The following is a 72,089-nucleotide window of genomic DNA, read 5'->3' as shown; positions in this document are numbered from 1 at the left end:
CAGAGCAGAGGGTCGTGTGGACAGTGCAAGTGCTGCCCTCAGGACAGTTGAGGTCTGTCTTGTGTGCTCCTCCTGCCACCTTCAGGCACATGGGGACAAGTTTCTATGAACTTTGAATGCCGCTTATGTCCTGGCTGTGAGCTTGTGCTCGCCCCGCAGAAGGCAGACCTCCCAGAGCCTCAGGATGAGCCCAAAAGGGGTCTGTGGGGACAGCAGGCCTGGGAGGACCTGGCCTGTCAAGGCTGATGGCTGGTGGAGTGAGCAGAGCCTATTGGGATCCCAGTCTGTAGTGCCGGGGACCCACTCTGCACAGTATCAGACCCCCCTTCCCAATGAGGCTATGTCAGACAAGATCCTGCAGATCCTCATGGGGGTCGACTCATCTCAGTGGGATGTGGCCCCTGGAAGAAGGGGCTCCCCAAGTTCTCTCCCAAGGTGAGTCCTAGCCCAGTCTGCACACGATGCCGGCTCTGAGCCCCAGCCCCTGCTGTGGGATGTCTCCTCTCAGGCAGGGCATGGTTTCTGTGCCCTGCAGGGACGTGCCTCTGCCTCCTGTGCAGAGGAGACGAGCAGGATCATTCTGGAGGGGTCAGAACCCTACAGCGGGGAAGCCAGGCACTGTGGGCAGCAGGGTCACTGGACTGGGGAGGGGGGGCGGTCTCCTGTGCATCCTTGCCCCATCAATTGAGTGCTGTGGGAAGCACATTAAGGTGGCAATCTGGGTGCACAATATTTCCTTGTCCTCATGGAAGGAGCAGAGGTGTTCAGAGCCCCTAGGACGTCCCTGAAAGCCTCCCCGTTCCCGGGCCCTCTGCAGTCCCTACCCAATGCCAGAACTCCAGGCAGTAGGCTGGGCTGTCACCCTCTTCTCTGAGACACCTACCTCGACTCAGAGACCTCCCCGATGCCCTTCAGATGGGGACCCTCCATAGGCCTTATTTGATGCTGTAGCGCTCTTGGAGCACGCACGGTTTCTGAAGGCGTGTCTCACGTCCAGGCCATTCTGGTGTACATTCACTGAGGACAGCTTGCCCTGCTCCATCATTTTCTGTAGAGCAGGGCCAAGAGGGGGACCCACCCTCATGACAGACACAAGACTCACTGCCGAAACAGCTGTCATAAAACAGCAGTTCTGGAAGGAAAAGAGGCTTTTTCTGCAAAAAACTTCTCCTCCTTGTTTCCAAAGGCAGGGAAAGCCATCAGAGCCCAGCTCACCTGTGGAGCCCAGGTCACTATCTATCCGGGATTTGTGACTGGCCCCTTCCACCCCCTCAGGACTGACTTTCCCTCCAGCTGGGTAACTGGGCGCCTGACATGGCATGGCATGGCATGTTTGTCCTGCTCTGGCCAGTTGTGGTCGGGCCAAATGAGGTATTTCCCTAGGTTCCTGGCCTTCCCCTTCTTGAAAACCATCAGGAGTGACCACACTGGACCCCAGACTTGTGGGGGGATTCCCTTGTAGATCCAGTGAGAAAACCATGGACAGAAGAAGGCTTTGGTGAGACAGGTCTCAGGGTGATAGTAAGGAGGATCAGAGTCTAAGCATTCTGGAAGCCTCCTGCCTTTGGCTCCAAGGTTCCTCGGGGGAGGTCGAGTCTACCTAGGACCGGGCCTTCCTTCCAATGAATAAACAGTGGACAAGTGCTAAAAAAGACAAACAAAAAAAGAGTGTAACTGTGCATTTTAAAATAACATGAACAGTATAATTGGATTATTTGCAACTCAGTGGATAAATGCTTGAGAGGAGGAATACCTCAATCTCCATCATGTCCTCATTTCAAATTGCAAGCTGCATCAAAACATGTCAAGTATGTGTGCCTACTAAATACCCATAAAAATGGACATAAATGAAACGTTAAAAAACAAATAAACGACATATATAGCCATATATCAATTAAAGGAATTGGATTCAGTAAAAGCAACAAAGAAACTCAACAAAGATATTTCTCAATTAAACCTCATGTTTCTGGTGACTTCACTGGATAATTCTGCCAAACGTTTCTGGAAGAAATAACACCAGTTCTCCACTCAAGATAATTGAGGAGAGGCCACACTTTCCAAAGCATTTTACAGAGCAAGCACAAGCCTGATATCAAAACCAGACAACATTATGAGAAAATAACATGACAGACCAATGTAACTCATGAACATAGACACAAACTCTGTAAAAAACAATTAACCAGAGTTAGAAACTAGCAACATAAAAAATTTACATCCTAGCCAAATGGAATTTCCTCCATGTGAGTTTAGCAAAGTAACATGGTACAAGATGAACATGGAAAAGTCAATGCTATTTTTATATGCCAGCAACAAACAATTGAAAATTGAAAATCGATATCCCTTTATATAGCAGCAAACCCCCCCCCCCCCCACGAAATCTGTAGTGGTAAAATTTAACAAAATATGTGCAAGACCTGTGCTCAGAAGCCTAAAAAACATTTCAGAAAAATATGAAACCACGTTGAAATAAATAGAGAGACATACCACATTAATGGATTGCAAGACTCAAGATTGTCAATATGTCAGTTACTCCCAAATAATCTATATGTCTAGTGTAAACCAGTAAAAATCCCTGCAGCCTCTTGTTGCTATAAAATGACAAGCTGACTTCAAAATTTATATGGGAAAGTAAAGGGACTAGAATAGCCTAACAATTTTATAAAGGACCAAGAATATTGGAGGACTCACATTACCTGATATCGAGATGCATTTGACAACTATGCTAATCAGGACACTGTGATATTGGCAGAAGAAAAGGCATAAGAGTCCGAAGCTAGATCTATATATTCAAGTTAAATGGATTTTTCCATAAAGTGCCAAGAGAATTCAGTGGGGAAGGATGTTTTATTCCAGGAGTGGTGCTGGAACAGTCGGACATTGACATGCAAACAAATGAACCTCAAACTTTGCCTCACACCATACACAAAAGTTAACTCAAAATGCTTCATAGAACTAAATGTGAAAGCTAATGTTACAACACTTGTAGAAGAAAATGTAAGGGAATCTGCAGCATCATGTAAGATAAAGATAGACAGGATGCAAAAAGCACAAACTATGAAATAGAACAAGCATACATTTAAAAAATTTTATATACTACAAACCTGTCCCTTCTATACCTTCACAAAGGAGAAAGAAGCTTTGGAGCTGGGAAAACAGACTATTCCCCTGCTCTAGTAGTTCTCAGACAAGCTTCTGTGAAAGTTAGAGCCCAAGATCTGTTAAAAGTGCAGATTCCAGGAATCACACCCAGTGAAGCTTATGTAGTGTGGCCACAATGGTGTCCTAGGATCTGGGAATTCACTGCCCAGCCTAGGGAACTTCCAGAAACTTTATTAAATCCCTTAGGTAGCAAGACTGTCTGAAATATATCCACTCTTCCCAGGACAGACATGAAGTTGAGAAGAGCGACCTCAGAGCACACAGAAACACAGGACATGATGAACACAGTGTGAAAATCACCATAAGGGTAAGGCAGTGCGTCTTATGAGAAGACCTCACAACTCTTACTGGCCTTTCTCCCCAGAGGCCTCAGTTTATCTCAAATCCCTGCTCCTCATGGGTGGTGAATGGAGTTGTGTCAGGAAATGACCTTTTCGATCCCCAAAAGGCATGGGCTCCTTTCAGGGGCCACTGAACACATAGGATGGGGCGTGATGCAAGCTATTGTCCCCCTCCCACCAGCCTTGGTTTCCTTCTTGCACCATCATGTGCTTCCACGGGAGCCTAGAGCAATGACACGACTTAGGGCCAATGTCTTCCCTTTTTAGGAGACCGGCCCCTCGCCTGAGCAGTGCGTCTCCCCTCTCCTCCTTTCAGCTGTCCTTCTCCTGATCTCATCTGCCATTCCACAGCAGACAGCTGTCCCTCGTAGCCTGATGATCTAGCCTGGCCCCTTCCTCCTATGTCCCAGCCTGGAGAGGGCTGCCCTCCCCGAGTGGAAGGACATCAGTCCCAGGGTCCCAGAGCCATGACTACTACAGAACCATCCTTAGCATCAGTGTCCCATGGCAGTGGCTGACCTTTGAAATGAAGCTTCACCACCCATCGCAGCTGGCCCTGAAACACTTTCTTTTCTTTTTGTCTCATTTGAGACAGGCCCTCACTGCGTTGCTCAGCCTGTAGTGCCGTGGAGAAATCATGGCTCACAGTAGCCTTGACCTCCCAGACTCAAGCAATCCTTTCATCTCAGCCTCACAAGTAGCTGGAATTACATGCATGCTCCACCATGCCTGGGTATATGCTTTTAAAATTTTTTGTAAAACGGGGTCTCCCTATGTTGCCCAGGATGGTCGTGAACTCTGGGGCTGAAGGAATCCTCATGCCTCGATGACTCAACATGCTGAGATTTGACGTCTGAGCCACCTTACCTTGCCGTGAACCATTTTCTTTCTTTTAAAATTACTATTATACTTTAAGTTCTGGGATATGTGTGCTGAACGTGTAGGTTTGTTACACAGGTATACACGTGCCATGATGGTTTGCTGCACCCATCAAGCCGTCATCTACATTAGGTATTTCTCCTAATGCTATCCCTCCCATAGACCCCCATCGCCCAACAGGCCCCAGTGTGTGATGTTCCCCTCCCTGTGTCCACGTGTTCTCATTGTTCAACTACCACTTATGAGTGAGAACATGGAGTGTTTGGTTTTCTGTTCCTGTGTTAGTTTGCTGAGAATGATGGTTTCCAACTTCATCCATGTCCCTGCAAAGGACATGAACTCATCCTTTTTTATGGCTGCATAGTATTCCATGGTGTATATGAGCCACATTTTCTTTATCCAGTCTATCATTGATGGGCATTTGGGTTGGTTCCAAGTCTTTGCTATTGTGAATAGTGCTGCAATAAACATACGTGTGCATGTGTCTTTATAGCAGACACACTGAGTCAGGCACAGGCAGGGCCGACCGGGGTTTTCCTGGTGTCCCCACACCCGAATTCCAGGGTGTTTGTAGTGGAAACAAAGGGACGCGAGAGCTTTTGTGTGTGTGCTTGTGTGTGTGTGTGTATGTGTGTCTGTGTGTGTCTGTGTTTGTGTGTGTGTGTCTGTCTGTGTGTGTGTCTTGTCCAACCATTCTCCTGCATCCGGAAACGTTGGGAACAGAGAGTCCCACGTCACCCTTAGTGCGGAGTGTGTCTCAGAAAGACTTTTTGTGACAGAAATAAAGAATTTTATGTCTATATTTACACATGCCTTTTTCTCAGGGTGTTTTTCTGTTGTGAAGGGTGGAGGGCAGTGGCATGATCACGCCTCACTGCAGCATCCATCTTCTGGGCTCAAGCAAGCCTCCTCACACTGAAACCTCCCAAGTAGCTGGGAGTGCAGATGGCCGCCACCATGCCCACCTAATGTATTTAATTTTTTTTTTAGATGAGGTGTGTCAGTGTGTTGCTCAGGCTGCCTTCAAACACACAGCCTCAAGTGATCTTCCCATCTTGGCCAATTTTTATAAAGGCTTTTTATACATGCTGTAGACTCAATCAGTTCATACTTGTGTGCTTTTTTAATATTGTGTTACTCCACCTTTGAACCTGTCAACTGGTAACTGATTTCCATGAAAACCTGTAAGGTGATCATGGCTCATCAGTCAGTGTGATTTCAGCGTTGACTCACAGCAGCTAGGAAAGCCTGCATGGGAAGTATGTCTTGAGGAAAACTGGAGAGTTTCCAGGAACAGTTTTGAAAAACAGAGACTACTTATGTCTTCCTTCCTTCCCTCCCTTGCTTCTCCTCATGTGCCAGGTTTTCTGCTTTCTCCAATTGTTAACAAATCAGCATGGAGTATTATGTGATGAAACGCTTTTATCTCTTTCATCATCCCGTTTCTTCCTCAAAACTTTTTTTTTTTTCTGGAAGGGTGGTAGGCAGAAGGGACTAAACATATTCAGAAAAACACATTGCAATATAAATTTCGTGAAAAAATTCATCATATTTAAGAAATGGTCAGGATGAAATCCTGAATTTGTAATAATTGTAAAACTCAGTTTGCATAACCTCCAATCCTTTTGTCTCTATCACTTATCCAGTGAGAAGTGTAGAAAAGATGAATTCCTTGCTTGTGACAGTGGCATTAGTTAGTCAAACTGCTGCACCCTGTCCATCGATATCACACATCCAGATTTAATAGCCACAAAATGCAAAGGCATTTTACAACTGTGGCGGTTTTCTTTATATCATTGTAATTTCCATTAAACCCCTAGCACTAAATTCAACATTCACACACTTGCAAGTACCATGGCCAAGAGAGATCCTGCCTGAAATGTTGAGAGGGGGCTGCAGCAGTGGCAACCCGGCTGAAGACAAGGCTGGAATGTGTCTTCACAAACCTGCAACCCCTTTTTTGAGGCAGGGTTTCTCTCTTTTGCCCAGGCTGGAGTACACTGGACGACTTATAGTGCACCACAGCGTAGGACTTCTGTGCTCAAGCGATCCTCCTGCCTTACGTTTCTGAGTAGATGGGACTACAGACATGTGCCACAATGCCCAGGTAATTTTAAAAATTGTGTAGAGCAGGGGTCTCACTATGTTGCCCAAGCTGGTCTTGAACTCCTGGCTTCAAGTGATTCTCCTCCCTCAGCCTCTCAAAATACTGGGATTACAGGCGTGAGCCACTGCCCGTGGCCTTTTTCTCACTTATTTTTCCTTTATCTAAGTTTTAAGGTTTATGTAAGGCTTTGCTCCAGCCCAGGAAACTGAATTTTTTCCCTCCCACTTGGAGGAAACAGCAATTCAAACGTTCAGGATTTGTGACCTACTGAAAGTTCATTGGCAACAATTGTGTCCTGTCTCTACCTGCCTGCAGGAGAAAACAAAAATTAAAGTCAGCACCAGGCTGCACTTTTCCTCCATACATTATCCTGTGCAGAACAGCGTTTGAGGGATCCAGTGAGCCAGTTCTCTTGCAGTTGGAGGGATTATTGTTAAATGCTGGGAGTACATGTATTTTTCATAACAGACAACAGCTCGGCTGTTGCTTCATACTATGGGGAAATGCATAGTCTCCCAGGAGTGACAGCTTCATCATCTCTACCCCTTCACTCTTCCTTTACTCAAAGAAAGTTTCACCATATTGTAGCGAGTCAGGGTCCTGCTGGTGAATCACACGGTTGTTGACACTGTGTCAGGGACCCCCAAGGCCACCCTCACCTTCAGTGATTCATGGGCATTCTCTGCTGCCCTTCTGCATACAATACTCCTAATTGAAGCCAGCCCCCTCACCTCAGGTCAGTATACCATGCGTCCCACCTTGTCATGGGCTTTGCTCCTGTAGTGATCACTCCTCTCTCCTGAACCATCGACTGCTCCCTCTACATTGGATCATTCTCCAGCTACGGGAAAACTCACCTTCTTCCCCCATGTCCTTCTGTAGCTACGAACACATGTGTCTGCTGCCCTGCAAAGGAAAACTGCATGAACTTATGCAACACACTTCATTGGAGTCCATTTTCAAAATTTTCTACAAAGGAAAATGAACCAGAATATCTAGAACAATTCTGAAGTGTAACTTGGGGGAATTCACCCCACACGATGTCAAGATTCACATTAATTCTATTTTATTTATTGATTGATTATGTTATCAGTGAGTTGGAAGAAGGTGACTTCCCCCTTGGCTTGGGGGTTGATCCAATATAGAGGGAGCCGTTGATGGTTCAGGAGAGAGGAATGATCAGTGCAGGAGCAGAACTCCTGAAAAGGTGGGAGGCATGGGATCCTCAGCTGAGGTGAGGGTGCTGCCTTGAGTTAGGAGCATTGAATGAAGCTATTGATTATGATTTTTAATCATCCAGCCCCATATGGCAATTATGTTACTTCTCCAGTATTCAGGACAGTGTGATATTGGGGGAAAATCTACAGATCAAAATAGAGTCTAGCAATAGACTCATAAACCTAATAAGTTGATTTTCAGAAAAGAGGCAAAGGCAATGGACAAAGATTATCTTTTAAAAATTGTGTTATTTTCTCCTGCCTCGTGGCCACTACATTAATTGTTTTTTATTCCTCTGGTTTCCTTTCCTGTGTTTCTCCTTTGCACTTCAACTGCTGTTCTGTTTGTCTGTCTGCCCCACCACAGTGCGATATTTCCCACAGCAAGGACCAAGTGTCTTTGTGATATTTGCTATGTCCATCTCATCAATGATAAACCGAATCAAGAAAATGTGGTACACATGCACCATGGAATACTATGCAGCCATGAAATACTATGCAGCCATGAAATGAATGAGCTCATGTCCTTGGCAGGGAGGTGGATGGTGGTGGCGGCCATTATCCTTAGCAAACTAATGCAGGAACAGAAAACCAAATACCGGATGTTCTCACTTACAAGTGGGAGGTAAATGATGAAAACACATGGACACGTGGGAGAACCATCACTCACTGGGGCGTACTGGAGTGCGGGGGTGGGAGGAGGGAGACGATCAGGAAGAACAGCTCACGGATACTGGGCTTAATATCTGGGTGATGTGATGATGTGTGCGGTAAATCACCGTGGCACACATTTACTTGTGTAAGAAACCTGCACATCCTTCACATTGTACCCCTGAGCTTAAAGTAAAATTTGGAAATTAAAAAAAAGTTAATATCTCAGAATCCTTATTTCTATGTTTTGGTCTTTGTGTCATTTATCTAAGCATTATGGTGACGTGAAAGCTGAGGCATAACAACAGTTAGTATGATTAGCAATTTAGCAGGATTATAGCTCAGTATGATATAACATCAACTACTAGTATTGAATTACATTCAACTCCTCAAAATACTTAAGGAAAGTTGGTAAGAAAAAGTATTCACACTTGAAAACATTTTTAAAATTCATGTAAATTGGATTGACACTGAGTACCACAGATGTCACTGCCACTATGCTAATGAATTACATAATAGTGTAGCCGGACGAGCCGCAGACAAAACCTCTCAGACACCGAGTTGTAGAAGGAAGGGCTTTATTCAGCTGGGAGCATCGGCAAGCTACTGTCTTAAAACCCGAGCTCTCCGAATGCACAATTTCTGTCCCTTTTAAGGGCTCACAACACTAAAGATTTCACATGAAAGGGTCGTGATTGATTTGAGCAAGTAATGGGTATGTGACAGGGGCTGCCTGCACCGGTGGTCAGAGAGAAACAGAACAGGGCAGGGAGTTTCACAGTGTTCTTCTATACAATGTCTGGAATCTATGAATAACGTCGGTTTCTAAGTCATGAGTTGATTTTTAACTACTAGGTTTAGGCCAGGCAGGCCCAGGTCAGGTTTTGGGCCTGGTGCGGGGCTGCCTGTCTTTGGTTTTACTTCCTTGTTGTTTTTTCTTAAAAAAGATACTGAATATAAAACAATATAAAACAACATGAGAGGATCTCTCTCTTCTCTCAATAGTAACCATAAGACCCAGTAAATAATAAAGGAGGAAATAAAAGGAGACATATCAAAGCATCATCAGATGAGTGCAGGAACACACACATGAACACACCCTGCAGTCAAACTGACAATTTAAACATCACTGAGTGCTATTTCAAGCATTATGTAGAAAGCTACAGACAACAGTGAACTTATTCTGAGCATGTCTTAATCCATCATCTTCACAGATGGCTATGGAAATGGCCTGTAAACGTTTTGTCTGATAACCCCTGAAGTAGTGACGTTCAAACTCTTTTATGACAATGTGTGATAAATACACAGTTTATATATAGTCGACTAGGCAAATAAATATATGTATGTGTATAGGAATGTGCAGTGTATTTGTATATTCTCTATGCAGTGAACGCTATTTAGTAATTTATTTTATCTCCATTTTTTAAAATGCTGTTCTTTAAAATGCTGTTTTTGGCTGACAACATTAATCTTATGATCGAACATGGACTAAAAACTAGTTTAGATGGCACATGTATACATATGTACCAACCTGCACAATGTGCACATGTACCGTAAAACTTAAAGTATAATAATAAAAAAAAGAAATAATTAAAGCCTTTTCAGAGAACATCTTGGATGGTTGGTAAATGTTGCTACAGAATAAATGCAAAAACACATTAGAACCCAATTTTGTCGGCCTCCTTAGCAATTCAGTGCTTTTAGACAAAAATGTCATCTTTGATATGGGCCACAAAAGCCACTACAAAATATACAATTACTGATGAAATATGTGTCTCATCTGCAGATATCAGTGTCTGTTTTGCACAGGTGAAGTCTTAGTTGGACAGATGGGAACTCACAGGCAAAGGGGACAGAAAGTACATGTGACCTCTTCTGTTGGTATCATGAGGAGGCTTTGCTTGGGCTGCAGCATAGCTGAATGTCATGCATTGCATGCATTCACGGAGACCTCCCTGTGAATGCACAGGGACCTCCATTCCCCTATGGTGCTCCATTTTATGAGGCAAGTGGGAGAGCTACACTGAAAATGGTAGGTAGTAAATAATTTGGCCTCAACCACCAAGCAATCTGAGCTCACGTGACAGTGTTTACTCTGGTACCCTGAAACTTGCCAGCTGCTCAGAATCTGTAGACTTTGTCCCACCCACCCACCATCCTGTGGAAATCTATGTTTGGTCATAGATTCCCATGCATGGAGGATGGGAAGCTCTGGTCATGTGGGAAATTGAGCCCTCCCACAGGTAGACTGGCTGTGTTGGTCCCAGCTCTGTTTCCTCCCTTAGCAGCTAGAGAGTTGCTAGGGTCATGTATCAAGCAACTCCTCTTGTCTCTACAGTGTCTTTCATACTTTCTGCTGCTTCCTGTTTGTCACAAGGGCTCCTTCACAACTTTCCCAATCCCAATACTATAATGATCCTTTGAACTCATTCAGCAGGTCCGGAGTTACAGTCCACAGGAATGGCAGCAGGAAGTTCAAATTTGGCAAGAAATTCAAGCCTGCCCTTTGAAACTGGAGTGAGGCCACTCAGGAATCATTAAAGTCCAGGTCTGCAGGTGATGTTTAATATTAAGCGTCAACTTCATTGGATCAAAGGGTGCAAAGTATTGTTCCTGGGTGTGTCTGAGAGGTTGTTGCCAAAGGAATTCTCTGGCTCTTAAAGAATAACTGCATTTTAAAGCCTTCCCGCAGTGAAGCCTTGAATGACTGAATGATAAAATGGCAAGAGATCATCAGATTTCTGTGGCCAGTGTAGCAGGGAGAATGCATGTAGGTCAGTGATGCTTAAGGTGGTTGTAAGATGCTTCTGCTAAGCATGTTCCCTGCCCTCTTGTCAGTTAGTCTTCATGAGCTACTTCGTGTAATTAGATTAAAGACTCATATAGTAGAGTCACCTCTAACCATACCATACGTTACACATTACAGGTTTCTGCCTTGACACATTAGATGACAGGGTTTAAAGTACAATAACAGTAATGTGCTAATTCCTGAGTGGTTGACATAAATATATTTTACACATATTTTCCAAATTGGTGACTGTTAATTAGAATACCTCTTGAAGTTAAAAGAAACACTCCATGTTTAAGGGAGAAATTACCTAAATGTTTTTACTCTCCTCTGCTGAACCATTCCATTAGACTGTTTACATTAAAAGATAGTTCTCGGACGATTTCCAGCAGCCTATTGAACAAGACTCTGTTTTATTTTTTGGGAGATCATAGCTTTAAATGCAAATCTTCTTAAAATAAATAGCAGATTACATGATAAAAGAAAATAATACTATGAAATAATAATAAAAGAGCCACAGAATAAACTTAAAGGAAAAAGAAAGAGGTAGTGAATAAAAGACAGTTACAAATCATTAGTAAAAGAAAAAATAATTCAAATGTAATGCATTTAAAAGAATGGTCTTTTGAAAAATAGGTATGAATAGAGTATTCAGTAGTTTACACCATCTTGCAGAAAATGGAAAAAGCACGACATGGAATATGAACAAGACAGGGTGATTTAATATAGGGCATTATTGAAAGTGAATAAAATCTTGAACTCTAATATTTTCAGAGCATGAATGAAATGGTTGATAAGCTCGGAAGGCATCCCATTTACTTTCAGAAACTGATTTTAACTTTTTCAGATGTCTTACTATTGTTTTCCATTTCCATATCCCTCCATTTTTTCGTGTGTGGCACAGTTCATAATGCTGTCACACATTGATGACAAAACTGATAGTGATAGCTTAAGAGTAATGTGACCTTATATTTAATTATACAAATGGGAATACTTTCAAGTGTAAAAAGAGGCATCATTCATGTTGACATCACGGTAGAAGAAAACTGGGTACAAACGGTTACTGTACCTTAAAAACCACAGTAGGGTAAACGAGCCCAAATAAATATTTTTGCCCTTCTGCACAATAGAGTAAAAATAAATGCGATGCTGGCCTTTCTATTCACTTCCCTGATGCAGTTCCTAAGGTGACATTAACCATTTTCTTCCAAGAGAGACTATTTCCAGGAGCCCATTTGGCATACAGACCATAGATTCAAGCCAGAACATTAAAAACAGTGTTTGCAAAAGATTATTCATTTTACATTATACATCAGAAAGGAAGAAATACATCAGAAACAAAGAAATGAAATAAAGATTTTTTCTCAAATAAATTTCACGTTTCTGGTGACTTCACTGGATAATCCTGCAAAACATTTGTGAAAGAAATAATGTTGTTTCTACACAAACTCTTTATAATTGAAAAGAGATCACACTTTTCAAAACATTTTACAGAGTCCGCATCAACCTGGTATCAAAACCAGACAAACATCATGAAAAAACAACATGACAGAATAATATAACTCATGTCTATAAAAGCATAGATTTATGTTTATGCTATAATAATAGCAGGTCAAAACTAGGAATATATTAAAAATTTACAACATCATAGCCAAATGAGATTCACCCCATGACTTGTATATATTTATACATGTATATGTGAGTTTAGCATGGTAATATGTACAAGAGAAGTATGACTTTCGCAGCAACAAACTATTGAAAATTTAAAATCAATGCCACTTAATATAGCGGCAAAATCTCATGAAATGTTTAGTGGTAACATTTAACAAAATATGTGCAAGACCTGTACTCAGAAGCCTAAAAAACTTTGCTGTGAAATATTAAAGCAGGCTGAAATCAGTGGAGAGGTATACCACGTTAATGGATTGCAATACTCAAGATTGTGAACATGTCAGTTTCTCCCAAATGAACTACACATTCAATGTAACCACAATCAAAATCCATGCAACTTTTTGTTTCTACAAATTGATAAGCTGAATTCAAAGTTTATATGGAAAAGCAAAGGGACTAGAATAGTCTAACAATTTTATAAAGAACAAAGAATATTGGAGGAATCGTTACCTGTTTTCAAGATGTATTTCATAACTGTGGTAATCAGGACACTGTGATATTGGCATAAGGAAAGAAATAAGGGCCAAAGCTAGACCTATATATTCTCGTTAATTTTTTTCCATAAGGTCCCAAGATAATTTAGTGGGAAAGGATGCTGTATTCAGAGAATGATGGTGGAACAATTGGACATTGACATGCAAACAAATGAACCTGAACCTTTGTCTCACACCATATACAAAAGTTAATTCAAAATGCATCATAGAACTTATCACACTTCTAGAAGAAAATGTAGGAGAATCTGTGGCAACATGTAAAACAACGATAGATGGGATACAAAACACACAAACTATGAAATAGAAAATTCATAAAATTTTTAATATTTATGTATTTACATGCTATCCTTATCCAGTCACTAATTACTTTTCCAAGCATTATACAAATCACATGAAGAGGTCATTAGAATTCTGATTTCCTAGAGAAATTTCCACTTAAATTTTTCATACAAGCTCATGATGATGAAATCCCAGCATTACATTTAGGCTCCACAATACCCTGTAAGGAGAGCTGAATATTTATTATGCTCATAAAAATATGGCCTCACCCTGCCCCCACAGACTCAGTCCTTGAGTCCCTGAAGAAATGAAGTGATAATCAAAAGATCATGGAAGGGGTCAAAGGTAGTTGTGACATTGTATCTCTGGAACATGCTCCCAGGGAAATGTGGGAACAGCAACAATATAAACAGCAAAACAGTAACAGCTAGAATTGATTGGAAATTGACCATATGCCAGGGACTTTCCTGACAACCGTACATGTTTTCTTCACACACTCAGTGCTCTAAACTGCCCCAAGAACTACATAAATTTACTAGTAGTATTTCTATGGTACTACTGGAGAAAGGAGTCACAGAGATGTTAAGTAACTTTCTCAGTGTCACCAGCATTGCATTGAGTGGTGGAGGTACAGGTCAGAGGCATCATGGAAAACTCTATTGTGCTGCATATTTGTGCAAGGGTAAGATCTGAAGGGTAAGAGCCAAAGGCTATAGCAAAATATTTAGAATTTTATAGCATGGGACTGCACAGGCAAGAGACATTTGATTTCTTCAGAAATAGTTAAGAGATGGAGACTTGAAAGGATTGGCCTGGGTATGATTTGGAGACAGTGCCCTGAGTGTGTCATTACCATAACAGGCAGCATGTCTTCACCTGAAGATCTTGGGTTTGTACATCAGAGAACACAAAAAAACCTGTCCCTTCTATACCTTCACAAAGGAGAAAGAAGCTGTGCAGCTGGGAAAGGAGACTACTTCCCTGCTCTACTAGTTCTCAGACAAGTTTCCATGCAAGTTGGAATCCAGGATCCTTTAAAAGTGAAGATTCCACGATTCACACCCAGTGAGTCTCATGTAGTGTGGTCGGAATGGTGCCCTAGGATCTGGGAATTTACTGCCCAGGCTAGGGAAGTTTCAGAAAACTGATTAAATCCCTTAGGTTGCAAAACTGTCTGCAATATACCCACTCTTCCCAAGACAGACATGAGGTTGAGAAGAGAGACCTCAGAGCACACAGGAACACAAGACATGATGAATGCAGTGTGAGACTCACCATAAGGGTAGGGCAGAGGGACTTTTGAGAAGGCCTCACAACTCCATCTGGCCTTTCTCCCTGAAGACCTCAGTTTATCTCAAATCCCTTCTCTTTGTGGGTGGTGAATGGAGGGAATGCCAGAAAATAACCCTTTAGATTCCAAAATTGCATGGACTTCCCTAAGGGACCAGTGAACACATAAGATGGGAGGTGATGGAAGCTATCGTGCTCTTCCCACCAGCCTTGGATCTTTCTGGTACCATCGTGTCCATCCACGGGAGCCTAGAGCAATGTCAGGACTTAGGGCAAATGTCTTCCCTTCAGTAACAGACACCTGCACCTCCTCTGAGGAGGTTGTCTCCCTTCTCCTCCCTTCAGCTGTCCTTCTCCTGATCTCATCTGTGATCCCACAGCAGACAGCTGTCCCTGGTAGCCTGATGACCTAGCCTGGCACCTTGCTCTTGTGTCCCAGCCTGGAGAGAGCTATCCTCATCAAGAAGGACATCAGTCCCAGGATCTCAGAGCTATGACTACCACAGAACCATCTGAGTATTAATGTTCATGGCAGTGATTGACCTTTGAAATGAAGCTTCACCACCCATCGCAGCTGGCCCTGAGACACTTTCTTTTATTTCTGTTTTATTTGAGATGGGGTCCCACTCTGTTGCTCAGCCTGGATTACAGTGGAGAGATCATGGCTCACTCCCACGCTCAAGTGATGCTTCCATCTCAGCCTCCCAAGTAGCTGAGACTACAGGCATGCTCCACCATGCCTGGCTGTTTTTCAAAATTTTTAGTAGAAAAGGGGTCTCCCTATGTCCCCCAAGCTGGTGGGAGCCACCACGCCTATCCCTGAACCACTTTCTTATCACAGAAAGCAAAGCAAGACAGAGGAGGAAGGTGCCTGTAACCCCTCCCAGGGACATTGTGTCCTCCTCCTTGGTGCCCTGTTATTTCCTTTGTACCGACCGCAATATCCCTACTCTTTTTATGTAAACAAGAAGTTTGAGGATACTTCTTTTCATTCATAAACTTGTGGCTTATAGCCAGAATATCATCACCTACTGGGCCATTTTGGACTTTTCTGAGTGCAGCTGTGGTTGTTGGAATGATTGGTAGGGGCTGCTGGCATTTGGGGAATGAGTGTTACAGGGGGGCAAACATCTTTTTCCAAAGTCTTCCATAAACTGGATTTTCCATACATGTCACTTCCCTGTAAACTGAGGGAGACTTGTATGTTGCTTCATCTAAGAACTTATAAAGACTTATTGACTGCTTCAGAAATCACATCACTGCAGGGCATTCCATTCTTGGATTGCACTCCAACACAACATTCCAGCATCAGTTTTCTTTGTATCTGTGCATTCCTGGGGAAAATAGAATAAGGGGAATCCAACATACCTACGAACACGATCATTTCCATGATAAGCTCTTTGTTGATGGGGAAATTTATGTGGGAGATGTCAGTAGTGTGATCTCTCATGAGTTGGTGAACACACTGGCTATGCCCGTTGCTGTTACCGCTGTTGCAGGTGTATCTCCCTCACCAGGCTCCAAGGTCCTTCTTGGAAGGATGGAAACATACCCAGTAGATCTCTGTGCCCTCAGGATGGAACAGAGGACCTCACATGCAGAAGGAGGGCAGAGAACACTTGTAGAATTGTAGTGACCTCTACATGGTTAGATGACCAAACCCTGAGTCGCAGTGATGAGCAGCATGGATGTCAGTGCATGGGAGGGGAACACCACAGGCCTCTGCGTTTGGAGCCATGCAGCAGAGTGAGATCAACCTGCAGTATCGATCTCAGTTATGCACTTTAAGGGCCCCAAATATAAGCAGCCTATTGGTTAGGGTTCCTCTGTGTGTGTGTGTGTGTGTGTGTGTGTCGTGGGGTGGGCTGTGCACCCACGTATTTATGTGAGTGAGTAGAGAGAGAGAGAGAAAGACTGAGTTTGAAGACCTAGCTCATGCAGCTGTTAAGACCGGCAAGTCCAAATCTTGCAGAGCAGGATGTCAGGCTGGAGACCCGGGGAAGAGATGATATGAGAGCCCAAATCCAGGGGCAGTGTGGAGGCAGAATTTCTTCATCTTGTGGAGAACCACAGTCTTCTTCTCTGAAGGCCTTCAAGGAACTGGATGAGGCCCACCCACACTGGAGAGGGCAATTGGGTTTACTGAAAGTCTGCTCATTTAAATGTTAGTTCTCCTAAAGAAAAGCCTTCACAGAGACATCTACCCTGGTCAAAGTGAACATTTCTCATGCATTGTGGCGTAGCAAAGTTGACACATCAGCTTTCCCATCATAGCCATCTTATACAAATCCTAATAATGATGAAGGCCTATCTGACAAAGGCAGGTGACTTCCTAACTAAGATTCTGTATTATCCATTTTTGTCCAACCCAAGCCAGCATTTCAGGGTCATAACAACTCTGGCCAGGAAGCCGAAGCTGATGTGAATGCCTTCCAGGGATGAGGCAGTGATGGGATAGTCAGGGCATACAGGTAAGAACAATCCCAGAGGGCACAGGTGATACCCCTGGACACCAAGAGTTTACCCTTGTTAAGGCACCCCCAGCAGGACATACATTCGTCAGGTAGGAGCTGGCCAAGGCCCCCAATGTGGCCTCCCACTGAGGGACCTTTCCCTCTAGGGTTCTTTGTCCAGTCCAAACAATTGATTTGCATCTTTCCTTTAGTGGAACTATCAGCAGGCAGTCAGTTCAGAGTAGTCATTGACACTAGTTCTTCCTATTCACAAGTGTGAATGACATCCCTAGGTGTTCTATGTGGGATGTTCAGCAGCTGGGTCACCCCTGCTGCCCAATGGTCACAGCTCGGTCAGATGTAAGTTTGGGTTCAGGATTCAGTGTGGTTTCAAAATTGGCCTTAGGTTTTGACTGTGGGCTCCTCACAGGCAGAGAGACCCACCATCTGTGCTGTCACTGAGTATCTCCAATTCAGTGTAGTACTGTGGGAGTAGCGACACAGTGTTGACACAATGCCGATCTTGCTTTTGTTCCGTCTGCAAGTAATCAACCATTTTGATCCATTTGGCCTCATTGTCTTCTTACCCACCAAATCTATGAATATATGACAAGACAAAATAACAACCGCACTGGCGATCCTTGTGTCCCTGTTAGCCACCACAGGGCTGCTTAGGGACTGCCTGAGCTCTTGACACACTATGATATTGAGTTGTGTGGTGTTGACTGACTGGAGTAGACTTATTCTTCAATGGCATCACACACACCAAACAAGTTTTCAGCACATACTACTGACGTAGTGTTGGCCTTGTCACACCTCGGTTATTTACAAATCAACTTCAAAAGCAATGCCATGTCTGATACCAGCTACAACTGCTATTTAATTTACGTATTTACATCAAATCAGTTTCTGAAGTCAAATGCATTTTAAAAGGTAGACTAATATTCCTACTTGAAATTCCAAAGCACTTATCACATACTAGAGATGTAGTTGTAAAAAAAATGTGAAATTTTAAAGGGATTAAGGAAAGATAACTAGTAAATTTATCTGCAATGTAATGCCTGCATCTTATGTTATTTCATTTATTCTTCAAAGCAAGTATTTAGTCTAAATATTCTAATTTCTACTTTGTAAATGGGGAAACAGTCCCACAGGATGTAAGTATCTTGCCCAACATCACAAGGCCAGTGTTTGAGAGGCAGGATGGACACCCAAGGCTATGCCATGCCATTGCCTGTAAGGAGACAGTGTAGGTAGGATCCAAGTAATTTTGCTTCAGCAAATTGACCTAGTCGCTTTCCTTTTTCTTCTGCCTAGGCCCTAGTTCTTTCATCCAGCTCTATAGTCTAGGGAATTCTCACATATCTTGTGGCAAATGGGATATCCTAACGAAGGATGCAGATACAGAGATACATAGGGGAAGGAATGAAGGAAGAGGCAGGGGGCTTCCATGGCCTCTACGGGCATGCTACCCTCCATGTGTTCCGCTAGGCAGAAGCTCTATGAACCCTGTCCTTTTGGGTTTTGATGGAGGTTTTCATTATAAAGGCATGATTGATTAAACTGTTGGCCCTCCATTGGCAATCAACTTAACCTTCAGCCCCTCTCCCTGTCCTGAAGGTTGGGGATGCAGCTGAAAGTGCGAACCCTCTAAGCTCCCATCCTAGAGCTACCTAGGAGCTGCCAGCCATCAGTCAACTCACTAGCATACAAAAAGACGTCACTATGAGGCGATTCTAAAACCTGTAGGAGTTGTATGACAGTAAGCAGGGTCCAGGACCAAATATATATATTTCACAATATCACACATGTGTATACCAGCTCAATCAGAATGCAAAGTTGCAAAAATGATACTATATTTTATTCAGACAGAGTCGCATTCGCCCAGGCTGGAGTTGCAGTGGTGCGAACATGACTACCTGCATCCTCGACCTCCTAGACTCAAGGGATCCTCCCATCTCAGCCTCCAGAGTAGCTGGAACTACACCTACAAACATACATGCATACATTCATGCATTCATTCATTTATTTTTGTAGAGAGGGGGTTTTGCCATGTTGCCCAGGCACGTCTCACTCTCCCAAGCTCAAGCAATCCCCTTGCCTCAGCATCCCAATGTGCTTGGATTACAGGCATGAGCCACTCCACCCTGCCAAAATTTCCAATAGGGTCTAATATGTGAGAATAAATGAACAAAAGATGTGTGATACTTCTTTGGAGAAAACTGGAAATCTTTATTGAGATTTTTAAAAGTCAAATATCTCGGATAAATTCAGTTTGCATTCTTTCAGCTTGCCTTTGTTTAAAGCTGTGGTTGCCCTTCCCCTGCAATAGAAACACAACAGGAAGGAACATTACTAGCAGAACTGCATTCAGATGAAATTAAAGGTATACAAAGGACACCAAAATTTTAGTTTTATACATTGGACAAAAACCAGAAGCCTAAGTAAGAGTCACCCTATGGCTAACATTCCACTAGACCTCTGTAGAGACTTTGAACATAACACCTCCAAGCATACACATTAAACAACATTTTTTAAACACACCCCACTTTTGGTGCTAGAAGGATACCAAAAGACAGTCTGAGACCAGAACACATTAAATCAAGTGAACCTATTAAAAGGGGCTTAAAGTAGATAGCAAACATTGTGTAGAGTTTTACTCAAAATGCAACTAAAACACAAAAAACCTAAGCAACCGAAGGAATTTGTGAAAAATATATAATTTAATGTTTTGACTTGAAACTATCACCTGGATGTCCAATAGGCTCCTGCAAATAGTCTGAGAAGTATGTTTTGCCATAATGTAACTGAAAACAGTTATGATACATTAGGAAATACGTAAGTGAAGTGAATAGAAGGTCCAGTATTGCATTTGTTTTTTGTCTATTGTGCAGAAGTGCAATAATATTGCTTTGGGCTAGTTTACCCTTCTTCGTCCTTTTTTGACATACACTAACCATTTGCATCCAGTTTTCACCTATAGTCATTATGTCAATATGAATAATGACACATTTTTCACCGGAAAGTATTCTCATTTGTGTAATTAATTAAATGGTAATATAAGTTTTAAGATATCACTGTCATTATTGACATTAAAACGTGAAAGAGTTATACATCATAAGCAGTGTGGCAAAGAAAAAGAAATGGAGAGGGAAACAAAATCGGAGAGTAACACATCTGGAAAGCTAAATATTTGCTTCTAAAAGTGACTGTTTTTGGCTGGGCGCAGTGGCTCACGCCTGTAATCCCAGCACTTTGGGAGGCCGAGGCAGGCAGATCACCAGGTCAAGAGATCAAGACCATCCTGGCTAACACGGTGAAACCCCCGTCTCTACTAAAAATACAAAAAATTAGCCAGGCGTGGTGGCTGGTGCCTGTAGTCCCAGTTGCTCGGGAGGCTGAGACAGGAGAATGGCATGAACCCGGGAGGCGGGGCTTGCAGTGAGCCAAGATCGTGCCACTGCACTGCAGCCTGGGCAGCAGAGAGAGACTCCATCTCAAAAAAAAAAAAAAAGTGACTGTTTTTTGAGGTACAACTGGCAAATTTCACGTCCTTCCACAGTCTTTGTGATGTTCAGATATTCAGGTATTTCAGGGATATATTAAATAATGTAGGCATTCTGAGCATATCAACCATATCATCCACACTCTGAAAACATTAGTGTTCAAGAATGTATTCCCTTTCAATTATGCCCTACATTCAATATCTGTGTCTTGTTCATATTCTGTGTTGTGCCTTTTCCATTTTCTTCAAGATTGTTTAATCTGCTGGATGCTCTTCCTAGCTATTTCTCAAAAGAACATTCTATTAAATTTATTAATATCAAATTAGTTTTCCTTTTGTTAATGATGCATACCTTTCATTTACTGCCTGTTTCTTTTTCCCTTGAGTCTATTCTGTGACTTTTATTATTTTGCTCTTTCTTAGTATTATTTTCTTGTATCATGAAATTTGCTATCTATTTTAATAAGATATACATTTAATGCTATGACAGTCCTAAGAATACAACTGAGGCTTGTTCAGTAGCCTCCTGGAAATCACAATCTTTTAATATTAATAGCCTAATGGAGTGGTTCAGAAGTGTGGAGTAAAAACATTTAGGTAATTTCTTCCCTAAACATGCAGTGCTTCCTTTAAATTCAGAAGTTCTTCTAATTAAGTCAGCAATTTGGAAAACATGTGTAAAAGATACTTACATGGACTACTCAGGACTAAGTACGTTATAGTCTTTGAACTTTAAATCGTATCTTCTGATGACTCAAGGCAGAAACCTGTAATACATAACCTCTGATACGGTTACAGGTTGCTGTATGTGTCTCCAATCTAATTACACACAGTAGCTCATGAAGACTGATAGGAGGGTAGGGAGCATGCTTAGCACAGACATCTTACAAACACCTTGAGCATCACTGACCTACATGCATGCTCCCTACTTCTTGGGCCACAAAAACTTGACTGTCTCTTTCCATTTTACTATTCAGTCATTCAAGGCCTCACTGCGGGAAGACTTTAAAATGCAATCACTGGGTCCGGCAAGGGAGGTGGCTCATGCTTATAATCCCAGAACTTTGGGAGGCTGAGGCAGGTGGATCACTTGAGATCAGGAGTTCGAGCCCAGCCTGGCCAACATGGTGAAACTCTGTCTCTACTAGAAATACAAAAATTAGTCCAGCGTGGTGGCACGCACCTGTATTCCCAGCTACACAGGAGTCTGAGGCATGAGAATCCCTTGAAACCAGGAGGTGGAGGTCACAGTGAACCGAGATCAGACCACTGCACTCCAGCCTGGGCGACAGAGTGAGACCCCTACTGAAAAAAAACCATGCAATCGTTGTTTAAGAGCCTGAGAGAATTCAGGATTTGACAAAATCCAAGAACACTCATGAAGGTCTCCATACAGGAAAACAAACAACAAGTAGAGTGCCAGCTCATTTACTTAGGAGCAATGAAATCTCAACTCAGATATTATAATTGGACTGAAGCTGATTGTTATGATAAACAAATCACGAAAATCAAATTATCTTTGTATTTTCTCCAACAGAACCAAAACATGCAGAAATCAGCAATGAAATGATTTTAATCTATCTGATGTGCATTCACTACTTTCAATAAAAGCAAAAACCGGTGCAGGATTTATGTGTTTTGTCCAGAATCTCACAAATTATCTTAGAGCTGGTATTAGAATCTTCTTCAGGGTCAGCATATTTCATACGAAGTGGTATTACAAATGTATTATGTATTTGTGAAAAGCAGAAAGTAGAAAATAATCTACAAATTTTTAGCTGTTGGTTATACTCAGAAGTAAGAAAATGCTTTTCTTTTCTTTTTTCTTTTCCTTTCTTTTTTTTCCCCCCTGAGATCGGAGTTTCACTCTGTTGCCCAGGCTGGAGTACAGTGGCATGATCTCGGCTCACTGCAACCTCCGCCTCCCGGGTTCAAGCAGTTCCTCTGCCTCACCCTCCCGAGTAGATGGGATTACAGGTGCCTGCCATGAAGCCCGGATAATTTTTTGTATTTTTAGTAGAGACTGGGTTTCACCATTTGCCCTGGCTGGTCTCGAACTCCTGACCTCAAATTATCCACCCGCCTCGGCCTCCCAAAGTGCTAGGATGACAGGCGTGAGCCCCCGCTTCTATTTGATGATTCAATATGGCTTTGACCCAATTTGTGTCTGTATCTGATAGTCTTTCAGTTTTGCAGTCAGGCTTCTGGGGTCTCGACTACCTTCCCGAGAAAGTCTGCATTTGGACTCTGTTTTTAAAGGGGCAGTAACGTTCTCTCTTTTCATTATCAAAAGTGTAATATTATGGAATACAGAAAGCACGTAATTTTGAATCTTAATGGATAACATACCTCCTTCTGGCATTTTAAATTGCTCTCATTTTGTCAGAATCTTCCCCTGGACACCAGGGCCAACTCCACATTCATCCCCAGTCTTTGACTGAGACAGCTTCTGGAGATCAGCTTCCAGGTCAGGTACTAAAAAATACCAAGGATATCGACTGGAGCAGCCAAACCAGAATGATAAATAAGGAAATGATCCTATTCTTTTCCTCAGTGTGATGCAATAAAAGCCTGTAGGCTACTGTGGTAGTAAATGTGATGCAAAGATGTCCCACCTTTGTTTTCCTGTATTATGATATCTTAACTAACAATCTGAGGATAAATCACACCACACCTACATTTCCCATACTTTTTAACATTGTGTGTTATAAACACTCAGCTACCTAGGAAATCTGAAGTATCTCAGCTACCTAGGAAATCTGAAGACTGCCCCGTGGATAGCATTTTAATCATACCTTAAATATAATGTTCTGAATGATTAGATCAATGTACTGGTCTGCTTATGACAAATCTTATAGTCCTGACACTAATTCCCTGTTCAGGTACCCTGAAAGTGTTGGGGTTAAACTTAATTAATGTTTAGGTCCAAAGGCCCTATATGTCATTAAGAAAAAGTACCCGATACAACAGCAAAACCACTGTCTTCCAATGAGAGTACGGGAACTGAAGTGCAGAGAAATTAATGGGCATTGTTGACAGTCATATTCTGGAAACCCCTTAACAGTGAATTGCTAAAATAATCCATGGCCCAAATTCTGTCTATCTTTAGTTTGAAAATGCTATCTATTCGTTGAGGAAACAATTTCTGTTTCATGATAATCTTATTGTACTTGCAGTTTTCTAATTATAAAAATATTGAAACAACTTTTAAAAGCCCCTTCAAAGTTCCTACTGAAATAGTTACCTGTATTCCAGTGTCCTGAATTATCCACCTTTTACCAAACATACTGTCAAAAATAGGCATCAGAGGAAACAGTGGCTGTCATTTATTGGCCTCTTTTCTGGAGATGCTATCCTACTTCACTGAACTGCGTTTTGTCCTGAGTCAATGCTGAGTACCTTACAGTGCAGACATATTTGAGTATTAAGCATTTTTAAGCAAAATCATTCACATTTTCTGACATGGATGGTGGGAAGAATGCAAACCTTGGAACAAAATATGAATTCCTTCTCCATGAGTCAAGTGTTCTTGGTAAGTCTCAATCTCTGAGCCTCATTTTTAAGTTTTATTTATTTATTTATTTATTGACACAGAGTTTCATTCTTTTTGCCCAGGCTGGAGTGCAACGGTGCAGTCCCGGCTCACTGCAACCTCCACCTCCTGGGTTCAAGCAGTTTCTCTGCCTCAGCCTCCCGAGTAGCTGGGATTACAGGCATGTGCCACCACGCCCAGCTAATTTTTGTATTTTTAGTAGAGACGGGGTTTCGCCATGTTGCCCAGGCTCGTCTCGAACTCCTGAACTCAGGTGATCCACCCACCTTGGCCTCCCAAAGTGCTGGGATTACAGATGTGAGCCACCATGCCTTGTGCAGCAAGGGGCATGCACACTGAGTCAGGCACATGCAGGGCCGGCCAGGGTTTTCCTGCTATCCCCACACCCTTATCCCAGGTAGTTTGTAGTAGGAAGAAAGGGACGTGAGAGATTTTTTAAATTTTTTTTTCTCTTGCCCAACCATTCTCAGGCATCCAGAAACATTGAGAACAGAGAGTCCCATGTCACCCTTAGTGGAGGGTGTGTCTCAGAAAGACCTTTTGTGACAGAAATAAAGAATTTTATGTCTATATTTACACATACTGTTTTCTCAGGGTGTTTTTCTGTTGTCCAGGGTGGAGGGTAGTGGCATGACCATGGCTCACTGCAGCCTCCATCTCTTGGACTCAAGCGATCCTCCTCACACAGCAACCTCCCCTGTAGCTGGGACTGCAGTTGGCCACCACCACGCCCGCCTAATGTATTTAATTATTATTATATTTTAGATGCGGGGTGTCACTGAGTTGCTCAGGCTGCTTTCAAACACATGGCCTCAAGTGATCCTCCCATGCCTGCCAATTTTTATACATGCTTTTTATACATGCTGTAGACAATCAATTCACACCTGTACTTTTTTTTAAGGTTGTGTTATTGCACTTTTATACCTCTTGACTGGTAGCTGAATTCCCTGAATACCTGTAAGGTAATCACTGGCTGACCAATGAGTGTGGTTTTAACAATGGCTCACAGTGGCTTGGAAAGCCCTCATGGGAAGTATTTCTGAGGAAAAGTGGAGAGTGTGCAGGAATAGTTTTGAAAAACAGAGACAACCGATGTCCTCCTTCCCTCCCTTGCCTCTCCTCATGTGCCAGGTTTTCTGTTTTCTCCACTATTACAGAATCACCATGTTGTATCCTGTGATGAAAAGTTTTTATCTCTTTAATCATCCCATTTCGTCCTCCAGACCTTTTTTTTTCTGGAAGGGTTGTAAGCAGAAGGGACGAAACATCTTCAGAAAAACACATTATGATATAAACTTAGTGAAAAGATTCATCATATTTAAGAAATGGACAGCATGAAATCCTGAATTCATAAAAATTTAAAAAATCAGTTTACATAACATCCATCCCTTTTGTCTCTATCCCTTATCCAGTGAGGAGTGTAGAAAAGATGAATTCCTTGCTTGTGGCAACTGCATTAAGTAGTCAAACTGCTGGACCCTTTTCGTCAATATCACACATCCAGATGTAATAGCCACAAAACACAAAGACATTTTACAACTGTACCTTTTATTTTTTTTATCTCATTGTAATTTCCATCAAAACCCTAGCACTGAACTCAACATTCACAGAGTTATGATACCATGGCCAAGAGAAATCCTGCCTCAAATGTTGGGAGGAGGCTGCAGCAGTGGCAGTCCAGCTGAAGACAAGGCTGAAATGTGTCTTCACACACCCCACTCCCTTTTTGAGACAGGGTTTCTCTCTGTCATCCAGGCTGGAATACACTGGAGGACTTAGAGCTCACCACAACCTAGGACTCCTAGGCTCAAGGAATCCTCCTGTGTTACCTTCCTGAGTATGATGGGACTATAGACATGTGCCATGATACCCAGCTAATTTTAAAAATTGTGTAGAGCAGGGGTCTCACTATGTTGCCCAGGCTGGTCTTGAACTCCTGGCTTCAAGTGATTCTCCTCCCTCAGCTTCTCAAAATACTGGGATTACAGGTGTGAGCCACTGCCAGTGGTCTTTTCTTCTCACTTTTTTTCCTTTATCTAAGACTTAAGTTTTATCTAAGGCTTTGCTTTAACCCAGGAAACTGATTTTTTCCCTCCCACTTAGAGGAAAGAACAATTCAAACGTTCAGGATTTTTGGCCTACTGAAAGTTCATTGGCAACAATTGTATCCAGTCTCTACCTGCCTGCAGGAGAAAACAAAAATTAAAGACTGCGCTTTCCCCCTATATATTATCATGCACAGAACAGCAGTTGAGGGATCCAGTGAGCCAGTTTTCTTGCAGTTGGAGGGATTATTGTGAATGGTGTGAGTACATGTATTTTTCATAATAGACAACAGCTCAGCTGCTGCTTCATACTATGGGGAAATCCATAGTCTCCCAGAAGTGACAGCTTCCTCATCTCTACCCCTTCGCTCTTCCCTTACTCAAAGAAAGTTTCACCATGTTGTAGTGAGTCAGGGTCCTGCTGGTGAATCACACGGTTGCTGACACTGTGTCAGGGACCCCCAAGGCCACCCTCACCTTCGGTGATTCATGGACATTCTCTGCTGCCCTTCTGCATACAATACCCCTAACTGAAGCCAGCCCCCTCACTTCAGGTCAGTATACCATGCCTCCCACCTTGTCATGGGCTTTGCTCCTACAGTGATCACTCCTCTCTCCAGAACCATCGACTGCTCCCTCTACATTGGATCATTCCCCAAGCTAAGGGAAAACTCACCCTCTTCCCCCATGTCCTTCTCTAGCTACGAACACATTTAATTCCTGCCCTGCAAAGGAAAACTGCATGAACTTAGGCAACACACTTCATTGGAGTCCATTTTCAAAATTATCTACAAAGGAAAATGAACCAGAATATCCAAAACAATTCTGAAGTTTAACTTTGGGGAATTCACCCTACAGGAGGTCAAGATTCACATTAATTCTATTATATTTATTGATTGATTATGTTATCAGTGCATTGGAAGAAGGTGACTTCCCCCTTGGCTTGGGGATTGATCCAATATAGAGGGAGCCGTTGATGGTTCAGGAGAGAAGAGAGATCAGTGCAGGAGCGGAGCCCCTGAGAAGGTGGGAGGCATGGGATCCTCAGCTGAGGTGAGGGTGCTGCCTTGAGTTAGGAAGCATTGCATAAAGTTGTTGATTATGATTCTTAATCATCCAGCCCCATATGGCAATTGTGTTACTTCTCCAGCATTCAAGACAGTGTGGTATTGGAGAAAAGTCAACAAATCAAAATAGAGCCAGCAATAGACTCACAAACCTAATAAGTTGATTTTCAGAAAAGTGGCAAAGGCAAAGGAGAAAGATTACCTTTTTAAAATATTGTGTTGTTTTCCCCTGTCTCATGGCCAATATATTGTTTTTTATTCCTCTGGTTTCCTTCCCTCTGTTTCTCCTTTGCTCTTCAACTGCTGTTCTGTTTGTCTGTCTGCCCCACCACAGTCCGATATTTCCCACAACAAGGACCAAGTGTCTTTGTGGTATTTGAGATGTCCTTCCCATCAATGATAAACTGAATCAAGAAAATGTGGTACATATACACCATGGAATACCATGCAGCCATAAAAAAATGAGATCATGTCCTTGGCAGGGACATGGATGGTGGTGGCAGCCATTATCCTTAGCAAACTAATGCAGGAACAGAAAACCAAATACCGGATGTTCTCACTTATAAGTGGGAGGTAAATGATGAAAACACATGGACACATGGGAGAAGCATCACACACTGGGCCTACTGGACTGCGGGGGTGGGAGGAGGGAGAGGGTCAGGTAGAGTAGCTCGTGGATGCTGGGCTTAATGCCAGGGTGATGTGATGATGTGTGCAGTAAATCACAGTGGCACATATTTACCTATGTAAGAAACCTGCACATCCTGCACATGTACCCCTGAGCTTAAAGTAAATTTTGGAAATAAAAAATGTCAATATTTCAGAATCCTTCTTTCCATGTGTTGGTCATTGTGCCATTTATCTAAGCATTATGGTGACATAAAAGCTGAGGCATAACAACAATTAGTATTATCAGTAATTTTCCAGGATTATACCCCAGTATGATCTAACATCAACTACTAATATTGAATTGCATTTGACTCCTGGAAGTACTTAAGGAAAGTTGGTAAGAAAAAATATTCATGCTTGAAAATATTTTTTAAATTTGTGTAAATTGGATCAACACTGAATACCACAGATGTCGCTGTCACTGGATGCTAATGAAGTACATAATAGGAACTATAAGACACAGTCAATAATAAAGGGGGAAATAAAAGGGAACATATCAAAGCACTGTCAGACGAGTGCAGAAGCACACACATGGTCACACCTGCAGCTGCAGAAAGACATGGTAGGAAGTAAAGCCCCACAACTCATCAGCCTTCCTTCTCACCAGCTCATGAGTTCACAAATGAGTTTGCTGAGGGTCAAATGCCCACAGTAAAACTGACCAGTTTAAGCATCACTGAGTGCCATTTCAAGCATTATGTAGAAAGCCACAGACAACAGTGAACTTATTCTTAGCAAATCTTAATCCATCATCTTCACAGATGGCTAAAGAAATGGCCTGTAAACATTTTATCTAATAACCACTAAAGTAGTGACGTTCAAACTCTTTTATGACAATGTGTGAGAAATACACAGTTTATATATAGTCAACTAGGCAAATAAATATACGTTTGTACATGGGGATGTGTAGTGTATTTGTATATTCTATATGCAGTGAGCGCTATTTAGTAATATATTTTATCTCCATTCTTTAAAATGCTGTTTGTGGCTGACAACATTCATCTTACGACCCACTATGGATTAAAAACCAGTTTAGAAATGATTACAGCTTTTCAGAGAACATCCCCCAAGGTTGATAAATGTTGCTATAGAATATATGCAAATATGCATGAGAACCCAATTTTGTCCACCTCCTTTGCAATTCAGTGTTTTTAGACAAAAATATCATCTTTGTTATGGGCCACAAAGGCTACTACAAAATATACAATTACTGATGAAATATGTGCTTCATCTGCAGATATCAGCGTCTCTTTTGCACAGGTGAAGTCTTACTTGGACAGATGGGAACTCACAGGCAAAAGGGACAGAAAATACATGTGACCTCTTGTCCTCTTGATATCATGTGGAGGCTTTGCTTGGGCTGCAGCATAGCTGAATGTCATGCATTGCATGCATTCATGGAGACCTCCCTGTGAATGCACAGGGACCTCCATTCCCCTATGGTGCTCCCATTTTATGAGGCAAGTGGGAGAGTTGCACTGAACATGGTAGGTAGTAAATAATTTGACCTCAACCACCAAGCAATCTGAGCTCACGTGACAGCGTTTACTCTGGTACCCTGAAACTTGCCAGCTGCTCAGAATCTGTAGACTTTGTCCCACCCACCCACCATCCTGTGGAAATCTATGTTTGGTCATAGATTCCCATGCATGGAGGATGGGAAGCTCTGGTCATGTGGGAAATTGAGCCCTCCCACAGGTAGACCGGCTGTGTTGCTCCCAGCTCTGTTTCCTCCCTTAGCAGCTAGAGAGTTGCTAGGGTCATGTATCAGGCAACTCTTCTTGTCTCTACAGTGTCTTTCATACTTTCTGCTGCTTCCTGTTTGTCACAAGGGCTCCTTCACAACTTTCCCAATACCAACGCAGTTATGATCCTTTGAAGTCATCCAGCAGATCCGGAGTTATGGCCCACAGGAATGGCAGTGGGAAGTTCAAATTTGGCAAGAAATTCAAGCCTGCCCTTTGAAGCTGGAGTGAGGCCACTCAGGAATCATTAAAGTCCAGGTCTGCAGGTGATGTTTAATATTAAGTGTCAACTTGATTGGATCAAAGGGTGCAAAGTATTGTTCCTGGGTGTGTCTGAGAGGTTGTTGCCAAAGGAGATTAACATTTGAGCCAGTGGACTGGGAGAGGTAGACCCACCCTCAATCTGGGTGGGCACCATCTAATCAGTTGCCAGCGCCACTAGAATAAACTAAGCAGAAGAACATGGAAAACTAGACTTGCTGAGTCTTCCAGCCTCCAACTTCTCCCGTGCTGCATGCTTCCTGTCTTCGAACATCAGACTCCAGGTTCTTCTGCTTTTGGACTCTTGAATTTACACCAGTGATCTGCTAGGGGCTCTCGGGCCTTCAGCCACAGACTAAAGCCTGCAATGCTGGCTTCAATACGTTTGAGGTTTTGGAACTCAAACTGCCTTTCTTGCTCCTCAGCTTGCAGACAGCCTATTTTGGGACTTCGCCTTGTGATTGTGTAAGTTAATACTCCTTAACAAACCCTGCTTCACATACACATCTATCCATCAGTTCTGTCCTTCTACAGATCCCTAACTAATACAGTGTGAAACAGTACAATCTAGCCATCTGATGGCTGCACATCCTGCACATGTACCCCATTTTTCCAATCAGTATTCTGATTTTTGTTTTGTTTTGATTTGCTATGGTTTGGTTTGGTTTTTTTGAGAGGGAGTCTTGCTCTTGTTGCCCAGGCTGGAGTGCAATGGCGTGATCTCGGCTGGCTGCAACCTTTGCCCCTGGGTTCTATCGATTCTCCTGCCTCAGCCTCCTGATTAGCTGGGATTACAAGTACCCGCACCATGCCCAGCTAAGTTTTTGTATTGTTAGTAGAGACGATGTTTCACCATTTTGGCCAAGCTGGCCTCGAACTCCTGACCTCAGGTGATCCACCCACCTCGGCCTCCCAAAGTGCACACTATTCTGTTTGCAGACTGAAATATGAGTTGGCGAGGAAGATGATATAGACCAAGACGATGTTTACGACTTGCTCAGCTGATTGGGCCTATGCTTGTGAGTGACTTAACATTTGATGTTTTCTATTAGCAGAATTTTTTTTGTGTGATAGTGTTGTTGAACTAGTATAGATGCACTGATAAAGGTCTGCCATGTTGACAAAAAACCATTGCGGCATCTCATGAAGGAAACAGTAACCCAAGAGGACTACATACTGGTTTTGCCTGGATGTGGGAATTTGTGTTCCCCAGATTTGACTAGTGATTTCCTCCTCATGCTTATTCATAGCTCATTACACTAGCACATAGCTAGTGTTGCAGCATGTCTTTAAACATGCATATGATCAGAAGTATCTATGTAATCTGTATATTCGTATTATTGACATGCATTGATAAGAAAAATTTTTTGTCTGCATGCGCACACACAAAACCCTCTTTTCCCAGGAGCCCAGTGTGCCAGAGCCTCAACAAGAAGAACCACCAGCTTAAAGTTGGGATCCTACACCTGGTCAGAAGACAGAAGAAGATCAGGGTGCAGCTGAGATTCAAGGTGGTGGGAAGGGAAAGAAAGAATGTCTATGGGGGGAGGAGGCCTATGTGTGCATCATGCCTTATGCCATGACCAGTAAGAGGAGGAAAGAAAACACTAGGAAAGGATCTCAAACATTTGCTGAGGGTTGGCTGGAAACGTGACGGGTATAGTTTGCAGCTTCCTGCAGTCCCTGGATATGATTAATCTTCTCTTTTTCTTCGAGATGCATTTTGTGGGCTTGAAAATACAGTCCTTCCTAAATCAGATGAAACCATTTAATTGGTTGTATAAAAATGTACATTATTTCACTAGTTTAACTTGATATTCTTAGGATGTTGCAGTGAGATCTTCTCAGCCATGGTGTTCACAGTGTTGTAAGCACCCTTTAATAGCATGTGGAGTGCCAAGTCGCCCTACCTTATAATACCCTGAATAAAGCCCATTTGCAAAGGGATGTTAACCTCATTTTATAAATAAAACTGAGGCCCGGTGTGGTGGCTCATGCCTGTAATCCCTGTGCTTTGGGAGGCCGAGGCGGGTGGATAACTTGAGGTCAGGGGTTCGAGACCAGCCTGGCCAACATAGTGAAACCCTGTCTCTATGAAAAATACAAAAATTAGCTCGGCATGGTGGCACACACTCATAATCCCAGCTGCTAAGCAGGCTGCAGCAGAAGAGTTGCTTGAGCCCGAGTGGCATTGGTTGCAGTGAGCCAAGATTGCACCACTGCACTCCAACCTCGGTGACACAGCGAGACTCCGTCTCAAAAAATAAAAATAAAAATAAATAAATAAATAAGAAAACTGAGAATCAGAGGTTGAGACTTACCAAGAACACGACTCATGGAGAAGGAATTCATATTTTGTTTCAAGGTTTGCATTCTTCCCGCCTTCTGTTTTAGAAAATGTGAATGATTTTGCTTAAAAATGCTTAATACTTAAATGTGTCTGTACTATAAGGTAATTTGGTATTGGCTCAGGGCAAAACGCAGTTCAGTGAAGCAAGATAGCAACTCCAGAAAAGAGGCCAATGAATGACAGCCACTGTTTCCTTTGATTTATATTTTTGACCATATGTTTAGTAAAAGCTGGATAATTCTGGACAATGGCATACAGGTAACTGTGTTTGTAGGATTTTGAAGGGGCTTTTAAAAGTTGTTTTAATACTTTTATAATTAGAAAACTTCAAGTACGATAAGATTATCATGAAACAGAAACTGTTTCCTCAGCAGATAGCATTTTCAAACTAATCAGAGACAGAATTTGGGCCATGGATTATTTTAGCAATTCCCTGTTAAGGGGTTTCCAGAATATGACTGTCAACAATGCCCATTAATTTCTTTGCACTTCAGTTCCCATACTCTCACTGTTAGACAGTGATTTTGCTGTTATATTCCGTACTTTTTTCTTAATGACATTCATGTATGGAAAGTCACATATAGGGCCTTTCAACCTAAGAATTACTTTAATTAAGGTTAACCCCAACATTTTCAAGATACCTCAACAGGAGATGAGTGTCAGGACTATAGGATTTGTCATAGGCTCACCAATACATTGATCTAATCCTTCAGAAAATTACATTTAAGTTATGATTAAAATGCTATCCACGAGGCCATCTTCAGGTTTCCTAGGTAGCTGTGTGTTTATAATACACAATGGTAAAGTATGGGAAATGCAGGTGTGCTGAGACTTATCCTCAGATTGTCATTAAAAATAAGATATCATAATACAGGAAAACAAACGGGGACATCTTTGCATCACATTTATTACCACAGTAGCCTACAGGCTTTTATTGCACAACACTGAGGAAAAGAATAGGATCATTTCCTTATTTGTCATTCTTGTCTGGCTGCTCCAATCGATTTCCTTGGTATTTTTTAGTGCCTGACCTGGAAGCTGATCTCCAGGAGCTTTCTCAGTCAAAGACTGGGGATGAATGCGGAGATGGTCCTGATGTCCAGGGGAAGATTCTGACAAAGTCAGAGCAATTTAAAATGCCAGAAGGAGGTATGTTATCCATTAAGATTCAAAATTATGTGCTTTCTGTATTCCACAATATTACACTTTTCATAATAAAAAGAGAGAATATTACTGTCCCTTTAAAAACAGAATTCAAATGCAGACTTTATTTGTAAGGTGGTTCAGACCCCAGAAGCCTGACTGCAAAGCCGAAACACTATCAGATACAGACACAAATTGGGTGAAAGCCATATTGAACCATCAAATAGGAAAGCATTTTGTTACTTCTAAGTATAACCAACAGCTAACAATTTTCAGATTACTTTGTAATTTCTGTTTCTCACAAATATATAATGCATTTGTAATACCACTTTGTATGAAATATACTGATCTCTGAAGGAGATTCTAGTACCAGCTCCAACACGATTTGTGAGATTCTGGACAAATCACATCAATCCTACACCCATTTTTGCTTTTATTGAAAGTAGTGAATGCACATCAAATAGATTAAAATCCATTTCAGTGCTGATTTCTGCATGCTATGGTTCTGTTGGAAAGAATACACAGATATTCTGATTTTCATGATTTGTTTATCATAACAATCAGCTTTAGTCCAATTAAAATATCTGAGTTGAGACTTCATTGCTCCTAAGAAAATGAGAAGGCACTCTGCTTGATGCTTGTTTTCCTGTATGGAGACCTTCATGAGTGTTCTTGGATTTTGTCAAATCCTGAATTCTCTCAGGCTCTTAAACAATGATTGCATTTTTTTTTTCAGATGGGGTCTCACTCTGTCGCCCAGGATGGAGTGCAGTGTTCCGATCTCGGTTCACAGCGACTTCTGCCTCCCGGGTTCAAGTGATTCTCATGCCTCAGCCTCCCGTGTATTTGGGATTACAGGTGCCTGCCACCATGCCAACCAATTTTTTTATTTTTAGTAGAGACGAGGTTTCACCATGTTGGCCAGGCTGGGCTCGAACTCCTGACCTCAAGTGACCCACTCGTCTCGGCCTCCCAAAATGTTGGGAGTGATTACAGGGGTGAACCTCCTCCTGCGCCAGACCCAATGATTACATTTTAAAGTCTTCCCGCAGTGAAGCCTTGAATGACTGAGTAATAAAATCGATAGAGACAGTCAGGTTTTTGTGACCCATGAAGTAGGGAGCATGCATGTAGGTCAGTCATGCTCAAGGTGGTTGGAAGATGCCTGTGCTAAGCATGCTCCCTGTCCTCCTGTCAGTCTTCATGAGCTACTGTGTGTAATTAGATTGAAGACATATATGGTAACCTCTAACCATATCAGAGGTTATATTACAGGCTTCTGCCTTGAGTCATCAGATGATATGATTTAGAGTTCAAAGTCTATAATGTACTAAGTCCTGAGTAGTCCACATAAGTATTTTTCATACATGTTTTCCAAATTGCTGACTTAATTAGAAGAACTTCTGAATTTAAAGGAAGCACTGCACGTATAGGGAAGAAATTATCTAAATGTTTTTACTCCACACTGCTGAACCATTCCATTCGACTATTTACATTAAAGGATAGTTTACAGACGATTTCCAGGAGCCTATTGAACAAGCCTGAATTGTGTTCTTAGGACAGTCATAGCATTATATGCGTATCCTATTAAAATAGACAGCAAATTACATGATACAAGAAAATAATACTTAGAAATAAACAAAAGAGTCACAAGAGAAACTTAAGGGAAAAGGAAACAGGCAGTAAATGAAAGGTACGAATCATTAACCAAAGGAAAAGTAATCCAAATGTAATAAATTTAATAGATCGTTCTTTTGTGAAATATCTAGGAAGAGAGCATCCCGTAGCTTAAACATTCTTGAGGAAAATGGAAAAAGCACAACACGGAATATGAACAAGACACAGATATTGAATATAAGGCATGATTGAAAGGGAATACATTCTTGAACACTAATATTTTCAGAGTATGGATGAAATGGTTCACATACTAGGAACACCTACATTATTTAACATATACCTTTAATACCTGAATATCTGAACATCACAAAGACTGTGCATGAGCTTGTGAAATTTGCTGTTCGTCCCTCAAAACAGTTACTTTTAGAAGCAAATATTTAGCTTTTCCAGATGCCTTACTCTCAGTTTTCTTTCCCTCTCCATTTTTTTTTTTTGCCATACTGGATATGATGTATAACTCTTTCACGTTTTAATATCAATCATGATCGTGATACCTTAAAACTTATATGACCATTTAATTAAAACTAAAGCCCTTACTGGGGTAGAGCCAATTACCCTGTTATGCCCTGCACAGTGGAAGAAGCTCTCCTTAAAACTGAATCTGCAACAGAGACTCCCTTATAAAATGGTCTTCCCAGACTCCAGCTAAAATCAACCCTACTGGAGTGTCACATCCCATGAACAAATAGCCACATGCCCTGCCCATAAGGCTAACTTGCCAAACCCCAGAAATGGCTTCATCCCTTGCTCAAGGGGAGCCAGAGGGAGGAAGGCCAGCACTCAAAAAACAAGAGAAGCAATGCTTTTTTTCCTCTCCCAAGTATATTACCTAGACAATGGAGATATAATTAGCAAATCCCTGTAGTTTTTTTTTATATAATAACCTACGACAGGATATAAACTTAAAACCACATTTATCCTGAGTAGGATCCACTATAGTTACAGGTTTGGTGATTATAGGAAATGTCAAGACATCAGGGAAATTGAGTTTTCCTTGCAGGATCCATGAACATCTTCAACCAAAGCAGAAATAGCCTAATCACAAGAGAGGTGAGGGTTCAGGTCACCAAGTAAGGTTCAGTTGATTTGGGGTTGGAGGAGCTTCAAATCTTCTAAATCTTCGCATAATATAGCCCTGATAATTTAAATGAGACAGTGCTTCATAAACTTGGTTGAAATAAGAATTTCAATGGAGTCATAGTTTATTTAAAAAGAAAAATTTACCTCCAAGGGGCAGATGAAAGAGTCAGTGTTCCTCTTCTGAATGAAGGAGAAAACTCACAAATGTGAGTTTAATGTACATCTTAAAAGAAAACAGAGGCTGTTATCGGTGGTTCACATGTATAATCTCAACACTTTGGAAAGCAGAGGCAGGAGGATCGCTTTAACTCAGGAGTTCGAGACATGTTGTCTGTCATATGAGGGAGCTAAAAATGTTGATCTAATGGAGTAGAATTCTGGTGACCAGAGGCTGGGAACAGGGGGTGGGTGGGATGAAGAGAAGTTGGTTAATGGGTACATACAATTAAGTAAAAGGAATAACTTCTATTTGATAGCACAGTAGGGTGACTAATGGTAACAATAAATTATCATATATTTCAAAATGGCTAGAAGGGAAGATTTGAAATGTTCCCAGCACAAATAAATGATAAATGTTTGAGGTGATGGATATCCTAAATACCCTGATTTAACCATTATCCTTTGCATACATGTATCAAAGTGTCACATGTACCCCATAAATATGTACAACAATGTATCAATAAAAAAGAAATAAGTAAACAAAATACAATCTAATTTACAGTGGTGTATGTATACATAATGGAATACTATTCAGTCATATAAAAGAATGAAATCCCATCATTTGAGGCAACATGTATGGGCTTCAGATGTGTGAGCCTGGAGGACATTAAGTGAAATAAGCCAGACACAGAAAGATAAATACTGAATATTCTCATTGATATGTGGAAGCTAAAAGCTTTTATTTCATAGATGTAGAGAGTAGAATAGAGAATAGTAGAGTCTGGGAAGGGTGGGAGATGAACAGGTAGAGTTTAGTTAATGGATACAAAATTAAGACTAAATAGGAGGAATAATCTCTAGTGGTCTATACAGCACTGTAGGGTGACTATAGTTAACAATAATCTATTGTATATTTTCAAATAGCTATAAAAGAGGATTTTGAACGTTTCCAACACGAAGAAATGCTAAATGTTTGAGGTGGTGGATATGCTGATTATCCTGATTTGATCATTACAAGTTGTGTATGTGTATCAAAATATCACACTGTACCCTGTAAATATGTACAATTATTATGTATGAATAGGATATATGTACACACACACACACACACACACATATGTCCTCATTTACTAACAAAAAGCAACTAGCTAATCAAGGCCCCCTTCCTCTCCTTCCCTTTCCTATATGACCTACCACGCTCATAAGTTATCTAAAAGTAAGTAATGAGAACTGAAACCACACACACAGCTTACTGCCTATATGAACAAGAGTTTACTATTCCGCTGGCTTCATTAACATAACATTATTACTACAAGAATCTCTTGCCTGGGAAGATAAAAGTTGAACATAACTTTATTATTGATTCTAAGAACTGCTTAAAAGGCCTATCCACTGTTCAGTAAAAAGTGCCAAATGACAAACCCACAGCCAATATCATACTGAATGGACAAAAACTGGAAGCATTCCCTTTGAAAACTGGCACAAGACAGGGATGCCTTCTCTCACCACTCCTATTCAACATAGTGTTGGAAGTTCTGGCCAGGGCAATCAGGCGGGAGAAAGACATAAAGGGTATTCAATTAGGAAAAGAGGAAGTCAAATTGTCCCTGTTGGCAGATGACATGATTGTATATCTAGAAAACCCCATCGTCTCAGCCCAAAATCTCCTTAAGCTGATAAGCAACTTCAGCAGTCTCAAGATACAAAATCAATGTGCAAACATCACAAGCATTCTTATACACCAACAACAGCCAAACAGAGAGCCAAATCATGAGTGAACTCCTATTCACAGTTGCTTCAAAGAGAATAAAATACCTAGGAATCCAACTTACAAGGGACGTGAAGGACCTCTTCAAGGAGAACTACAAACCACTGCTCAATGAAATAAAAGAGGATACAAACAAATGGAAGAACATTCCATGCTCATGGGTAGGAAGAATCAATGTCATGAAAATGGCCATACTGCCCAAGGTAATTTAGAGATTCAATGCCATCCCCATCAAGCTACCAATGATTTTCTTCACAGAATTGGAAAAAACTACTTTAAAGTTCATATGGAACCAAAAAGGAGCCCGCATTGCCAAGTCAATCCTAAGCCAAAAGAACAAAGCTGGAGGCATCCCACTACCTGACTTCAAACTATAGTACAAGACTACAGCAACCAAAACAACATGGTACTGGTACCAAAAGAGAGATATAGACCAATGGAACAGAACAGAGCCATCAGAAATAATGCCACATATCTACAACTATCTGATCTTTGACAAACCTGACAAAAACAAGCAATGGGGAAAGGATTCCCTATTTAATAAATGGTGCTGGGAAAACTGGCTAGCCATATGTAGAAAGCTGAAACTGGATCCCTTCCTTACACCTTATACAAAAATTAATTCAAGATGGATTAAAGACTTACATGTTAGACCTAAAAACATAAAAACCCTGGAAGAAAACCTAGGCAATACCATTCAGGACACAGGCATGGGCAAGGACTTCATGTCTAAAACACCAAAAGCCATGGCAAAAAAAGCCAAAATTGACAAATGGGATCTAATTAAACTCAAGAGCTTCTGCACAGCAAAAGAAACCACCATCAGAGTGAACAGGCAACCTACAGAATGGGAGAAAATTTTTGCAGTCTACTCATCTGACAAAGGGCTAATATCCAGAATCTACAATGAACTCAAACAAATTTACAGGAAAAAAACAAACAACCCCATCAACAAGTGGGCAAAGGATATGAACAGACACTTCTCAAAAGAAGACATTTATGCAGCCAAAAAACACATGAAAAAATGCTCATCATCACTGGCCATCAGAGAAATGCAAATCAAAACCACAATGAGATACCATCTCACACCAGTTAGAATGGCGATCATTAAAAAGTCAGGAAACAACAGGTGCTGGAGAGGATGTGGAGCAATAGGAACACTTTTACACTGTTGGTGGGACTGGAAACTGGTTCAACAGTTGTGGAAGTCAGTGTGGCGATTCCTCAGGGATCTAGAACTAGAAATACCATTGGACCCACCCATCCCATTACTGGGTATATACCCAAAGGATTGTAAATTATGCTGCTACAAAGACACATGCACACATATGTTTATTGTGGCACTATTCATAATAGCAAAGACTTGGAACCAACCCAAATATCCAACAATGATAGACTGGATTAAGAAAATGTGGCAAATATACACCATGGAATACTATGCAGCCATAAAAAATGATGAGTTCATGTCCTTTGTAGGGACATGGATGAAGCTGGAAACCATCATTCTCAGCAAACTATCACAAGGACAAAAAACCAAATATCGCATGTTCTTACTCATAGGTGGGAATTGAACAATGAGAACACATGGACACAGGAAGGGGAACATCACACACTGGCGACTGTTGTGGGGTCGGGGGAGCGGGGAGGGATAGCATTAGGAGATATACCTAATGCTAAATGACGAGTTAATGGGTGCAGCACACCAACATGGCACATGTATAGAAAGAAAAGTACTGTATGATCTCACTTATGTGTGGAATCAGAAAGAAAGGTGGGGGGAGAAAGAGAATGAGAAAGGGAAAAAAGGAAAGAAAGAAGGAAAGAAAGAAAGAAGGAAAGGAAGGAAGAAGAAAGAAAGAGAGAAAAAGAAAGAAAGAAAGGGCAAGCAATAGGGAGATAGAAGAAAGAGCAAGCAATAGGGAGATAGAGAGTAAATTGGTGGTGATCAGGGACAGGGGAGGATAGGGGAGGAAATGGGGAGATGAAGGTCCAAGGATACAAAGTAGCAGATATGTAGGATGAACAAGTCTAGAGAGCTAAGGTACAACATGAGGATTGTTGCTATTATATTAGGCACTTTGGTTAAATAAGTAGATTTTAGCTGTTCTTGTCACACAGAAGTCACTGTGAGATGATATAATAGGTTAATTTCCTTCACTACATTAGCCACATTACTATCTTTTTGTAACCCATACCATCATGTTGTAAACCTCAAATATACACAATGATTTTTTTTTAAAAGGGACAAGGTTTTTGAAGCAATCAGAGTTTCTTGCCAACGAAGATGCCCCCAGGCCTCCATGGATTCCTCCAGTCTTCCTCATGAATGCCAGATGGTGGTGTGCAGGAAAAAGCTGGCAAGTGAATGTGGATTCCACTTGTGTCTGAGACTTTCTGGGATTCCAGCTCTCCCAATTGCCTGTGTTTGGCCTTTATGAATTTGTTACATTTTCAATTACTTCCTTCTTATCCCCTCTTATGACTGTCACTTCTTCCACATGTGCTCTGCCAGAGGTGATGCAGTTTGTGTGTCTCATCTCCCCTCAGAGAGACTAGCCACCCTTGGTATCAGTTCTCATGGCTGCCTTGTTACCCCAGCTAATTTATTTTTATTTTTTTGTAGAATCAAGGTCTCACTATGTTGCCAGGACTGGTCTCAAACTCCTGGCCTCAAGCAATCCTCTGACCTGGCCTCCCAAAGTGGTGGGAGTACAGGTGTGAGCCACTGTGCCGGGCTTTTTGCTCAGGTTTTAATCAGATTATTTGTTTTCTTACTGTTGAGTTCCTTATATATTTTAGGTCTTCACCCCTTCTCAGATGTATGGTTTGCAAATGTATTCTCTCATTCCATAGGTTGTCTTTGCACACTGTTGATTGTTTCCTTTGCTCTGCAGAAGTTTCTGAGTTTGAGATAATCTCATTCGTTTACTTTTGCTTTTGTTCCCTGCACTTTGGGGATTATATCCAAAAACTCATTGCCCAGACCAGCGTCATGGAGCTTTCTCCCTATGTTTTCTTCTAGTAGTTTCATAGATTCAGGTCTTACATTATACAATGTTAATTCATTTTAAGTTGACTTTTGTATATGGTGAGAGATGAGGATGGAATTTCAGTCCTCTGCATGTGGATATATCATTTTCCAAATACAATTTATTGAAGGTTGCCCTTCCCTTACTGTGTGTTCTTGGCACCTCTGTCAAAAACCAATTGATCGTAAGTGCATGGATTTACTTCTGGGCTCTCTATTCTGTTCCTTTGGGTCACATGTCTATTTTGGGGATGCCATAATACTTCAGTTCTCTTTCCGGATTTATATTCCTCAATTTTGTTGTCCTTGCTTCTCTCTGTCAGTTTTCATGTATTCCTTAGCTTTGCTCTATATTCTTTCCTTTGGAGAATTGATCCATCATTATAAGTTTAGGTGTTGGAAGTTACGGGGAGGCAAAACGATGCTCAATAGCCTCTTCCCTCAAAGGATATGCAATTTGGTTAAGGACACACATAAATTAATTAAAGTTTTTCTTTCTTTGTTTTTGAGACAGGGTCTGGCTTTGTCACATAGGCTGCACTGCAGTGGTGTGTTGCTACTTCACTGTAGCCTTGAGCTCCTGGGCACAAGTGATCCTCCTACCTCGACCTCCCATGGGAACTGGGATTACCAGTGTGAACCATCAAAACAAAACAAAACAAAAACAAGTGTGAACCATCAAACCCAGCCCAGAAACATGTCAATTTGTCATTATAATTTTTTAAATTGCATAATTCAATTTAATGTTGTCATAATTTTTTTCAAAGGAATTGTGTCTGGAGAAATTTATTGTTTTTAAGACTAAAATAGTCATTAAAAAGATGGATGCTGGCTGGGCACGGTGGCTCACACCTGTAATCCCAGCACTTTGGGAGGCCGAGGCAGGCAGACCACTTGAGGTCAAGAGTTCGAGATCAGCCTGGCCAAAATGGTGAAACCTCGTCTCTACTAAAAATACAAAAATTATCCAGGACTGGAGGCAAGTGCCTGTAATCCCAGCTACTCAGGAGGCTGAGGCAGGAGAGTTACTTGAGCGTGGGAGGCAGATGTTTCAGTGAGCTGATTGCGCCACTGAACTCCAGCCCAGGCAGTAGAGTGAGACTGTCTTAAAAAAAAAATGGATGCTAAAAAAAGAAAAAAACTTAAAGGCAGAATTAACATTTTGGATTAAAAATCAAAGTACACGAGGGGATAGATTCCTCATTTGCCCTGATGTGATTATTATGCATTGTATGCCTGTTTCAAAATATCTCATATACCCCATAAATATATACACCTTACTATGTACTCATAAAAATTAAAAATTAAAAAATAGAAAATTTGCCTGTGTTTGGCCTTTATGAATTTGTTACATTTTCAGTTCAGAAAAAATTCTGAGAAAAATCAAAAAGAAGAAAGTAATGTTCACTTTTTGAGGGACAAAGTTTCTCTTAATTGTTAACTGCTTGGAGTTACATAATTTAGCCATTGCTAATTCTATAGTGTTTTCATTCCAATTTTAACTTTAAAAATTTCATTAATTATGTTATCCAGTGGGTCTGAGGTAGAAGAATCAATGTTGTTGATGCTGCTTTCACAGCAAAGGGACTGGTTCCAGAGTCATTATAGTGGAGAAGATTGGGAGTTAGTAAAGGAGCCAACCTAAGTAAGTTTTGGACAAAAAAAAATACGAAAATAGCCACTTTCTGAACCCCTAAATGATGATAGATGAGGAAATATTTGGAAGAGGCTAAGGCAAATTTACAGATGACAGACTGTTAAACGGCTACTCTAAGAAGCAAAGATATCCTCGGGCATTCACATTGATGGACTTTTGCTTCTTGTCTGATGACTGAGCACCATGATTATTTCCCTTTGCTGTAATGATGAAAGAAATAAAGATAAAGATGGTATTGATGTCGTGAAATACTATTACAGCAAATATTGTAGCCTTCTTTCTTTCACAGAAAGCAGCATTCATTAACTTTAACCAAGAAAAATGGAAACTAAGGTCCTCTCTATCCTCCACCCCTAAATGATACCTAAAAAGGAAAATTGACATAACCAAGTGTGACCTTAATAGTGAGTGTCAACTTGATTGGATTGAAGGATGAAAATTATTGATCCTGGGTGTGTCTGTGAGGGTGTTGCCAAAGGAGATTAACATTTGAGTAAGTGGGCTGGGAAAGGCAGACCCACCCTTAATCTGGGTGGGTACCACCTAATCAGTTGTCAGTGCGGCTAGAATATAAAGCAGGCAGAAAAATGTGAAAAGGCTAGAGCAGTCTAGCCTCCCAGCCTACACCTTTCTCTCATGCTGGAAACTTCCTGCCCTTGAACATTGGACTCCAAGTTCTTCAGTTTTGGGACTCAGACTGGCTTTCCTTGCTCCTCCACTTGCAGATGGCCTATTGCGGGACCTTGTGATCTTGTGAGTTAATACTTAATAAACTCATATATATATATGTATATATATGTATATATGTGGATACATATGTGTGTGTACATATATACGCACACACATATATAGGAGATATATATATACACACACATATATATAGGAGCTATATATATATATATCTCTTATTAGTTCTGACCCTCTAGAGAACCCCAGCTAATAGGCCAAGAAAATGTATTCAAGATAGCACACTGCTATTTATTTTATCAAAGATTTGTGATAGTATATTCTGTCTGAGGGAATTTAATATTGATTTTCCTGATGTAAAATAATATTTCTTTTCTGATTAAAAAAGTAGTAGATGCTTTTTATAGAAACTTGTAAAATATGGAATAGCAGAATAAACACTAACAACCACAATTTCTCCAGTCTGAGGTAAACAATGTGTTGCACTTCTATCCAGTACCTTTTATAACTGATAAAAGTTGTATATATGTATACAACTAAGTTGTATATATGTATACAACTAAGTTGTATACATATATCAAAACATCACATTGTACACCATAAATACATATAATAGTTGTTAATTAAACAGGTTTTAAAAAAGAAAAAATAGTAAGTCAACAACCTTCGAACAATATATATACAGAAAAATTAGTCTTTATATGATATGTAGAGTTGATATTCTTCACACAGACAAAAAAACCCTTGAAAAGAAAAATAAATTTAAAGCACTACATAAGTAACAAGAAGAATAAATAACACAATAAAATAAAAAATTAGTACTAAAACAATTCAAAGTACAAAGCTATGGAAATAATTATGCAATCTAGTAATTTTAGAATGAAAAATAAGGCAAAATTGAGATTAAAATTTTCTCCATCAAAGTAGAAAACACTTAATTTTTTAAAAACAAGGAATACAGTGAAGCTGATCCTGGAAAAGGTCATGTTGGTAGGGAAGTTGGATTCCCATCATTCTTTCCCCCAGGCATGCACAACGACAAAGTAAACTGATATTGGACTGTTGTGTCAGAGCAGAATCCAGGAATGGAATGCCCTGCAGTGATGTAATTTTCCAAAGCAGTCAATAAATCTTTATAAGTTCCCAGATGAAGCAACATACCAGCCTCCCTCTGTTTATGATTTGTATATGGTGAGAGACGAGGGTCAAATTTCATTCATCTGCGTGTGGATGTACAATTTCCCCAATACCATTTATTGAAGGCTGCCCTCCCCTCACTGTCTGTGCTTGGCATCTTTGTCAAAAATCAATAGAGCGTAAGTGTGTGGATTTATCTCTGGGCTTAATGATTTTTCATTACTCTTTTCTTTACTGATGCTGAGCATGTAAAATTTAACAATAACAAATAAATTCATGATAAGAAATCTAACAAATCTGACTTTCTCAGTTACACTCCACTTGAAAACACATGAGTTTTGTCTGTTTGACTAGTACTTCCTTTCCTGGTGAGGTTCAGCAATAGATGAACTTTGTGAGCTTCAGTGACTACTTCCTACCTTTCCACGTAATTGTAAGAATAAAATAAATGATAGTGACAATAGTAGTGAAGATAGTATTAAAATAAGGCTGGGCTTGTTGGTTCATGCTTGTAATCCCAGCACTTTGGGAGGCCGAGGCAGAAGGATCACTTGAGCACAGGAGTTCCAGACCAGCCTTGGAAAAATAGTGGGATGTCCCATGTCAAAAAAAAAAAAAAATTAAACCATTAGCCTGGTGTGCTGTCACATGCCTGTACTACCAGCTAATAGGGAGGGTGACATGGCAGGATCCCTGAAGCCCGGGAGTTGCAGGCTGCAGTGACCCACATTAACATCACTGCGCTCCAACCTGGGCAACAGAATGAGACCCTGTCTCAGAAATAAAAAACGGTATTGAGATAAAGCTAACAGCAATACTATTATGGGCTGAATTGTGTCTGCTCAAAATTCATATGGTGAAGTCTTAACCCCTAGTGCCTAAGAATGTAACTGTATGTGACATAGGTGGGGTCTTTAAAGAGGTAATTAAGATAAATTAGGTCATTAGACTGGGCCCTAAGGCAATTTGCCCAGTGCCCTTATAAGAAGAGGAAATGAGGACACAGACACACGTACAGAGGGAGGACTAAGGCAGACACAGGGAGAAAACAGCTGACTACAAGGCAAGGAAGGACGCCTTAGAAGAAACCAACTCTGCTGACACCTTGATCTCAGACATGTAGCCTCCAGAATTGTGAGAAAATACATTTCTGTTGTTTAAGCCACCCAGTCGGTGGTAGTTATTGATGGCAGCCCTAACAAATGAATAAAAATCCTTTTAGTGCCCCTCAGGAGGTGAGCATTATCATATCTATTTTATGAACTAGCACTACTGCTCCTCCTACTAATTTAATGACCGCATAATGATGCCTGTATCTGAGCAACTGAGCAGTGATAAGAAAACTTCAAAACCTTCTGAACTATTTTACCTTAAGTCCATGACCCCGAGAGAATTTTCTCCCTTTCATGCTCTTCCTACTTCCACTACTACAATACTCTCACAAAATGCCAGGAACCCTCCTCCATTTGAATGACGTCTCCTAATGATTCATTCAGAAGACAGAAGCAATCTGCTGGGAACTCTTAGAGCTTCCCAAACCCAGTCTACCTGTGCTGTTCTGGCATTCTCTGTGGCCCTTCTGCATGCAATTGCTCCTGACTGAAGCCAGCCCCTCCCCTCAGCTCAGGATCACATAACTTCCACTTTCCCAAGGGCTTTGATCCTGCAATGATCACTTCTGCCTCTGAACCATCAACGGCTCCCTCTCTACTAGATTATTCCCCAAGCTAAGGAGGAACTCACCTTATTCCCCCATGTCCTTCTGTAGCCACTAACACATTTATCTGCTGCCCTTCACAGCAAAACTTCATGAACTTATACAACTTCACTTCATTGGAGTCCATTTTCATCCATTGCTCTAGTTTCAGAAAACCACAGGCCTTTTCCACAACTTAGGGTACAGCTGTTATCCTAACTTGTTATAAAACTGCTCACTGCTTTAGGGTATGGCTGTGAGCTCCTTACAGGCAGAGAGACCCACCATCTGTGCTGTCTGTCACTGAGTACCTACTATTCAGTGTTGTATTATGGGACTAGGGACACGGTGCCTACACAATGCTGCTCTTGCTTTTGTTGTGTCTGCAAACAATCAACTACTTGGATCCATTTGGGCTCATTATCTCCTTATTGACCAAATCTATGAATATGTTACATGGCAAACTAACAACTGCAGTGGTGATCCTTGTGGCCAGGGCTGCTTAGGGACTGCTTGAGCACTTGACACACTACTGTATTGAGTTGTGTGGCATTGCATGCCCAGAATATTGATTTATTCTTCATGGCATCGCACACAGCAAACAAGTTTTCTGCACGGACAATTGACTTAGGTTTGGCCTTGTCACACCTCAGTTTTTTAGAAATCCACTTTAGAATCGATCCCATGTCTGACACCAGCTAAACTGCTAATTCATTAACATATTCATTGAAATCAAATAATTTTGTGAAGTCAAATGCATTTTAAAAGGTAACTTGACATTCCTACTTGAAATTCAAAAGCAGATATCACATACAAGAGATGTAGTTTTAAAGAAATATGGAAGGAAAAAGTTTGAAATCTTAAAGGAAACAAGGAAATCTAGTAAACCAAATTTATCTGCAAAGCAATGCCTACTTGGTATGTTATTTCATTGATTCTTCATAGCAAGTAATTAGTGTAACTATTGTAATTTCTACTTTAGAAATGAGGAAATGGTCCCAAACATTGCAAGTATCTTGCCCACCATCTCAAGGCCAGTGTGTGGGAGGCAGGATGGAAACCCATGGCTAATTCATGTCATAGCCTCTAAAGAGAGAGTGTAGGTAGGACCCAAGTCATCTTGCTTCAGCAAGTTGCCCTGGTTGCTTTCCCCTTTCTTCTACCTAAGCCCTAATTCTTCCATCCAGTTCTACAGCCTAGGAACTTCTTACATATTTTGTGGCAAATTGGATATCGTAACAAAGGAAGCAGATGAGGAGACACATAAGGTGAGGTACGGGGGAAGGGGCAGGGAGCTTCCATGCCCTCTATGCGCAAGCTGCCCTCCATGTGTTCAGCTAGACGGAAGCTCTCTGAACCATGTCCTTTTCGGTTTTCATTATGTAGGTGTCATTGATTAAACTGTTGGCCCGCCATTTGTGATCAACTTAACCTTCAGCCCTTGTCCCTTCCCTGAAGGTTGTGGGTGGGGCTGAAAGGCCCAACTCTTTTCTTCCCCATCCTAGAGCTACCTAGGTGCTGCTAGCCATCAGTCAATTCACTAGCATACAAAAAGACACCACTTTGTGGAGATTCTAAAAATTGTAGGCGTTGTATGCCTGGAAGCAGGGTCTAGAACCAAATACGTGTTTCACAATATCACACCTGTGCATACCAGCTCAATCACAATACAAAATTTCAAAAATGATTTTTAATTTTTTTTGAAATTGAGTCTCCATTCCAAAATAATTTAACCACATCCTGGACCTCTTGGGGGCCCATGAGGTCCCACCTTAACCTCCAGATTAGCTGGGACTACAGCTACATACATATATGCATACATTCATGCATTTATTCTTTTATTTTTTAAAAAAGGGGGTCTCTTTCTGTTGGCCAGGTTGGTCTCATCTCCTGTGCTCAATCAATCCTCCTGCCTCAGCATCCCAAAGTGCTGGGATTAGAGGCTTGAGCTACCACATCAAGCCACAGTTTTCAATAGTATCAAATACCTGGGAATAAAATGAACAAAAGATGTGCAAGACTTTTTTGGTGAAAGTTGCAAAACTTTATTGAAATATTTTTAATTCAAATATCTCTAATATAAAACCAGTTTGTGTTGTTTCAGCTTGTCTTCATTTAAAACTGTGGTTGCTTTTCTCCTATAATAGAAACATAAAAGTTGGGAACATTACTAGGAGAATTATATTCAGATGAAATTAAAGATATGGGAAGGACACCAAAATTTTAGTTTTATACAGTGGACAAAAACAAGAAGTCTAAGAGTCACCCTTTTGCTTACATTGAGGTAGACCTCTGTAGAGACTTCGACGATAAACATCCAAGCATATGCATTAAAAACATTTTAAAAACACACCCTGCTTTCTAGTCCTGCAAGGAAACCAAAAGATAGTCCAAGGTCCGAACATGTGCATAGTTTTACTCAAAATATCAGCACCACACAAAATACCTAAGAAACTAAAGGAATTTACAAATAATGTGTACTTTTTCTGTAAACTTGCTTTTAATGTTTTGGCTTCAAACTATGGTCTGGATGCCTAATAGGCTCCTGGAAATACCCTGAAAAGTATCTTTGGAGAAATCAGTTAATGTCACATTAGGAACTGCATACAATATGGTGAAAGCCTTGTTTGAATAAAGGAAGAGTGAAGGGGTAGACATGATGAAGCTGTCATGCCTGGGAGACCATGGATTTACCCATAATATGAAGCAGCAGCCGAAGCTGTTGTCTATTATGAAAAATACATGTACTCACAGCATTTAACAATAGTCCCTCCAACTGCAAGAGAGCTGGATCCCTGGATCCCTTAACCACTGTTCTGCTCCAGATAATATATGGGGGAAAGGTGCAGCCTCATGCTAACGTTAATTTTTGTTTTCTCCTGCAGGCAGGTAGACAAAGGACTCAATAATTGCCAAAGAGCTTTGCACAGGCCAAAAATCCTGAACATTTGAATTGCTCTTTCATCCAAGTGGGAGGAAAATTATCAGCTTCCTGGTTTGGAGCAAAGCCTCAGAAAACCCTTAAGCCTTAGATTTTAAAAGTCGGGTAAAAGTGGCTGCATGCACTGGCTCACACCAGGAATTCCAGCATTATTGGAGGCTGAGGCAGGAGAATCACTTGAGGCCAGGAGTTCAAGACCAGCCTGGACAGCATAGTGAGACTCTTGCTCTACACAATTTAAAAAATTAGCTGGGCATGGTGACACATGCCTGTAGTCCCATCTATTCAGGAAGGTAAGGCAGGAGGATCACTTTAGCTCAGGAGTTTCATGTCGTGGTGAGTTGTGAGTCCTCCAGTGTACTCCAGCCTGGGCAACAGAGAGAAATCCTGTCTGAAAAAGGGTGGGGGGGTTGTGAAGGCACATTCCAGCCTTGTCTTCAGCTGGGCACCCACTGCTACAGCCCCCTCCCAACATTTAAGCCAGGATCTCTCTTAGCCACAGTACTTGTAACTCTTTGAATGCTGAATTTACTGCTAGGAGTTTGATGGAAATTTCAATGAGATGGATGAAATCAGGGAAAGTTTTAAACAGGCCTTGCATTTTGTGGCTATTACATCTGGATATATGATATTGATGGAAGGTGGCCAGCAGTTTGACTACTCAACGCAGCAGCCACAAATAAGGAATTCAACTTTTCTACACTTCTCACTGGATAAGTGAGAGACAAAAGGGATGGAGGTTATGTAAACTGATTTTTACAATTTTTATAAATTCAGGATTTCATCCTGACCATTTCTTAAACATGATGAATCTTTTCACTAAATTTATATTATAATGTGTTTTTCTGAAAATGCTTTTGTTCCTTCTGCATACCACCCTTCCAGAAAGAATAAAAGGTTTGGAGGAAGAAACGGGATGATTAAAGGGATAAAAACTTTTCATCACAGAATACTTCATGCTGATTTTCTATCAGCTGGAGGAAACAGGAAACCTGGCACATGAGGAGAGGCAAGGGAGGGAAGGGTGACATCGGTTGTCTTTGTTTTTCAAAACTGTTCCTGGAAACTCTCCACTTTTCCTCAAGCAATACTTCCCATGCAGGCTTTCCAAGCTGTTGTGAGCCAACGTTGAAATCACACTGACTGCTGAGCCCACGATCACCTTATAGGTATTCAGGGAAATTAGTTACCAGTCGAGAGATTTAAATGTGTAATAACACAACCTAAAAAAAAGGGTAGAGGTGTGAATTGATTGAGTCTACAGAAGTAGTTAAATTCATTGTACACATGGTTGAAAACCCAGAACCAGATAAGGAAGTGATTAATCAAAGCATGTATAAAAATTGGCCAAAATGGGAAAATCACTTGAGCCCATGTGTTTGAAAGCAGCCTGAGCAACACAGTAACACCCTGCATCTGAAAAAATAATTAAATACATTAGGTGTATTTAATTATATATTATATTATATTCAAAATACATGAGGGGAACACCCATACATGAGAAAGAAGATACAAACACATCTGCACTTATAGTAGGAGATTTCAACATTTCTCTCAGCAATTGGTAGAAACAGTGTACAAGAAAATCAGATATATATATATATATATATATATATATGCGCAGAAGTCTTGAACAATGGTATCAACCAACTCGGCCTAATTGTTATTTATAGAACAACAACAGAATATACATTCTTCACAAGTGCACATGGAATGTTCACCGAGATAGACCTTATTGTGGGCCAAAAAACAAATCTCAACAAATTCTAAAGGAATGAAATCTTACAAAACATGTTTTGTGACCACAAAAGAATTGAAATAGAAATTAGTTGTAGAAAGATATATGGAATCCCTGAAATATTGGAAATTAAACGACACTTTTAAGTAACGCAGGGATGAAAGAATAAATTGTAGAGAAAATTTGAAAATGAAAACACAGCCTATCAAAAAATGCAAGATAACACAGTAAAGCAGTGCACAGAGGGAAATTTATAGCATTCAATACTTATATCAGAAAGGAAGAAATGTCTCACGTCAATTACCTAAGCTTCCACATTAAGAAACTAGAAAAACAGTTGACCGGGCATGGTGGCTCACGCCTGTAATCCCAGTACTTTGGTAGGCCAAGGCAGGCAGATCACAAGGTCAGGAGTTCAAGACCAGCCTGACCAACATGGTGAAACCCTGGCTCTACTAAAAATACAAAAATTAGCTGGGTGTGGGGGCACGCGCCTGTAATCCCAGCTACTCAAGTGGCTGAGGCAGCAAAATCGCTTGAACTGAGGAGGCAGAGGTTGCAGTGAGCCAAGATCGTGCCATTGCACTCCAGCCTGGGTGAAGGAGCGAGACTCTGTCTCAAAAAAAAAAAAAAAAAAAAAATTAGCTGGGCATAGTGGCTGAGGCAGGAGAATCGCTTGAGCCCAGTAGGTGGAGGTTGCAGTGAGCTAAGGTCGTGCCACTGCACTCCAGTCTAGGTGACAGTGCCAGACTGTCTATGAAAAAAAAAAAAAAACCTAAACAAATAAATAAAATAAGAAACTGGAAAAATAAAATCAAATTATACCCAAAACAACAAGAAGGAAAAATTAATAAAGATATGAATAGAAATAAATTAAATAGAAATGAAAAAATCTATTAAAAAAATCAGTGAAACCAGAAGTCGCTTGTTTGGGAGGAACAGTCAAATTAATAAACCTTTAGACAGACTGATGAGAGAAATGGAGAGAGAATACAAATCACAGATATCAGTAGCGCCAGAGGGCACATCAATACAAATCATTCAGATATTAAATATATGATAGGGAACATGGTGAAAAGCACTATCCAAAATATTATTTTTTAAATGGAGTGGGAAGATTCCTTGAAGGACACTAGCTAGCAAACCTCATTCCCCCCAAAGAAATAGATGACATATATAGTGTTTATACCAATTAAAGAAATTGAATTCACTAAAACCAACAAAGAAATGAAACAAAATTTTTTTCTCAAATAAAATTCATGTTTCTGGTGATTTCACTGGTTAATTCTGCAAACATTTGTGGAAGAAATAGTATCAATTCTACACAAACCCTTTATGATAATTGAAAGAGATCACACTTTTCAAAGCATTTTACAGAGCCCACATCAGCCTTATATCAAAACCATACAAACATTATGAGAAAATAACATGACAGACTAATATAACTCATGTTCATAAAAGCATAGATATATATCTATGCTATAATAATAGCAGTTCAGAACTAAGAATGTATTAAAAATATACAACATCATGGCCAAATGAGATTCATCCCATGACTTGAATATATATACATATGTGAGTTTAGCAAAGTAATATGGTACAAGATAAGTATGCAAAAGTCAATGTGATTTTTAAATATCATCAACAAATAATTGAAAATTGAAAATCATTACCACTTAATGTAGCAGCAAAAATCCATGAAATATTTACTGGTAAAATTTAACAAAATATGCACACAAACTATACTCAGAAGCCTAAAAAACATTGCTGTGAAATATTAAAGCAGGCTGAAATTAATGGAAAGGTATACCACGTTAATGGATTGCAACACTCAAGATTGTGAATAAGTTAGTTACTCCCAAATGAACTATACATTCAATGTAAACACAATCAAAATCCTTGAAGCCTTTTGTTTCTACAAACTGATAAGCTGGCCTTAAAATCTATATGGAAAAGCAAAGGGACTAGAATAGTCTAACAATTTTATAAAGAACAAAATTATTGGAGGACTCAGTACCTGTTTTCAAGACATATTTCATAACTGTGGTAATTAGGACAGTGTGATATCAGCATATGAAAAGAAATAAGGGGCCAAAGCTAGACCTATATAGTCACGTTAAATTGATTTTTTCCATAAGGTGCCAAGATAATTTAGTGGGAAAGGATGTTGTATTCAGAGAATGATGGTGGAATAATTGGACATTGACAAGCAAATAAGTGAACCTCAACCTTTATCTCACACGATATAAAAAAAGTTACCTCAAAATGCATTATAGAACTTAATGTAAAAGCTAATGTTTTGACACTTCTAGAAGAAAATGTAAGAGAACCTGTGGCATCGTGTAAAACAAAGACAGATAGGATACAAAAAGCAGAAACTAAGAAATAGAAAATTCATAATCTTTTAAATATTTATATCCTTATGTGCTATCCCTATCCAGTCACTAGTTACTTTTCCAAGCATTATACAAATCACATGAAGAGGTCATTAGTGTTCCGATTTCCTAGAAAAATTTCCATTCGAATTTTTCGTACAAGCTCATGATGATGAAATCCCAGCATTACATTTAGGCTCCACAATACCCTGTAAGGAGAGCTGAATATTCATTATGCTCTTAAAAATATGGCCTCGCCCTGCCCCACAGACTCAGTCCTTGAGTCCCTGAGGAAATAAAGTGATAATCAAAAGATCATCGAAGGGGTCAAAGGTAGTCGTGACACTGTATCTCTGGAACACGCTCCAGGGAAATGTGGGAACAACAACAATATAAACAGCAAAACAGTAACAGCTAGAAATCATTGGAAACTGACAATGTGCCAGGGACAGTCCTGACAACTGTGCATGTCTTCACACAGTCAGTGATCTAAACTGCCCCAAGAAGTAGATGCAATTACTAGTAGTATTTCAGTGGTACTAATGGAGAAAGGAATCACAGAGATGTTAAGTAACTTTCTCAGTGTCACCCAGCAGTGAGTGCTGGAGCCACAGGTCAGAGACATCATGTAAAACTCTACTGTGCTGCGTATTTGTGGAATCAAGAGTAAGGTCCAAAGGCTATTGCAAAATAGTTAGGATTTCATAGCATGAGACTGCACAGGCAAGAGACATTCGATTTCTTCGGAAATAGTTAAGAGATGGAGACTTGAAAGGATCGGCCTGGGTATCATTTGGAGATGGTGCCCTGAGTGTGTCATTACCATAACAGGCAGCACGTCAGTGTCAGTCTCCTCACCTGAAGGTCTTGGATTTGTACATCAGAGAACACACCAAACCTGTCCCTTCTATACCTTCACAAAGGAGAAAGAAGCTGTCTTGCTGGGAAAGCAGATTATTCTGCTCCGCTACTAGTTCTCAGACAAGTTTCCATTAAGGTTGCAAGCCAGGATCCTTTAAAATGAAGATTCCACGATTCACACCTGGCGAATCTCATGTAGCGTGGCCACAGTGGTGTCCTAGGATCTTGGAATTTACTGCTCAGCCTTGGGAACTTTCAGAAACCTTATTAAATCGCTTAGGTAGCAAGACTGTCTGCAATATACCTACTCTTCCCAGGACAGACATGAGGTTGAGGAGATCGACATCAGAGCAAAGAGGAACACAGGACAAGATGAGCGCAGTGAGACTCACCATAAGGGTGGGGCAGACAGACTTTTGAGAAGGCCTCACAACTCCATCTGGCCTTTCTCCCTGAAGGCCTCAATTTATCTCAAATCCCTTCTCTTCATGGGCGGTGAATGGAGGGAATGTCAAAAAATAACCTTTCAGATTCCAAAATGGCATGGGCTCCTCTCAGGGACCATTGAACGCATAGGTGGGAGGTGTTCCCAGCTATTCTGCTCCTCCCACCAGCCTTGGATTCTGCTTGGCACCATCATGTCCTTCCATGGGAGCCTAGAGCAATGTCAGGACTTAGGGCCAATGTCTTCCCTTCACTAACAGGCACCTGCTCCTCAACTGCAGAAGTTGTCTCCCTTCTCCTCCTTTCAGCTGTTCTTTTCCTGTTCTCATCTGTGATTCTACAGCAGACAGCTATCCATGGTAGCTTGACAACCTAGCCTGGCACCTTCCTCCTGTGCCCCAGCCTGGAGAGGGCTGTCCTTGCCGAGAAGGACATCAGTCCTGGGATCTCAGAACTATGACTACCAAGGAAACATCCTGAGCATCAATGTCCAATAGCAGTGATTGACTTTTGAAATGAAGCTTCACCACAGACCCCAGCTGGCCCTGAAACACTTTCTCTTATTTTTGTTTTGTTTGAAATGGGGTCCCACTCTCTTTCTCAGCCCGTGGTGCAGTAGAGCAATCATGGCTCACTCCTAGGCTCAAGTGATGCTTCCACCTCAGCCTCCAAAGTAGCTGAGACTACAGGCATGCTCCACCACGCCTGGCTGTTTTTTTAAATTTCTTTAATATGGTGGTCTCCCTATGTTCCCCAGGCTGGCTTGAGACACCGTGCCTATCCCTGAACCACTTTCTTGTCACTAAAAGCAAAGCAAGACAGAGGAGGGAGTTGCCTGTAACCCCTCCTGGAGAACATTGTGTCCTCCTCCTTGGTGCCTTGTTATTTCCTCTGTACTGGCCGCAATATTCCTACTCTTTTGATGTAAATAAGAAGTGTGAGGATACTTCTTTTCAATCCTAAACTCATGGTTTATAGCCAGAATATCATTGTCTACTTTGAAACATTTTGGTCGTTTCCGAATGCAGCTGTGGTTGTTGGAATGATGGGTAGGAGCTACTGGCATTTGGGGACTGAGCGTTACAGGGAGGCAAAGATCATTTTCCAGAGTTTTAAATAAACTAGATTTTCCATACATGTCACTCCCCTGCAAACTGAGGGAGGCTGGTATGTTGCTTCATCTGGAAAGTTATGAAAGACTTATTGACTGCTTTGGAAAATCACATCACTGCAGGCCATTCCATTCTTGGATCCCACCCTGACACAACATTCCAGTATCAGTTTGCTTAGTAGCTCTGCATGCCTGGGGTAAAAATGAAGGGAATCCAACTTACCTAGCAACAGTATCTTTTCCAGGATAAGCTTCCCGGCACACCCCAGCTGGCCCCAAACCACTTGTTGTTGCTGTTTCAGACCGGGTCTGTCGCTCAGCCTGGAATGCAGTGGAAAAATCATGACTCAGTGCAGCCCTAACCTCCCAGGCTGAAGTGATCCTTCCATCTCAGCCTCCCAAGTAGTTTCACTACATGGAGGCTCCACCGCCCACAGCCAATTATTTTTTGTAGAGGTGGGGTGTCCTTATGTTGCCCAGGCTGATCTCACACTCTTGGGTTCAAGCAATACTCACTCCTCAACCTCTATTAGAGGCAGGAGCCACCTCACCTATCCCTGAATGACTTTCTTATCACAGAAAGCAGGACAGAGGAGGAAGGTGCCTGCAAACCCTCCTGGGGAACATTGTGTCCTTCTCCACGCTACCCTGCTCTATTTTCTCTGTACCAACGGCAACATTCCTATTCTTTTGATGTAAATAAGAAGTTTGAGGATACTTCTTTTCAATCCTAAACTTGTGGTTTATAGCCAGAATATCTTCGGCCACTTTGGGGCATTTTAGAAATTTCTGAGAGCAGCTGCAGTTTTTGGAATGATTGGCAGGTGCTACTTGCATTTGGGTACTGAGTGTTACAGGCAGGCAAACGTCTTTTTCCAGAGTCTTCAATAAACTGGATTTCCCATACATGTCACTCCCTTTAAACTGAGGGAGGCCTGTATGTTGCTTCATCTGGGAACTTATAAAGCCTTATTGATTGCTTCGAAAATCACATCACAGCAAGGCATTCCATTCTTGGATTTCACTCTGACAGAACATTCCAGTATCAGTTTTTTTGTATCTGTGCATATTGGGGGCCAATAGAATAAGGGGAATCCAACTTACCTACGAACATGATAATTTCAGGATAAGCTGTTAGTTGATGGGGAAACTTAAGTGGGAGATGTTGGTAATGTGATCTCTCATGAGTTGGTGAACACACTGGCTATGCCCCTTGCTGTTACTGCTGCTGCAGGTGTATCTCCCTCACCAGGCTCCTGGCTCCTTCCTGGAAGACTGGAAACATACCCAGTAGATCTCTGTGTCCTCAGGATGGGATAGAGGACCTCATAGGCAGAAGGAGGGCAGGGAACACTTGTGGAATTGTAGTGACCTCTGCATGGTTGGATGACCAAACCCTGAGTCACAGTGATGAGCCACATGGATGTCAGTCTGCAGAGGGCGGGAGGGGAACACAACAGGCCTCTGCCTTAGAAGCCATGCAGCAGAGTGAGACCAACCTGCAGTACTGATCTCAGTTATGCCCTTCAAGGGTCCCAGATATAAGCACCCTATTTGTTAGGGTTCCTCTGGGTGTGTGTGTGTGTGTGTGTGTGTGTGTGTGTGTGTGTGGAGAGAGAGAGAGAGAGAGAGAGAGAGACGGGGGGTGCGGTTTTGAAGACATAGCTCATGCAGCTGTTGCGACTGGCAAGTCCAAATCTCCCAGAGCAGGATGTCAGGCTGGAGAGCCAGGGCAGAGGTGATATGAGAGCCCAAATCCAAGGGCAGGGTGGAGGCAGAATTTCTTCAACTTGAGGAGGACCCCAGTCTTCTTCTCTGAAGGCCTTCAAGGGACTGGATGAGGCCCACCCACATTGGGTAAGGCAATTAGGTTTACTTGAAGTCTGCTGATTTAAATGCTAGTTCTCATGTAAAGAAAACCCTTCACAGAGACATATACCCTGGTCAAAGTGAACATTTCTCATGTATCGTGGCCTAGCAAAATTGACACATCAGATTTCCCATCACAGCCATCTTATACAAATCCTATTAATAGTGAAGGTCTATCTGACAAAGACAGGTGACTTCCTAACTAAGATTCTGTATTTTTGTCCAGCCCAAGCCACCATTTCAGGCTCAGCACAGCTCTTGCCAGGAAGCTGAAGCTGATGTGAATGCCTTCCAGGGATGAGGCAGTGATGGGCTAGTCAGGGCGTACAGGTAAGAACAATCCCACAGGGCACAGGTGATACCCCTGGACACCAAGAGTTTACCCTTGTTAGGGCACCCCCAGCAGGACATACAGTCATCAGGCAGGAGCTGGCCAAGGCCCCCGATATGGCCTCCCACTGAGGGACCTTTCCCTCTAAGGTTCCTCGTCCAGTCCAAACAACTGATTTGCATCTTTGGTTTAGGGGAACTGTCAGAAGGCAGTCATTTCAGGGAGGATAAGTCTCAGCACACCTACATTTCCCATACTTTACCACTGTATATTATACACACACAGCTACCTTGGAAATCTGAAGACTGCCCCATGGATAACATTTTAATCAAAACTTAAATGTAAATTTCTATGATTAGATCGATGTATTGGTGGGCCTAGGAAAAATCTTATAGTTCTGACACTCATACCCTGTTGAGGTACCTTGAAAATGTTGGGGTTAAACTTAATTAAAGTAATGCTTAGGTCCAAATGCCCTTCATGTAACTTTCCATACATGAATGTCACTAAGAAAAATGTATGCAATGTAACAGCAAAATCACTGTCTTCCAGTGAGAGTATGGGAACTGAAGTGCAAAGAAATCAATGGGTATTGTTGACAGGCATATTCTGGAAACCCCTTAACAGTGAATTGCTAAAATAATCCGTGGCCCAAATTCTGTCTATCTTTAGTTTGAAAATGCTATCCGTTGAAAAAACAATTTCTGTTTCATGATAATCTTATCGTACTTTGAGTTTTCTAATTATAAAAATATTGAAACAACTTTTAAAAGCCCCTTGAAAATCCTACTAATATAGTTACCTGTATGCCAGTGTCCTGAATTATCCAGCTTTTTACCAAACATACTGTCAAAAATACACCTCAAAGAAACAGTGGCTTTCATTCACTGCCCTCGTTTCTGGAGTTGCTTCACTGAACTGCGTTTTGTCCTGAGCCAATAGTGAAGTACCTTACAATACAGATACTTTTGAGTATTAAATATTTTTAAGCAAAATCATTCACATTTTCTAACATAGATGGTAGGAAGAATGCAAACCTTGGAACAAAAATATGAATTCCTTCTCCATGAGTCAATTGTTCTTGGTAAGTCTCAATCTCTGAGGCTCAGTTTTCTTATTCATTTATTTATGTATTTATTTTGAAACGGAGTCTTTGTCACCCACTTGCACTGGAGTGCAGTGGCACAATCTTGGCTCACTGCAACCTCCGCCGCCCAGGCTCAGGGGATTCTCCTGCCTCAGCCTGCTTAGTAGCTGGGATTACGGGGGTGTGCCACCATGCCCAGCTAATTTTTGTATTTTCAGTAGAGATGGGGTTTCACCATATTGGCCAGGCTGATCTCGGACTCCTGACCTCAGGTTATCCCGCATAGGCCTCTCAAAGTGCTGGGATTACAGGCGTGAGCCACTGCGCTGTCTGGCCTCATTTTTCTTATTTATAAAATGAAGCTAACATCCCTTTGCAAGTGGGCTTTATTCAGGGTGTTATAAGGTAGGGTGACTTGGCACTCCACATGCTATTAAAGGGTGCTTACAACACTGTGGACAGCATGGCTGAGGAGGTCACACTGCAACATCCTAAGAAGATCAAATTAAACTAGTGAAATAATGTACATTTTTATACAACCAATTAAATGGTTTTATCTGATTTAGGAAGGACTGTATTTTCAAGCTTACAAAATGCATCTCGAAGAAAAAGAGAAGAATCATCATATCCAGGGACTGCAGGAAGCTGCAAAGTATGCCTGTCACCTTTCCAGCCAACTCTCAGCAAATGTTTGAGATCCTTTCCTCATGTTTTCTTTCCTCCTGTTACTGGTCATGGCATAAGCCATGATGCCCATATAGGCCTCCCTCTCCCAATAAACATTCTTTTTTTCCCTTCCCAGCACCTTGAATCTCAGCCGCACCCTGATCTTCTTCTCTCTTCTGACCAGGTGTAGGATCCCAACTTTCAGCTGGTGGTTCTTCTTGTTGAGGCTCTGGCACACTGGGCTCCTGGGACAAGGGGTGTGTGTGTGTGCATGCACACATGTTCGTGTGTGTGTGTTTGTGTGTGTGCATGTGTGAGTGTGCAAATAAAAAATTTCTTGTCAATGCCTGTGAATAATATGAATACAGATTACATAGATACTTCTAATCATATGCATGTTTAAAGACATGCTCCAACACTATCCCAACACTATTCCACATACTTATTCTTCATAAAGTTACTCTTCCCATAGAGAGGTTACTCTAAGACTGTTACCCTCAACAGCTTGGGTAGCCATTTTTATTTATGTTGGGTTGAATGTGTGTAATGCTCTATGAATAAGCATGAGGAGGAAATCACCAGTCAAATCTGGGGAAAACAAGTTCACACATTCAGGCAAAACCAGGATGTAGCCCTCTTGGGTTACTCTTTCCTTCATGAGACGCCACAATCACTTTTTATCAACATGGGAGACCTTTATCAGTGTATCTATACTGGTTCAACAACACTACCACAAAAAGAAATTGCTCCTAGTAGAAAACATTGAATATTAAGTCACTCATAAAGAGAAGCCCAATCATGTGAAGAGGTTGTAAATATTACTTTGGTGTAAGCCTATATGTTGATCTTCCTCACCAACTCATATTTCACTCTGCAAACAGAGTACTGTGATTGGGAAAATGCACTTGAGAGGATAGCTATATTTGTCCACATCCGTGGACAAATGTTAACTTGTTTTTTTTTTTGAAGAATGGAAATACTTTGAAAGTATGTTTTAGAGCAGTTATAAGTGTGTGAACCTTCTGAATAGAATGCTTGCACAGTCATTTAAGTTGGTCAAGCTAGTTGAGCAATGTCTTAAGGCTTCTGGCAAGAGACACACAGTATTTCCAATCAGGTTTGGTTTCACAACTGGACTTTCCATTGTGAAGACATTTAAGTTTACACACCTAGAGAATTAAAATTGGAGTGACCACTGCTTTCATCACACACCCATTTTCTAGGCCCATTTTACACCTCCCCCAAAATCAAGTTTTGTTGGAATGCACAGCCCTGCCCATTAGAAACTCCAGGGTGGAGTTGAGAAGCTGTCACACAGCACTGGGCGCTCCTTACTGGACACCTTTATCAGAAGCTCTGCAGACCTTGGAGCCATGGTCATTAGCCCGCAGCGTTCCGAGTTTCCAGGCTCCTTCCTTAGTGCCCACACCACCCTTTCGTGGGTCCCCACCGAGGAATGTGGAATCTGTCCTCTGTCGGGGGTTCCAGGCCCTTCTGGCACTCAGATACCCACAACAGCACCCCCAGCACTCACCCCATGTTCACCTGACCGCACATCCCCTGTCTGCAGCCTTCCTTCCTCCCTCATTCTGACACTCCCCACAATAGGGCCCATGGCGGCGCCCCCACAAGAGGAGGACCATGAACTTGAAACCCTTCTCCCTGTAAGCCAGGGACCACATCACCCGACCCTTCCGAAGCTTACTGACTCCTCCTCACACTCATTCACACTTCAACTCCTGGGAGGACTGGCCTGCAGACCTACCAGCTGAGTCTCAGTAGGGGAGAAAGAGTCCAGACTGCTGGAATGGTGACCTTTACACCTTCACAGCTTCCCCGCATTCACCACGTGGGTGAAGGGGCCCACGGGAAGACACGTAATGAACGTGTGCCCTGAGGCCAGCCCCCAAGAAGCATGCACAGTGAGATTGGTGCCTGCCTTGTGGGCTCTGGTGACCCACCTCACAATACCCTATCCCCCGCTGCCGTCCTCTGCTCTCTCCCAGGTCCCAAATGAGCATTTCTGAATCTGTCCTCTGTGAGCAGTTTCATATGCCTCTGGTACTCACATAACACACATAGTTTCCCTGCTCAAAACTCACTCTACCAGGAGTTTGAGACTAGCCTGGGCAACATGGTGAAACCCCTTCTCCACTAAAAATACAAAAAATTAGCTGAGCATGGTTGTGCCTGCCAGCAGTTCCAGCTATGTGGGAGGCTGAGGTGGGAGGATCACCTGAGCCCAGGAGATTGAGGCTGCAGTGAACCATGATCATGCCCCCGCACTCTAGACTAGGTGGCACAGTGAGACCCTGTCTCAAAAACAAAAACAAACAACAACAGCAAAAATACTCCATGTTCACTTGACATTCCTCCCCTCTATGGCCCTCCTTACTCCTGCGTCTGGGCTGCCCATGACACCAAGCCCATGGCTGCATCACTGCCTGTTAGGAGAAGGATAAGAACCTCAAGGCCCTTCTCCCTAGGAAGCCATGGACCACGCCCACGGGCTCCTCCTCACACTCACTCACACTTCAACTTTCTGGTAGGATTGATGTGAGCATCTACCGACTTATTTGTAGTTGGTACAACAGAAGGAAGTCACGACATCTCCTCGCCCAGCTCTGCAGGGACAGAAGGCAGACAGCACAGTGCATGGGCAACAAGGGAGTTGGGCAGCAAGGAGCATGCACATTGAGTCAGGCACATGCAGGGCCGGCCAGGGCTTTCCTACTGTCTCCAGACCCACATCCCCAGGTTGTTTGTAGTAGAAAGAAAGGAAGTTGAGATTTTGTTTGTTTTTGTTTTTAGAGTCTTGCTCTGTCTCCCAGCTGGAGTGCAGTGGCATGATCTCAGCTCACTGCAACCTCTGCTTCCTGGGCTCAAGCAATTCTCCTGCCTCAGCCTCCAGAGTAGCTGGGAATACAGGTGTGCGCCACCACGCCTGGCTAATTTTTTGTATTTTAGTAGAGACGGGGTTTCACCATGTTGGCCAGGCTGGTCTTGAACTCCTGACAGGTGATCCCCCTGCCTTGGCCCTCCAAAGTGCTGGGATTACAAGCATGAGTCACCACACCCGGCCAGGTTTTTTTTTTCTCCCTCTTGCCCAACTATTCTCATGCATCCAGAAACTTTGGGAACAGACAGTCCTATGTCACCCTTAGTGGAGGATGTGTCTCAGATCTGTGACAGAAATAAGGAATTTTATGTCCATATTTACACATGTTTTTTTTTCAGGGTGTTGCTTTCTTGCCCAGGCTGGAGAGCAGTGGCATGACCATACCTCATTGCAGCTTCCATCTCCTGGGCTCAAGCAATCCTCATGCTGCAGCCTCCTGAGTAGTTGGGAATACAGGTGGACGCCACCATGCCCAGCTAATTTATTTAGTGTTTTTTATTTTATTTATTTATTTATTTATTTATTTATTTAGATGCGGGGGCCTCACTGTGTTGCTCAGGCTGGTCTCAAATACGTGGGCTCAAGTGATCTTCCCACCTGGGCCAATTTTTATACATGCGTTGATTAATCACTTCCTTCTCTGGTTCTGGGTTTTCTTCCATGCATACAATGAATTTAACTATATTTCTGTAGACTCAATACATTCATGCCTCTTTACTTTTTTACATTGTGTTATTGCACATTTAAATCTCTGGACTGGTAACTGAAATCCCTGAATACCTGTAGGTGATTGTGGGCTCAGCAGTCAGTGTGATTTCAACGTTGGCTCACAGTGGCTTGGAAAGCCTGTATGGAAAGTATTTATTGAGGAAAAGTGGAGAGTTTTTAGCAACAATTTTGAAAAACAGAGACAACTAATGTCCTCCCTCCCTCCTTTGCCTCTCCTTATTGCCAGGTTTCATGTTTTCTCCAATTGTTAAAAATCACCATATACCATTTTTTGATGCAAACATTTTACTTCTTTAATCATCCCCTTCCTTTCTCTAGACCTCTTTTTCTGGAAGAGTTCTCTGCAAGAGGGAAAAAAGGATTTTCAGAAAAAAGTATTTTAATATAATTTAGGTGAAAAGATTCATCATGTTTAAGAAATAGTCAAGATGAAATCTTGAATTTGTCAAAATTCAAAAAATGGGTTTACAGAAACTCCATCCCTTTTTTCTCTATCATTTATCCAGTGAGAAGCATGGAAAACATCACTCCCTGGTTTGTGGCTGCTTCACTGAGTAGTCAAACTGCCAGACCTCTTCCATCAATATCATCACACATCCAGATGTAATAGCCACAAGATGCAAGGCCAGTTTAAAACTTCCCCCTTTTTTCTTCTCATGGAAATTTCCTTCAAACTGCTAGCACTAAATTCAGCATTACAGAGTCACAAGTACCATGGCCAAGAGGGATCCTGGCTCAAATGTTTGGGAGGGGGCTGCAGCAGCGGTAGCCCAGCTGAAGACAAGGCCGGAATGTGTCTTCACACTCCCCCAACCTCCTTTTTGAAACAGGGTTTCCCTCTGTTGCCCAGGCTGGGGTGCACTGGCGGGATCATAACTTAAGCAACCTCGGGCTTCTGGGCTCCAGCAATCCTCCCGCCTCACATTCCTGAGTAGGTGGGACTACAGGCAATGCCACCATGCCCAGCTAATTTTTAAAATTTTGGCCTGGCCTCACTATGTTGCCCAGGCTGGTCTTGAACTCCTGGTCTCAAGTGATCCTCATGCTTCAGCCTCCCAAAATGCTGGGATTACAGGTGTGAGCCATTGCATGCGGCCTTCCCCCCGCCCCGCTCCCTGCTTTTTTTCATTTATCTAAGGCTTAAGGTTGATCTAAGGCTTTACAGAAGTCCAGGAAACTGACTTTTTTCCTCCCACTTGGAGGAAAGAGAAATTCAAACTTTTAACATTTTTGGCCTACACAAAGCTCACCTTTGGTAACGTGTGGGTCCTTTCCTTACCTGCCTTTAGAAGAAAAGAAAAGCCAAAGTCAGCATCTGGCTGCACTTTTCCCCCTTAAATTATCCAGCACAGAACTGCAGACGAGGGATCCAGTGAGCCAGCTCTCTTGCAGTTGGAGGGATTATTGTTAAATGCTGGGAGTACATGTGTTTCTAACAGATAGCAGGTCGGCAGCTGCTTCACATTATGGGGAAATCCATAGTCTCCAAGGTGTTACAGCTTCATCATCTCTACCCCTTCACTCTTCCTTTATTGGAAGAAGGATTTCACATTTTATAGTGAGTCATGGTCTTGCTGGTGAATCACACTGCTGCTGCTATTGTGTTAGGGATCCCCAAGACCACCCTCGCTTTCAGTGATTCCCTCAAATTATCTCCCATCCTTCTGCATAGAATGCTCCTAACTGAAGCCAGCCCCCTCACCTCAGCTCAGGATCCCACGCCTCCCACCTTCTCAGGGGCTCTGCTCCTGCAGTGATCTACTTCTCTCTCCTGAAGCATCAACTGCTCCCTCTATATTGGATCATTCCTCAAGCTAAGGTGGAACTCACCTTCTTCCCCCGTGTCACTCAGTAGCTACTAATGCATTTATCTGCTGCCATTGAAGAAAGAACTGCATCAATGTAAACAACCCACTACATTGAAGTAAATTATCTAGAAAGGAAAACGAACCAGGACAAAGCAATTTTGAAGCATAACTTTGGGAAACTCACACTACAAAATGACAAGATTCATATTAATTTTATTTATTTATTTACTTATTATTTTATTATGATGATTTTAATCATCCAGCCTCATACATCAATTATGTTAATTCTATAGTAATCAAGACAGTGTGGTATTGGGAAAAAATCCCAACAGATTAGAATAGAGTCCAGCAATAGACTCACAGACATTAAAAATTGATTTTCAGAAGAGGTGCAAAGGCAAAGGAGAAAGATTATCTTTTCAAGAAATTGTATTGTTTTCTTCCTGCTTCATGGCCACTGCATTTACTGTTTATTTATTCTCCTGGGTCCCTTCCCTGTGTTTCTCCTTTGTATTTCAGCTGCTTTTCCCTGTAAGGGTCTGTCTGCCCCATCACAATATGATAGCCCTCACAGCAAGTACCACGTGTCATTGTGATACTTGATGTATCAATCCCATCAGTGGTGGACTGGATAAAGAAAATATGGTACATATACACCATAAAATACTATTCAGCCATAAAAATGAATCAGATCATATTCTTTGCAGGGATATGGTTGGAGGTAAAGGCCATTATCCTTAGCAAACTAAAGCAGGAACAGAAAACCAAATACTGCATGTTCTCACTTAAAAGTGAGAGCCAAATGATGAAAACACATGGACACATCTGGGGGAACAACATGCATTGATTGGGTCCTAGCAAAGAGCAGGGAGTGAGCAGATGGAGAGGATCAGGAAGAATAGCTAATGGATGCTGGTCTTAATACCTGGGTGATGGGATGATCTGTGCAGGCAACCACCATGGCACACATTTACCTATGTAACAAACCTGCACCTCCTCCTGCATTTGTATGCCTGAACTTAAAAGTAGGAAATTTAAAAAGTGAATATCTCAGAATCTTACAACTATGTCTTGGTCAATGTGTTATATATGGAAGCATTATGGTGACATAAAAGCTTGGGTGTAGCAACACTTAGTATGATTGGAAATTTAGCAGGATTATAGCCCAGTAAGATCTAACATCAAATACTAATATTGAATTGCACTGGACTTCTCCAAGTACTTAAAGGAAAGTTGGTAAAAATAAATATTCATGCTTGAAAATATTTTGAAATACATGTAAAATGGATCAACACTGAATACCACAGATGTCATTGTCACTGGATGCTAATGAAGTACATAATAGGAACCATAAGACACAGTCAACAATAACAGGAGGGAAATGAAAGAAGCACATCAAAGCACTATCAGATGAGTGCAGAAGCACACACATGAACACACCCTGCAGCTGCAGAAACACATGGTAGGAAGTAGAGCCCCACAACTCATCAGCCTTCCTTCTCACCAACTCAGGAGTTCACAAATTTGTTTGCTGAGGGTCAAATGACCACAGTAAAACTGACCAATATAAACATAACTGAGATCTATTTCAAGCATTATGTAGAAAGCTACAGACAACAGTGAACTTATTCTGAGCAGGTCTTAATCCATCATCTTCACAGAAGCCTAAAGAACTGGCTTCTAGACATTTTGTCTGATAATGGCTAAAGTAGTGAACTTCAAAATGTTTATTGCAATGCATGAGAAATACACAGTTACAATGCATGAGAAATACACCATTTGTGTATATTCTACTAGGCAAATAAATATGTGCATGTGTATGTTGGTGTGCAGTCTATTTAAATATTCTATATGCAATAAATGCTATTTACTATTTTATTTTATCTCATTTCTTTAAAATGCTGTTTGTGGCTGGCAACATGAGTCTTAGGAACCACTATGGATGACAAACCAGCATGGAAAATATTTAATCCTTTTCACAGAACATCCTCAATGGCTAATAAATGCTGTTGTAGAAGTATATGCAGGCCGGGTGCAGTGGCTCACGCCTGTAATCCCAGCACTTTGGGAGGCCAAGGCGGGCAGATCACGAGATCAAGACATCGAAACCATCCTGGCCAAAATGGTGAAACCCCACCTCTACTAAGAATATAAAAATTAGCTGGGCATGGTGACACGTGCCTGTAGTCCCAGCTACTCAGGAGGCTGAGGCAGGAGAATCGCTTGAACTCGGGACGTGGAGGTTGCAGTGAGCCGAGATCCCGCCATTGCACTCCAGCCTGGGCAACAGAGCCAGATTCCATCTCAAAAAAAAAAAAAAAAAAGTATAGGCAAATACACACGGGACCCAATTTTGCCCCCTCCTTGGGAATTCAGTCTTTTCAGACAAAAAGGTCGTCTTTTATGTGGACCACAAAGGCTACCACAAAATATGTAATTACTGATGAAATGTGTGTTCCATCTGCAGATAACTGTGTCTGTTTTGTACATGTGAAGTGTTACTTGGACAGACAAGAACTCACAGACAAAAGAGACAGCAAGTACATGTGACCTCTTGTCCTCTCGGCCTCATGTGGAGGCTTCACTTGGGCTGCAGCATAGCTAAATGCATTTATTCACAGGGACCTCCATTTCCCTACTCTGCTCCCCTTTTATGAGGCAAGTAGGAGACTTCCACTTAACATGATAGGTAGTAAATAATTTGACCTCAATCACCAAGCATTCTGAGTTCAGGTGACAATGTTCACTACAATACTCTGAAAATTGCCAACTCCTCAGAATCTGTAGACTTTGTCCACTTACCATCCTGTTGAAATCCAAATTTGTTCAGAGATTCCTGTGCTTGAAGTATGGGAAGCTCTAGTCATGTGGGAAATTGAGCCCTCCCACAGGTAGACCGGCTGTGCTGGTCCCAGCTCTGACTCTTCCCTTAGCAGCTAGAGTTGCTAGGGTCATGTATTAGACAACTCTTCTTGTCTCTACAGTATCTTTCATATTTTCTGCTGCTTCCTGTGTGTTGCAAGGGCTACTTCACAACTTGCTCCCATCCCAATCCATTATGATCCTTTAACCCATCCACTTGGTCCTGGGTTGTCTCCCACAGGAATGGCAGGAGGAAGCTCACATTTGGCATGAGGTTAAAGCCTGGCCTTTGAAGCTGGAGTGGAGCCATTCAGCAATCATTAAATTCCAGGTCCTTGTGAAGCAGAACCGTCCAGCCATCTGATGACATGACCTTGACCATTTGCTAATGAGTTGCTCACAGAAAGTCTAAATCCATTCTTTGAGAACCTATGAGTGCACTATACTAAAAACTAGAGTTAATACGGGACAAAAGAAAGTAAAATTTAATGGTGTTTTTGCCAAAAAAGAACCAAAAAGATAAAAGACAAATTAATAATAGATCAGGATTATGACTACTCTCACTCCTTAAAAAAACTTTGAAGAACCACAATTCTTACTCAAGCTGCTTTTTACAGAGAGGGAGGGAGGGACTGAGGAATCACACATTTCCTTCTCAAGGTATTTCCTTAAAAGGAGCCCAGCTAGATGGAATATATAGGAGTCAATTCAACAATATATCCTAATTTGTTTACAACAAGCTACATTCTGATCAGGGCCCCCTTCTTATCCTTCTCTTCTATATACTATTTCTCATATAAAACTGGGAATAATATAAAAGTAATAAGAAGAGGAATCATGCACACAGCTTACTATCTACATAAATGAGAGTATACTCCACTGGCTTCATCAATGTAACTTTAGTAATACAGGAATCCCTTGCCAAGGAAAATAAAAGTTGTAAAAAAAAAAAAAACAAACTATTGTTCATTCCAGCAACTGCCTGAAAGATCCATCAACTCCTCAGTAAAATGTGTCAAACGACATTTCTCAATGCCAAAGCTCTTTGAACCCCTTGTCTAAAAATCCTCCTCTTGTTGTGTCCACCAATCCTCAATTATTATGATTCCTACAGAATTCTAACCAAACCATCCCCCACTTTAAAAAATGCACTTCACACCAGACTCCAAAATCAGAATAAATATACCTAAAGCCCTTCCACATGTGTGACATACGAGTGTCTCTGTCGAGGTAGTGCTCTTTCTTACAGCGTTATGCAAATAATGTCAGTACTGTCTTATGAACAGGTTGTTTGGCTGATATTTGGGAGTATATGATGAGCATAGTCACCACTGCTGTGCATCATATCACAGTAGACTGAGCCTAGAAGCTACGATCAATATCTATGGATATTTCAGAACCCTATTGCCTGAATGATCTACAGGAAAATTCAGAAAAAAACAGTTACCAGTCTAGAGATGTAAATGTGCAATAACACAACCTTAAAAAGTAAAATGGTGTGAATTTATTGAGTATACAGATAGTCAAACTCATTGTGCACATGACAGAAAACCCTGAACCAGAGAAGGAAGTGATTAATCAGGGCATGTATAAAAATTGGCGGAGGTGGGAGGATCACTTGAGTCCATGTATTTGAGACCAGCCTGAGCAACACAGTGAGACCTCGCATCTAAAAAAATAAATAAATTAGCTGGGCATGGTGGCACCCACCCATATTCCCAACTACTCAGAGGGCTGCAGCATGAGGATTGCTTGAGCCCAGGAGATAGAGGTTGCAGTGAGGTATGGTCATGCCACCTCCCTCCAGCCTGGGTGACAGAGCAATACACTGAGGAAAAAGCACATATATATATATATAGACATAAAATTCCTTATTTTTGTCACAGATATTTCTGAGACACATCCTCCACTAAGAGTGACATGGGACTGTCTGTTCCCAAAGTTTCTGGTTGGACAAGAGAGAGAGACAAAAAAAATCTCCTAAGTCCCTTTCTTTCTACTACAAACAGCCTGGGGATGTGGGTGTGGGGACAGCGGGAAAACCCTAGCCTGCCCTGTATGTGCCTGACTCAGCGTGCACGCCCCTTGCTGCCCAAGTCCCTTGTTGCCCGTGCGCCTTGCTGTCTTCTGCAGAGCTGTGCAAGTAGACATCATGACTTCCTTCTGTCTCACTGACTACGACTAAGTCGGTAGATCCTCAGATCAATCCTCCCAGAAGTTGAAGTGTGAGTGAATGTGAGGAGGAGCCCGTAGTCATGGTCCAGGACCTCCTAGGGAGAAGGGCTTTGAGGTCCCCGTTTTTCTCCTAACAGTCAGTGACGCAGCTATGGCCTTGCTGTGGTGGGGGGCCTGGACAGGGGAGGAAGGAAGGTCATAGAGCAGAGGAGGTTCTGGTGAACATGGAGTGAGTTTTGAAGGGGGAAATTATTTGTGGTGGTTGAATCCTGGAGGCATATGAAACCCCCCACAGAGGATGGATTCCAAAGTCCTCAATGGGGACCTGAAAGGGGGTGAAAGAGTGCAGGACTACACGGTGCCAAATGGACTGGTGTGAGGCTGGGCACCAGGCACCAATCTCACTTTGCATGCTCCTTGAATGCCCACCTCAATGCATGTTCACTGGACATCTTCCAATCGATCCCTTTGCCAGCGTGGTGAACTCTGTGGAGCTGTGAGGGTGTGAGGGTTGCGTTCCTGCATTCTGGATCCTTTCTCCCCAATTTGGACCCAGCTGGTAGATCCTCAGACCAGTCCTCCCAGGAGTTGAAGTCTGAATGAGTGTGGGGAGGAGCCAGTGGGCTTCTGGAGTGTTGGGCAGCATAGTCCCTGACCTTGGAGGGTGAAGAGTCTTCGTCCTTTTCCTGGTGTAATAGCATTGCCATGGGCCTTGTGGGACACTCAGAATGAAGGAGGAAGGTGGGCCACAGAGTGGAGGGGGTGCAGGTGAAGATGAGGAGAGTGCTAGGGGGAGCTATTGGAGTTTTCTTAGTCCTGGAAGCACCTGGAACCCTCAACAGAAGACACATTCCAGACCCCTTGGTGGAGACCTGGGAAGCAGGGAGGTGGATGGTTAGGAAAGGGCCTTGGAACTGGGAACCCCGCGGGCTGGTGACCAGGCCTGAGATCTCTTGAGCACCCCGAAGAGCTGTCCAGTGAGGAGTGCCCTGTTCTGTGTGCCAACTTCACAACTCCACCCTGGATGTCCAAATGGGACTGTGTGTTCCAACAAAACTTGATTGTACAGAGGAAATGGGCCTAGCAAATGGATGTGTGACAAAAGCCGTGGTCACTGTAGTTTTAATTCTCTAACTGTATTTTCCTAAATGTCTCCACAGAGCAGAGTTCAGTTGTGAAATCAAACCTCATCGGAAATATCCTGTCTTTTGCCAGGAGCCTTAAGACATTGCTCAGCTAGCTTGACCACCTTAAGTGGCTTTACAAATATTTGATTCAGAAGGCACACACACTTATACTTGCCCTGGGACTTTCAAAGTGTTTGCAAATTTTAAAAAAAAATTTTGCAAGTTAACATTTGTCCATGAAAGTGGTCAAATATAGCTGTCCTCTCAAGCGCATTTTCCCAATCATAGTATTGTGTTTGCAGAGTGAAATATGAGTTGGCGAGGAAGATCAACATATAGGCCTAGACCAAGATGATATTTACAACCTCTTCAGCTGATTGGGCCTATGCATGTGAGTGACTTAACATTCAATGTTTTCTATTAGCAGAAATTTCTTTTTGTGGTAGTGTTGTTGCACTATTATAGATGTAGTGATAAAAGTATCCCATTCTGATAAAAAATGATCATAAC

General features: G+C 41.7%; 2 pseudogenes; one reads left to right on the top strand and one right to left on the bottom strand.

Moving 5' to 3' along the window:
• Positions 1-22,974: 22,974 nt before the first annotated feature.
• LOC129138673 (X antigen family member 5-like) lies at positions 22,975-60,842 on the bottom strand (annotated as a pseudogene).
• Positions 31,122-50,218, top strand: LOC100608818 (uncharacterized; annotated as a pseudogene).
• Positions 60,843-72,089: the final 11,247 nt, after the last annotated feature.

The sequence above is a fragment of the Pan troglodytes genome, chromosome X (assembly GCF_028858775.2).
Source record: "Pan troglodytes isolate AG18354 chromosome X, NHGRI_mPanTro3-v2.0_pri, whole genome shotgun sequence".
NCBI lineage: Eukaryota > Metazoa > Chordata > Mammalia > Primates > Hominidae > Pan > Pan troglodytes.
Note: the sequence above shows the minus strand (reverse complement) of the source record. Positions and strands in the feature narration are given on the sequence as shown.